Source organism: Phragmites australis, chromosome 7, assembly GCF_958298935.1.
Source record: "Phragmites australis chromosome 7, lpPhrAust1.1, whole genome shotgun sequence".
Taxonomy (NCBI): Eukaryota; Viridiplantae; Streptophyta; class Magnoliopsida; order Poales; family Poaceae; genus Phragmites; species Phragmites australis.
The window spans coordinates 34792012-34847210 of record NC_084927.1 but is presented as its reverse complement, the minus strand read 5'-3'; the positions used below and the strand labels follow the sequence as shown (position 1 = coordinate 34847210).

Genomic DNA, 55199 nt, shown 5'->3' with positions numbered 1-55199 from the left:
TTTGACTTCATGATATTTCATATTGTCAAGCACCGTATCATAAAATTTTGAGCTTGTGCCACTCTCGCGGTTCAGGATCAATCAGGAATTCAGTTTTCTTTAAATAATGGTTTTGGTCCGTCAAACATGGTAATATTTACTAGCTACGTGGTGTAGATTTTCACAAATTTGCCAAAGCCTCAAATGAAACGCTTGATGTTTTTGTATTGTTTTTTGGTGCTTTTTCACGAAATTACACACTGCGTTTTGTTTAGCACTGTGAACTGCTGACAGTGGGCACCTATCCAACGTTCTGAATCATTGGCATTGTCAGCATGCACATTTTCCTATGCTTGTCAACTTATGCTTTGTCTGAATCATTGCCATTATTTTAGCAGGAACATAGACATTAACAATTCTGCACCCTATATTCCCGTTGTTTATGTGTTAATCTAATGTTTGTATCTGACAAGCGATGCAGAGGCCACATGCTGCAGGTTTATCAGGAACTTAAGAATTTGCAGGGCAAGGTTTTGTTCTTGCCAGGAAGCTTCGCCGATGCTTCCTTCCCTGCCTCCTCGCCCAGATTGACCTCAGTTTTTCCTTTTCTACTGAACGTTTGAACAGTGGGATCATAATCCGATCAAGACTCCGCTTGGGTGTGATTGGTGTGCCTGTTTATTTGCTTCTGATTGGTCAAATCACGCCTTGGTTGAACTTGGAAAAACAATGCAGCCAGCCCTTGTATTTCTTTGAACATAAAAGTGCAGTCTTGATGTGAGAGGTCGGCAAATCTTGTCCCTGAATTCTTTACTGAGGCCAACTGCAGCGAAGTCCATATCTAATGCTACAGTACGGATACGGACTCCTCACGGCTTGCAAACGCTCTTCAGCGAAGACGGTTTGAGTGATACAGTGATGCGGCCAAAACTCGGAGAGGAGAGAGGAGTGGTATATTTGCTGGAGGAAATGCTCGGCCATAACACTGTGCGGTGGCCTACTCGGCAACGACTCCGTGCTCTCGTGAGTTTGCTTAATCGGCATGGCAGAGGCGGAGTGAACGAAGTGGATTGAGCCCCCGTGACTCTTGGTGACGGGCACGATGTGAGCTCACCGGAGTCGTCCTCACCGGCGATTCCGGTCGGGGTCCACCTCGGGGTTAGTGGTAGAAGATCTAGCACGTGAGGGGGAACTCGATTGAGGGCTCTCTAGCCAGCGCTAATGACTAGATGGCATCCAACGACAGTGTGTGGCGGCGGCGGCGTTTGATCGCCGATGTGCAAGTAGGAGGTGGCCGAGGGAAGGGAGGAGGACGGTCGGCGAACCTCAACGCGCAGCGAGGAAACTCACCGAGGCATTGGACGGAACGGTGGAGGAGCTTTCACCGGTGACTCGGTGAATTTGAGGAGCTTCGCGCTGGAGATGGGGAAAAAGGTGCCAAAGGGCTCAGCTCGGTGGGAAAAATGGTGGATTCACCCCGGGAAAGGGAGGAGAAGCGGGCGACGACGTCTCTCCTAGCTCATGAGTGCTCGAGCCCGTCGGATTTGGACTTGGGCTTAGGGATTTGGGCGGCGGTGCTGGATTTTAGCCGGCAGCTCTCTGCTCTTCTCTGTTCCGGTGCTGTGCTCTACTATGTGGAGATGATGGGAGGGAGAGAGGGGGTGCGGCGGATGGAGGACAGTGAGGGCGCAGTGGCGGAGGGAAGGAGCTAGGGGAGGGGGTGGAGTGAACGAAGAGGAGATGGTGAGGGGCGGAGTGAAGGAAACGGTTCAAAAAAACTAATTTAATATACGAGAGAGGAGATAGAGGATAGAATATAGGAGTATCTGTTGGAGATGAATGAAAAGAGAGATGTTATAATAATAATAGATGATACTGTAATAGTATTTTAGATACAGAATTTTAAGTAGCTGTTAGAGTTGACTATACTGTATGTGTGTTGGCGTCCTTTTCTTTTTCTTCATTTTGAAATGCATGCGTCAGCGTCTAGAATCTTGATGTCATTTTTTTTTCGTATGATACATTTACCTGCAACTGAGAAGTGTCGGCCAACAACTGGCACTGGCTTCTCGATCGAAATTCATGCATGTGCATCTGGATCAATTGATGAGATGCCAACACCTAGCGCTCTATACTGTTCATGCAGCGGAATCGCTGGTAATTTACTTGTCGTTCTGGTTTCTGAACTTGGATCTGAACTGGGAGTGATAACATCTCTTGTACAACAGTACAACACTCAGTACAACACTTACCGTGTGTTGGAAATCTCTCATTCAAATCTAGCACATTCGATCTACACTAGGCTTGTCGTCAGGAAAGAAAGGTGAAGTGAAGGCCATCCCGTAATGTCGGTCACTGACTCACTGGCCAGCGATCTGCTGCCCCATTCCTGTGAACACAATTACACAACGATGCGCAAGGGCAGCACCATCATCTGCATCTGCATTCAGGCACAAGAGGAAGGAACAGAGCCATGTGTTGCTGTACCCTCCATCCATGTGACCCACCACCACCTCCCACCCAATGGAATGTGATTGGATTCTCTCTCTCTCGAACAAACCACCACTCTCTCCAGTCCCCACTTTTCAGGAGGGAAAGCAACAATTTAGCCGAGCCAATGGGGGCCCCACTGCCCAGAAGGTAGAGCAGCAGCAGCAGGAAGAAGAGCCATCTTGCATTTTTCTGAGTGGAGAATTGTTGGGTGTCCGGACAAATTTGTACCGAGACATAAATGCTACAGAAAACATAGTTCTAAACTGATTCTAGTTTAGCTCCTTGCAAGCTTGGTCAAGACTTCATTTAGAAATGGTGAATCTCTTTTTTACCAACAGGGAAAATTGTTAGGGTAGTTTGCACAGCCCACAGAAGCTAAATAATATTCATCGAATACCTGTAGTAGAAGATCTGAAACCTCTATCCTCGATCCAACTGCTGTGGGCATTGTTTGCCTATGCCTTTTCTGCCAAAAGTCAGAGGACACGGATTCCCCAAATCAACATCAACGCACAGCCGCACAGCTGCTACAGTGCTACTAGCGTACACGTCAGCGAGCGAGCACGGTGAGGAGACAGCAGAGTGCTGTGCTCCAGTAGCGCTTGCTCCACAAACCACAATAGTTGCTCCATTTTCTTTTCCCTCCTCGTCCTGGCTACACTCCTGTCTCTCTTGTGCTCTCATAGAAACCAATCCATCCACCCACCCATCCAAGAAATCGATCATCCCCAGAGGACAAAGTTATCCACTCGTATACTCGATAGGCCCTATCCTTGCAGAAGGATTGCCCCTCATCGATTCTTGTGAGACGTTACAGTGAAAGATGCAAGAAATCAACAACCTTTGAAGCAAATATCCCACCTTTCTTGCGCTTCCTCGATCCAACCAAGGCAGCATTTGGGCGCTTGTGGTTGCCTTCCCTGCGTTCGGTCTAATGCAGGTAAGAAGATTGCAGCTCGATTTGACCTTTTTAGCCTGGCCTGTCGTTTTCTTGAGATCTTGTGGGATCTGAGCTGATGTAGTGTGCGTGTTCTTGGTTGGGATCTCGGTTTCAGCGGCGGCGGAGCACCGGGAGACGGTGAAATTCTGCTTCTTGCTTTGGTAAGTGCCTTGTTTCTTTGAAGATTTGGATCTGAATGAAAAACGATGAAATTTTATCAATATTTTTCCTTATTGTAGTAGTCCTACCTCTTGTAATTGTTGTATTTAAGCTTTTTTGTTTAATTTTAGGTTCTTGTGTGGACTAAATGAGACCTGCAAGAGCCAAGAGTTGGCAGTGAGTGACGTTCAGATGAGTCCAGTTGTGCTAGCTGTAGTGAGCATTGCATTTATCAACTTGCAGTTCCTGCAAGCTCATGGAAGCGAATTGCTTCTGAACTGTGGCTCAAACGGGACTGTTGATGCTGATGGGCGGAGATGGAACGGTGACATTGCCCCTGGGAGTAACTTTACCTTGAGCAGCCCTGGGTTTGCTGCTTCATTGACTGGGAACAGCTATACCGATGAAATCTTCGGACCGGTTTACCGTTCTGCCCGTTTCTTTAACTTGACGTCTTGGTATCACATTAGTGTGCTGCCAGGAAACTACTGCATCAGGTTACACTTCTTTCCCTCAACGTTCGGGAATTTTAGTGCAAACAATTCTGTGTTTGATGTCACTGCAAGTGGTTTCAAGCTTGTTTCAAAATTCAATGTGTCAGAGGAGATTGTTTGGAGGTCCTCTGCGAGCAATTCGGTCATCAGTGCAGTTGTAAAGGAGTACTTTCTTGTCATTGGTGTTCGTGGCCTGCAGATTGAGTTTGATCCAAGCCCTGGATCATTTGCCTTTGTGACTGCAATTGAGGTCATGCTCACCCCAGATAATTTGTTCAATGATACAGTGAACAAAGTTGGCGGTGCAGGTGAGCAGCTTCCTCTTGGCTTAAGCAACAGAGGTGTCGAGACAATGTACCGGCTGAATATTGGAGGACCTGCACTTAAATCTTCCAGTGATCAGTATCTCCATAGGCCATGGTACACTGATGAAGCATTCATGTTTTCTACAAATGCTGCACAGATTGTGTCCAATGCCTCAAGCATAATGTATGTCTCAAGCAATGACTCCTTACTTGTGCCCATTGATGTCTACGAGACTGCAAGAATCATGGGCAACAACATGGTTGTGGACAAGAGGTTCAACGTGTCATGGCGATTCTATGTCCACCCAAACTTTGATTACTTGGTCCGCCTTCATTTCTGTGAGCTTGTCTATGACAAGCCCAACCAGAGGATCTTCAAGATCTACATCAACAACAAGACAGCTGCTGAGAACTATGATGTGTATGTCAGGGCTGGGGGCATTAACAAAGCATATCATGAGGACTACTTTGACGACTTGCCGCTGCAGGCAGACTCACTTTGGCTTCAGCTAGGCCCTGACTCCATGACCAGTGCTTCAGGCACTGATGCACTTCTGAATGGTTTGGAGATATTTAAGCTAAGCAAGAATGGCAACCTCGCCTATGTGCTTGGTCATATTGACATGGCCAACCAAAGGGATTCTTCCAAGGGGAAAAAGAAAATAGATTTGTGGGAAGAAGTTGGTATTGGCTCAGCTTCTTTTGTGGTGCTTACAGGTGTTTTTCTGTTCTCATGGTGTTATATAAGAAAGAAACGGAAAGCTGTTGACAAGGAGGCCCCTCCCGGTTGGCATCCGCTGGTCCTTCATGAGGCTATGAAAAGCACTACAGATGCCCGTGCAGCCAGTAAATCATCCTTGGCACGAAATGCCTCTTCCATTGGTCATAGGATGGGAAGAAGATTCAGCATTGCGGAGATTAGGGCTGCCACAAAGAACTTCGACGAGTCCTTAGTCATTGGTACTGGAGGTTTTGGCAAGGTCTACAAAGGTGAGCTCGGTGAGGGCACTACAGTGGCGATCAAACGTGCTAATCCATTATGTGGCCAGGGTCTGAAAGAATTCGAAACGGAGATTGAGATGCTTTCCAAGCTTAGGCACCGGCACCTTGTCGCAATGATTGGCTATTGCGAAGAGCAGAAGGAGATGATTCTTGTCTACGAATACATGGCTAAGGGGACACTGCGAAGCCATCTCTACGGGAATGGCCTATCTCCTCTGACATGGAAGCAACGGATTGATGCGTGCATTGGTGCGGCCCGTGGGCTTCACTACCTCCACACAGGAGCAGATCGAGGTATAATCCACCGGGATGTAAAGACTACTAACATCCTGTTGGATGACAACTTTGTTGCTAAAATAGCAGACTTTGGGTTGTCAAAAACCGGACCAACACTTGACCAGACCCATGTTAGTACAGCAGTCAAGGGAAGCTTTGGATACCTAGACCCTGAGTACTTCCGGAGGCAGCAACTCACACAAAAATCCGATGTGTATTCTTTTGGGGTGGTGCTCTTTGAAGTTGCTTGCGCAAGGCCAGTGATAGACCCCACATTGCCGAAGGATCAAATCAACTTGGCAGAATGGGCGATGAGATGGCAGCGCCAGCGTTCACTGGAAGCAATTATGGATCCACGGTTGGATGGTGATTTTTCATCAGAATCCTTGAAGAAGTTTGGTGAGATTGTGGAGAAATGTCTCGCAGATGATGGGAGAAGCAGGCCATCAATGGGTGAGGTTCTGTGGCATCTTGAGTATGTGCTGCAGCTCCATGAAACTTACAAGCGCAATGTGGATTCTGAATCATTTGGAAGCGGTGAATTGAGATTTGCTGATATATCGTTTAGCCTTCCTCACATCGGAGAGGGTGAAGAGGAACTTCACTCGAAGCCATCAAGTATCAGAGAGGAACTGGATACTTGAGGATTTCTGATGTGTGGGAGACCACTAAAGAATCTTGCTTTGTAGCCATGGTCTTGATGTAAAATTGTGTTATATGGATCATTTAGGTGTTTTAGCTGTGTCAATTCACTTCCTATTCTTTTGGGCTCTCTCCTGCTTGACAAGTGTAGAATAATAGGATTTTTTTGTGTAGATTACCAAACCAAAAAAAAAAGATGTGACACGAAAATGTCAAGTTTTTCCTTGACATACTGCTGTATCATGCTATTTGTTTGACCACTGCCCATGTACTTCTGCCTGTACGACCTGTATAAATCGTACTAATAATATCGCGCTGTCTCTGAACTTACGGTATGTATTGTTCACCTGGTTTCTTTGTATCAAAGGATGTATGGAAATTTCAGATTCATAATTCTTACGTTGTCATTTTGCACTTCCATGCAAACTAGCCGAACCCGGTTGTTTGGATACTAGAAGTAACTTCGCATGCCTCTATTTTTCAGTTGGTGTTGTTCCACATGGTTTCAATTGCAGTTACTTGGATGCCAGAATTTACTTCTCCAGTTGTAGCCTTGCCAAGTGACAATGGCCAAATCTGTATCAGTTTGTAGTGCCCAAATGGAATCAGAATGTGTTAGAAAAGTTCCAGTACTTTTGATTAGCGAAACCAAATTCAAGTTCATTCCAGTTCCAGATCGATGTTTGCTCCTCTGAAATGAGAGTATGTAGGGGGGTTTCAGATCTATATTTGTTCTGCTGAAATGAGGAAACGTAGCAGAGTTCCAGATCGATGTTTGCTCTTCTGAGATGACACATTTTAGAGCTTTGGCCAATGCCTCCGTTTCGCCTACTGCACAGCATGATACGATACACGCGTGTGGCGTTCCTGGAAGGACGAACTGACGCCGAGCACGGTGGCCTGCGAGTCGCGACGGCAGCCACGCCGCCAGCAACGGCCGGCGCTGCGTATCGCGTGACGAGCATCGGCTGCCGTGTTGTTTCAGTGCGAGTGATGCTATACTTCAGCCTACAAGCGAGAACGAACGGCGTGCGGATGTGGTCCAGTGCCTGTGCCAGCATGAGAAGTGATCCAGGTTGCACGCTTGCCAGGGACGGGTTTTCAGGTCACCGCAATTGGGAGTACGCTTAGCTCGACAAGAGGAGGGAGAGGGAAGCTTGCAGGTGTAAGACATGACCGGAAAGCGGCGAGGTCCGATCTCTGGTCGTCGGCAGACGGAACACCGACCACCCCATGCTGGTGAGCGGAGCAGCGGCCCAGATTGAAGTGGAAGTTGGGTCGGCCCAGATCCAAGTGGACGTTGCTCGCCGCTCGCCGAGCACTGTTCCTGCGCAGTAGCATTTTTTTTGGGGATAAAGCTCATATAAAATATTTCAGTGGAAACAAAGTACAAAGTTTTGAGAATTTCCTCTCAAATTACATGGTTGTAGAGCCAGGAGCCAGGATGACGCATGGTAGTTGCTCCAAGGGCTGCTGGCTGCATGACCAACCATCGAAATGAAAATAGGTGTGCCGCTTGAGAGAAACTTCGAGATCAAAACACACATCAGTGACGAATGATGTCGTTGGGGACCCGCGGTTGTGCCATGACGACTGCATCCAATGGCTTTTTCTAACGTGCTCGCCGATTGACCTGCTGACAGTCCCCGGCTGCCTCCTCGGTTTTTTTTTTTTACCGGAACAACAGGGAGTCCCCTACTGTTTTTTTTTTCTATTCTCATTAAAAAAGGGGGGTATTTACATGTGTGTAAAGGTCATAAGCCCAAAGAAAGAGCCTAGTAGTCATTGTTAATGAAAATTACTCAACCAATCATCTAGATTTGTACTGTGCTTCATTAGACTTCGGCGATTTAGAACATGCTAGCCTTCGTCAAATCTGGGAAACACTGACGACAGTCTTGAAGACAGTCGATGCTCAACCCGAACAAAGACGTCACATAGCCAATTATGTTATTATAGTATTTCGGAGTTGCGATCGCACTCCAGGCTACCTCGTTGCACCACACAACTGCAACTTGGGGTTGATTCAGCTGCAGCCTCCCAAACTTCCCATTGCTGCGTACGGATCTGGAGGTTGCCAGAACAAGGATGGCTACGATGCAGACGGAGGCAGCGGGATGGATGGTGTGGGCGTCGGTGGAGTGCTAGTAGCATGTTTCGGTTGACTTTGGAGAGGGGTGAGGAGCTCGCGGCCGACGTAAGTGACTCGCGGTAGCTGTGGGACTTTTTTTTAAAGATTACGACCAGCTAGAGCTCAGCCGAGCGCATCTTATATTTACTAATTAGAGTTTTTTTTTTTGCCTTCACGTTAATTTTAAAATAATCTTAGATTTTCTTCCTTTTTTTTGGTTGTAGATACCCTTTATCTAACAAATTTACGTTAGTAAACTCCAACTTAGTTACGTTAGCAATCAACACACTTTTCCAAATCAATTAAAATATGCCAATTAAATATACGTGTAATCAAACATTACAAAATTAAAATAACAGAACGCAAATATATTACAGATTATCGCATAAAAATAATATCAAAGAATTTCTAATGTATTTTAAAAAATAATATGAGATACGGTGGCGAGATTAAAAATAATAATAATTTCAAAAAATCAAGAAAGAAATAAAAATCAATTTGCATAACACATAAATGAAAATTATAAATTAGATCTATTCACAAATAATAAACATGATTATAATATTATGAACAAAAATTACATTTATATTTTACATTTCAATATTTAAATATAAATAGTTGATGTATCTTAGCATACAACTATTATTAACACAAATATCTATAATTAAGTTGTAAACTAAATTTCTAGCCTGTGCAGTCGCACGGGTTAATGTGCTAGTATATATAAGTAAAACCGGATCTGGAAATATAAAGAAGAGATAATTGATTTAATTTATAAGTAAAATCGGATCTGAAAGTCTTAACAAAGGTAGAGTTTTAGAAAGAAAAATCAGCTGATAACACTGGGATGACAATACAACAATAAACTAAACAGAACAATACCTACACTAAAAAATACTAAACAGACAGCAGACAAATCCAACCGATCTGAACGTTGCTAAAAACCAACCGGGCAACCGGCGAACCCCGTGGACAGCCAAACCCGGCCAAGTAACGCTGTGGGACTTCTCTATGTTTCAATTGGAGAATAACGTTCAATGACCGATGCCAGAAAACCACGTCCGTGTGGCACAGCCGATCCATGAGACATGCGAGCCCGTCCGCCTGGAGCTTCCGAGCCGCCGCCCGCTAGAGGCGGCACGTCTCCGTGGTCCGAGGTATACGGTAGTAGTAGCACCACCGAACGTTCTACCGTAACCGCCGCGGCGCGGTTGGACAAAACGGATTCGCTGCTGCACAGCTTGTCGCGTTCCGGGTACTGCTGCGGCACGGCTCCTCCGACGGTCGTCCGAGACCAGCGCGCGCCAGGCTCTGTCTGGGTGTGGTGTGAATGGCCGCGGCGACCTCACCGCACGCGCCCCACGGTCGCGGGTGCCCACCGCCGTCACGTACCGGGAGACAAGCAGCCGCCGCGGTTGCTTTAATTTCTACCGCGACGCGCCTCTCGGACTCGTGAACGCGCGTGTTGGTCTTCGCCGCGACTCCACCCACTGCACGCACGGCGACGCGGCGCAGTCACCATCGCATGCATCGATCGTACAGGAGACAGGACTCACCAAGCCAACGCACGACATGGTCCCTCTCTCCGAGTGGCAATGCCGATAATGATGCTACTCCAGCCTGGAACTGAATGAACGAATTAGGGAAGTATGTGGCCCGACGCTAGCGTCAGAATTGAGAAATGGATCCAAGTTGTAAGCTTGCCACGACGGATTTTTCAGATCACACAGCGTCGGGTAGTTGGGAGCAAGCTTAACTCGACGGGAGCACTAACGTGCTGTGCACTAGAGCTATCATTCTACCCGTTATCCACACTGGAGATGACCACTGTTCACTAAGGGTGCGTTTAGTTGTCTGGTTTAGCATGGCTCTATAGGAACGTACAATTCGAGTGTTTCTACATAGCTAGACTCGCTGAATACAAACCGGTGTCTAGCTAACAATGCTATTATGTGTGATTATTACGTATTAAGTGATTCTAATGTATTTTAAAGAATATCAAAGCTTAATAAGATAAGCTGAACGTTAAAAGTACAATGATATAAATAAATATCATAATAACACTTATTTGTTCATTTCTATCTCATATAATATATTTTTTACGAGAAACCAAATACTGTCTTTTATTAATTAGACTGAAGAGATTAGATAGTTAAACAAATTGCTACTATATATATTTAGTCAGCCTAACTAAAATAAGCTTGGCTCATAGATACGGATCAAACTTAAACATGCAAGCAACCCGACGCACATGATGTATAGCATAGCTACTTGACCGGTAGCAAGCATAAGCATGACCAGACTACCAGGCTTCAAGGTGTGAGCCTGACAACTCACGCCTTGGAGCAGCACCTGCCTCTTGTCATATAATATATCTTCCTATGAATAACTAAACACTACTTTTTTTAATTAGACTAAAAAGATATAAATAGTAACTAAGATGTATAGCATAGTTACTCGACCGCCGGCAAGCATATAAGCATGACCAGACTACCAGGCTTCAAGATGTGAGCATGACAACTCACGCCGTACAGCACCCGCCCCTTGTCTCTGGAAGACCGTGCAGGTGGGTCACGCCATTAAAAAAAAGAGCAAGGTCAATGCTTAAACATCTTAAAAACATGCACGGAGTACTAGAGAAACTAGGAGCTCCGTCAACGAGATTTTTTTTCAACACGAAGATATCACTAATCATGGCGTACTCCACAAGTATTAACATCCTAGCCACAGGACTAGGCATTTGTATATGCTAATTGAAGCCATCATACTATTTTAAATCAATATAAAAAATAAAATAAAAACGAAAATTCCGAAAATATATATTATTATTTTTCGTTGGCCACCAAAAAACCCCGGATATCGCAAAGTAGCACCGAAATAAAAAATCACTGCACCCGATGGACCAACTGGACTATGCACACCGGAAGACGATGTGCCGAGGAAGTAAGCACGTGCGTGTGGAGCTGTCGATGATGCGTGTGCCGAGCCGCGCGCCGCCCTGCCGGCACGCTAGATCCAGCAGCAGCAGCAGTAGACCTGCCACCGAACGTTGGGTTGCAACCGCCGACGCTACTGCACAACCTGCCGTGTCCGGCCGCGGCACATCTCGCGCGACGGTCAGAAACCAGCACGGGCGCTCGGTGCCTGACTGGCGTGAAAGGCCGCGGCGACTTCACCATGTGCCCCGGCCGCGGCCGCGTACCGTACGTCGTCCACCATCAACGTGACAAGGCCGCCGCGGTTGCTTTTACCGCGACGCTCGCTCGCGCGCTTCTGCCTCTCCCTCCCCCTCTCGGTGTCAAAGTCTTCGCCGATGGAGTCCACCTGCGCACGCAGCTAGGCACTGGGGAACGCGGCGTGGTCCAGCCCCGGCGAGTGCATCGTCATCGGGACACGCGGCGTGGTCCCGCAAGGACGAGCGTACGTCACGTACCGCACGGCAGCACGCCCCTGCGTCTGCATGGGAACGCACGCGCTCGCCGGGATGCATGACGACCGCGGCGTGCTTTCCGCGGCGTGCCTTCCGACAAGCTAGCCCTTTCTGCTCTGGCCCAGCACGTCAGCGTACTTAACGCAGCGGCGCCTTTTTCTCTTGCCGTGCCAACAGAGCTACGCGTGTGATGTGATATATCATTACTGTTGCAACTTGCAGCGCAATTGGATTGGACGGCCGAGCTGGCATTTTTTGAACGGACGAACGGATCGAGTAGGCACATGCATGCGTACTCCCTTGCCGATCGACCTGCTGTATTTGTTACGGCTCTGGGATTAAAAATCGAGGCTAATACACGTATTACACCACTAGCAGGTTGATGGGCAAGTTTTGACAGGAGACTGACTTCGACTGGATCGATACTATTGACAAGAAGCTGGTTAGTATTTTTTATTTTCAGAGTCATAATGTTATATATTCATGTTTACTCCATATTCTTTATGAAATTCTTGTGCACTGATACACGGTAGTATAATATTACTGTGATTAAGATAAGGTTTCAAACAATATATATATTATAGGTGTGGGTGTTTGTTCAAGGTCTTGTTTGTATAGATCGTATCTGTCAGATTAATATCTTTTTATGCAAATAAACAATCAGTCCATACTATATAAGTATCTTGTTTAGATGGTTAGCTGTTAGACTAACTATATATATAATTCCACAGTGTCTCATCTAATGAATCAACCGAGCGGATGACTAAACTAACAAATTTAGCCATGCCAGGATAAACCAATCACATAGCTTAGAAATGCCCTGAGCACTTGTTGTAAACAGAATCGCATGCAACACCGTTGTTGATGCGGAAGATTAATCGCATGGCTTCCATGCCTGTTCCAACGAGGATTCAGACATCAGGGTAGACCGCCGCGCCACGTAGGCACGGCGTTGCCGCAGATGTAAGAGGCGGGGACCACGGGAGAGTGGACGTGGAAGGGGGTGCTGCTGACCGAGCGACCGGGCCCGGGTCCTGGTTCTGCCGCGTTGCTGCGTGCACGCCGGTAAAATAAAAATAAAAAACAGTCGCCACGGCCACCGCGCCCCGCCCAACCCAACCATTTTTAACCGACTCCCGAGCTCACCCACTCGCCCTTTTATTTATAAATGTTTACTTAAGCCGCCGCTACCGCCAAAGCGAGCTGAAAAGAAATCGGAGCTGGGACAAGGCGGAGGAGACAGGAGACTTCCGCGGCGGAGGCTGAGGTAGCTTAGCTCTAGCTGCACGGGAGAGGAAGAGGAGAGGAGGAGGGGGGGTGAGGAAAGGTCAAAGGCTCGCCGTTCCTCAGCGCCTTCTCGCAACCTTCATCTTCTTCCGCTCCGCCTGCCCCGCCCGCACGTTTCCCTTCCCCCTCTTAAGTACGCTCGCCGCCGCTGCCTCCTCGTGCAGCGCCTTCTCGCAACCTCCTCCTCCTCCTCTCTCTCTCTCTCGGCGCACCGCTGGTGGCGCTGTACTGGTCGGGAGCTGCTTTCCTCTGGTGCGATCTGCAGGTGATTCTTGTGTTCTGTGGTCCGTAGCTTTTGTCTTTGGATTGGTGGCGCTTGATTGGGTAGAAACCAAGAACTCTGCGTGATGTGTTGTGCTCTCTTCTGTTCTGTTGTGTGTTTCTGTTGCTTTCAGCTCGTTTGAGTCTTCAGTGCTTCTCGATCATGTCGAGTAGAGCGCCAGCGCTTGTCCAAAGTCACTAGATTTACTTCCGCGTCATGTTCTTCAGTCCTTTATTTTGCCTGGATTTAGGGGAAAGAAACGATTGTCCTTCACTGCCTTTGTGATGTTTTATCCCAATTCTGGCGTAATCTGATTTGCCCTTACGACTGGAAAATGCTAATTGCAAGTCATCTGCTTAGTTCTGATTCGTTCTAAAAGTTTTAGATATCCTCTTTGAATCGGAATGCAAAAATGTGCATTCTTTGAGCCTAGGATAGTTATCGCTGACAATTGATTGGCATCGATTGATGTCTAAATGCAACGTAGACTTCGAACCGCTATACTTGGTCGTCGGTTGTGTTAGGTGCTTGTTCCTTTCACAAGGATGTGGTCGAGATTAATTGTGACAGTCCTTGCTTCATTTCTTCGAATTGATGAGCAAATAGGTGGGGCTGACTTTTTCTTTGACTTGGTTAAAGCTTCCTCGCAGCTTAAGCCTGAAACCGCTATACTTGGTGGCTTCACATTTTGATATGTTCCAATCTTGTACTAGATGTAGACTATAGCGTAATAAGAATATAACATGATAACTTAGGATATGGCAATTGTAATTTGTAGCGGTAGCTAAACTACTTGCTTCAATATGGTTCGATCTTGCTACCATTTTTTCTCTCAACTGGTCCAGTTGACAGTTTTTTACACAACAATTGCAATGTGATCAGTCCACTGGCTGTATTAGTTGTACATCAATTCTTTAGGTTCGTTTACTGTCCCAGTGGATCCATTGAATTCTTTTCTGATGGTCAAGATATCTTTTTTCTTCTTCAGAAATTGCTTCTAGGTTTCTTGCTTGGACATCTCTGCAATTGTATTGGTAAAGATGGCTTGTTGCTTTATGTTTGGAAAGAGGGAACAAACTGTTGAAGGCGATGATGGTTAGCAACCTTTGTAGATCTTAATACGGCTCCATACCTTGTATGTTCAACCAATTTTCCATTCTTATATGTATTTGCTTTGTTGTTGCAGGTGAACATAGAGTGAAAGTCTTTTCTTACAACGACTTGAGAAAGGCTACGCAAGATTTCAGTGGCGCAAATAAGATTGGCGAGGGTGGTTTTGGTTCTGTGTTCAGGGTAAATATGCATTAGTTTTTTTCATTTCATCAGTGTCTTGCGCTGACAGTAAGACAGTATGATGAAAACCCTTGGCTTACATATCATTTTGGTTGATCAGGGAGTGCTTAAAGATGGGACAGCAGTTGCGGTGAAGGTTTTATCAGCTACTTCAAGGCAAGGTGTCCGGGAGTTCCTGACTGAACTTACAGCAATTTCTGACATCAAACATGAAAATCTCGTCACCCTTATCGGTTGCTGCGCTGAAGGATCTAACAGAATCCTTGTTTACAATTACCTTGAGAACAATAGCCTTTCACAGACATTGCTAGGTGACATATCATTCTACCTAACGTCTCTACCCATCATCGATATCTTATAAGTTTCATACTAATAGATGTTTTGGCTATGCTATTGCAGGATCAAGATATAGTAACATTCGGTTCAATTGGCGGGCTCGCGTTAAAATAGCTGTGGGTGTAGCCCGTGGACTTGCATTTCTTCATGAGGAAATCCGTCCCCCCATTATCCACAGGGACATAAAGGCGAGCAACATTCTTCTTGACAAGGACCTCACCCCAAAAATTTCTGATTTCGGTTTGGCGAGGCTCCTACCACCCAATGCAACTCATGTGAGCACCCGAGTTGCAGGCACATTGTAAGCATAACCCAATCCTGTTTGTGAGGCTTCTTTCACATAATGTACTGTTGTTCTGGCATGTAATTTCATTTCTGTTTAGAGGGTACTTGGCTCCTGAATATGCTATCCGAGGTCAAGTGACAAGGAAGTCCGACATCTATAGTTTCGGAGTTCTTCTGTTGGAAATTGTTAGTGGCAGATGCAACACCAACACAAGATTACCCAGTGAAGATAAATTTCTCCTTGAGAAGGTAAGCTCTCCTTGTCACATATCCTATAAACAACCTACAAGAACAAATTTGGTTTATATTATCTCCAAGCATATGAACCAGTGTGTTCTGAACCAAGGATTCAGGAAACATTACTGAACTTGACAGATATGTTGCTGCGCTTGCAGACATGGGCACTCTATGAAGAAGGACGTTTAGATGAGATTATAGATATCGACATCGGAGATGACCTGGACGTCGAGGAGGCATGCCGGTTCTTGAAGATTGGTCTGATATGCACGCAAGATGCAATGGCACGCCGTCCCAACATGACCAATGTTGTCCGGATGCTCACAGGGGAGAAGGGAGTCGCCATACATAAGATCACTAGGCCTGCTATGATCACCGACTTTGCAGATCTCAAGATCAGCAACAAAGAGCAAAGATCAAGCGAGACGCGCTCTACCACGAAATCGTTCAGCACCACAGAACCATTCTCGTCGTCAGAGACACCCACACAGTCATCTCTGTGAAGATGTGGACGTAAGAAGTGTTTTTTTTTTTGGGTTTTGTATATTGTGTGATAGCTGGGCCAGGTTACAGGCATTTTTAAGAGTTTCTTGTTTGATTTGTTATGAAATATTTGATAGGTAGCTTGCTGCTTCTTTGTATGCTGTCAATATCTTGAAACGAAGATGATCAAGATGAGCTTTACAAATGCTGCAACTTCAGTGCAACATATGTTCTTGATGGTCCGGACGAGTTCATCCTGTACGGCTCGGATATATTTTTCTCCGAGCATATGTAGGACAGCTGCTTATCTTTGCATGATTAGGTTGTACTTTCTGAATAATTGGTCAAACAAGTGCGAGCAAAAGAAAAACAGCCAAATTCTAGTCTAGTTTCTAAAGGTGTCGATGCCGGCAGGAAGAATGCAGGAAGGTGGTGTCCAAATGCTGCACATCTCACCAGTACAGGAATGGTCAGGTTGCCCTGAGTTTTTGCAGAGATGCTGTCATGCAAGTTGTGGAAAAGCGAATTGATCAAAGCTCGACATCCCAACGCAGAAATGGACAGAGATTTCCGGCGACAAACGCGTCGCCGTCGTCATTGGTTAGCACAAGATTGCCGCGAAAATTACCCGGCATGAACATGTCAAATATGCTGTCGGAATAGCTCCTTCGCCAACCTTATAAATTGAGATTGACCGATGCATTATTCAGAGATCCTGTATTATTTCCCGCACTCCCATCACCGTGTTTTAGCAGAGTTTCAGTCTAGGGTCTGTCGCTAGCAACTGAGCAATGCTGCCAGTCACGCAGGAGGATCTTCTGCAGAAAGGGCAAAACCATCAGCGAAGTAAACAAGGTTGACAAACTGAACTGAAGAATCGGGACAAGGACGGAAGGAACAAAAGGAAGTCCTCACCACATTACCACAAGCAATGTCCCGGGTCAAGCTCATTCACTGACAAATGGTATGCCCAATGACTGGCTAAAAGCAAGTACACGAGAAACTGAAACCTGTAATATTCCCAGAAATTACTGAAGGAAGCACATGTCTGAACTTTCTGATAGCAGTACGGTACAAGTAAAAAAATAAGGACTGCAAACATCTAATTATAAGTACGTATAAATACATACTTATATTTAGATCAACAATTAGTTAAACTACTACTCCATCGGTTCAAAAATACAATGCATATTTTATTTTAAAAATATCAAACTTTGTATATTTTGATCAACAATTAATCAAATTATAAGTATGTATAAAATATAAAAATTATACAACTAGATTCATATTATATTGGTTTTATAGCTATAAACTATATATTTTATAAGAAAACAATAATCAAAGTATAACTTTGAAGACCAAATCAAACCAAAATACACCTTGTATTCTTAGACGTATGAGTATTTTTTTAGCCTTGAGACATTGCACAGTGAATACAAGAATTTGAAATTCCATAGATTTGGTCGAACTCAGCAATCAATAGACATAGCACAGTTTCCAGAAAGGACAGTGAATAAAGAATACTGCATAAATTTCATAATAGACAGAACAAAGAATTCTGAAAGAGTTAGAAAAGAAGTTCCAGGTAAACTGAACTGAATGTTCTATGCTCTCTACCAAACATTCAATCGAGAGCTCCATGAAAAGAGGGGTGTGTCATTTCTGAATTACAAGTCATTATAAAGGGTAGCTAAAGGGCAGAAAGAAATGGTTGACTTGCTAAACGAGTGGGCATATACCAAAACAGAGGTAACTCAGCACCCCATTATTGCACAGTTGTAAACAAAAACACCAGCACGCTCCTTCACCGAGAGCACCTCCCAGTCAGCACCACCGTCCCCATCTTCAGGGCACCAAGAATGTAGCAAAATTACTTCGCCGCGAGGTCCTCTATGGCCGCCAATGACCAGCAATCTGTCACCGCAAGCCTTGAAAGCTAGGCCCCAACCATTGGAAGAGTCAGCTCTGACAGGCAATGGCTTCACTATGTTCCAGGTGTTATTTGCTTTGTCATACTTCTTGACCACATTGGTCGACTGGTCTGCCGCGTAGAGCTGATTATTCACAACAGCTACAAGAGGAGGTGACTGAGAGGCACTGGTCCCTCCAGGGTACATAGCAAGTATTCTTCTCCAGGTCCTTGTTTCAAGATTATATTCCTCTCCACAAGTCAATGAATCCCTCTGGCTCGATACACCCCCAATGACATAAAACTTTCCATCCATGAAGAAACCTGAAGAGAGCCTCCTTACCAAGTTCATGTCTGGTAAAGTCTCCCATTGGCCAGTCTCTGAGTTGTACAACTCAGCAGATCTCAGCACCTGTCCATTCCTATCACACCCACCAGCAACAATAGCAATCTCACCTGAGCTTCCCGAGGCAAAAAGACAGCGGGGCAGATTCATTGGAGTGCACCGGGACCAATTGCGAGTCAGTAAATTGTACATCCAAATAGCAAGGCCGGTATATTCTCGACCGAAGACAAGCAGTTGTGTCCCAACGGCAAGTGATTCCTTGTCTGCACAGGAGAAGCATTCATCGCATGGCATTCTTGGAAGCCTCATCCACCGCTTTCGCAAAGGATCAAATGCTTCCCAGGGCATCAAGCTACAAGCCAGATACACCCAATGCTCAACAATGCCGTATTTCCTCCGCAGTTTGTACAGATATCCACTGTTAATTAACAAATTAAACTTTTTGTTCAGACAAGAAAGCGATGGGTAATCAGATCTGCTTGTCCAAGCAAGGCAGTCTTGAGCCAGGTCATCATGAAGGCCTGGAAAGAAGCAATCATTTGATCTGTTGCCACTTGAATAACCTCCCGACTGAGTCTTCAGAACAGGTTTCTGCTTCTGCAGTTCCAGTTCTTCACTGTCCAAATCTGCAGCAAATGAAAAATCCACATCTAATTCTAAAATATTACAGCAGTGAACATTTTGTCGATTCACATCTGAGTGTTTCTTCGACTCCCTTGAGAAGAAATCATTCCTGACCAAAAAAAAGTAAGCTAGTATGTACTTCTGCCAGGAATGCTGATCCTGCAGACCATACAGCCTAAAGAGATCCAGAACCATAGAGCCAGGAACGACAACCAGGCTTTTTGAGTAGCAATCTTGCAAATCTTCCATTATTTCTCTGATTTATGACACAAACTCAGCACACAGAAGTCGAAGAGTTCACAGTCCTCCTCTGGAAAAGACAGAGACAAGATATATAAAAAAATGCACAACATTCTTTGAAATGTTTCACGGATATTCTACTTCTATGGTGGAGACAAGATTGACAAAAAAAAGTTAGTTGATTTAAATTTTGCAGTTGACCTCTTCCTAAAAAAGTTAGTTGATTTAAATTTTGCAGTATCCGGAATCAAGTAAAATGATAAGCTACAACGCTGGAAATCTCAAAGATACTCTTACATAGTAACGTTTTTTGAGGTCTAACTCAATGACACGCTCTGGTTGTTGATACCAGGTTACGAATATGGCTGCAAGGCAGACTGCCAACTCAGCCAGACAAAAGATATCAATCAATCGAGTTCCACAACTACAAGCACTTGATGTCTCATTTCTATTACTAAGCTACATTTTCTTAACAAAACCACTGCCACAAGAAAAAATATCCAACATATTGCCAACTTCTCGTTTAACAAAGCTTAAAAGGCATCAAATTCTAAACAATTTTCACAAGGATAAAAAAGAATATTCTCAGAGCAAGCCATTTACTAGCACATTACTATTATCTCTTGTTTTTAGACTCAAGATAAGAAATTCTCTAGAAGTTGCCGTTCGATTCCTTAAGCCCTTACTGTTCCACACGCAAGACATCAAGGCTTCACTTGAAGAATACACAGGAAACTAGGAAACAAACCTAGATTTACCAGATGCCGGCAGAAAATACATACCTATTCTCACGGCAAACCAATCCATCAACAAGCAAAAAACAACGCATATACTACGTGGCTATTCATACAATAAAATGCACTAAAAAATTACACAATTTTCAAGCTCCAAACCACCTGGCATCCCTAAAAGGAAAGGAAACAAACATCTTTCCCCAACCAATTCACCACCACTACCTCCGCAGCAGGAACCAAGTTTTCTTTTGGCAATTCGTGACCACGGTTTGCACACTCCCTGAAACCGATAACAGCAAAGAAAAGCATCCCGCTTTCCAACGGAAACGCAACTGATGAACACACGAGAGAATTGAGCTGTCTCCTAACCTAGCCGAGAGGCGCCGCCAGCGAGATCCGGGCCACCGGCGCGAGCCGACCGCCTCCATCCCGGCGCCCAGCACTCGCGGCTGCCGGCTCCAAGCAACCTGCGCGGCACGGACCACGAGAAAGCAGTTACGCGGAGGAGGCGTCACCTCACCCGAAAATGTGCCAACTAATCGCTCGGCGGTTGCTGCCGCCGGGTGGCGAGAGAGCTCACCGGAGGCGGCCGGATCTCTTCGCCGGGGGTGGAAGGGGAGGGGTTGCCGAGGAGTGGGGCCTGGTGGCGTCGGGCGGTGGGGACCACCGTCAGTGAGACGGCGAGGGCATGGGGGCGAGTCTTGGAGGGGTGGGAGGAAAGGCGTATATATATGCCCATGTGCTTAACCCGGGGGTTGGAGTGCCAAATGTATTGCAACTCATCTTTAACCTTTTTCTACACTTTTACTATACTAAATACTTATGGCTACGTGCTTAAAAAATATATTAAACATATATATATAAATTATATTAAACATATATATATATATTAATGTAAAGAAAAGCTATATGTGTTTAAATATGACAACTATCTTGTTAATACTGATATAAGCAACAATGCTTAAATAAGCAACTTAACTTTCATCTAAACACATGTAGTAGTTGAGAAAAAAAATACTCAGTTTTTTCTATTAGCACTTACTCTAAGCATCTCATTATACGTGCTGTTACCTGCCTCGCATTTTGAACTGGGAAAAAAAATAACCCGTTGGACGGTGTCTATTTAATTGGTGTCTAAGAGTCAGGTGTCAGAGGAGTAACTCTAAAAAAAGTATCATACGAGTAGTTTTTGCTAGTCGAAAATGCATATATTTTCTGGAAAAAAAAAAGGTATCATAGGAGGCACTGGCATGCATGTAGACGGATAGATCCAGCTGAACATATTTCAGAGCTGTACTTAGCTCTCCTTCTTTTCTTTTGTGATAATGGAATGTTTTTTTCACAGCGTACTTGCTTCTGTTTTCTAGGATTCAGGGCGTGGGGGGTGGGGGAAAGAATCTTCGAAGTGGTGATGGCTGAAAGCTAAGCCATACGCGTCCATTTACCCCACGTTGAAACGCGACAGAAATGAAAAGCGACAACGCATCGCCATCAACTTCTCTATAATTTCTTCTCAGAAAACAATGGATACCTCGGTGTTTTTATTTACCTGTTATCCGTTTTTTACTGTAACAATTTCGAATTTGTTTTTCTGTGAAAGGTTTATTAATATCTAAATTTTTTGTATCATTAGATTTGTTATGAAATATACTTCGTTAGTATTGTATACTAAGTATTTATAATTTTTTCAAAAAGCAAAATGTCAATATATACTGTAGTAAAAAGTTAGTGACAAATAAATAAAAAGAATATAGTATATTTTAAAATTTGTAACGGAGTATGCGTAATCAAAGATGATTTGACTACAGAGAGTTACATGCGAGCAGGCGTCTATTTTATTTGTGATAATTAGTAGCAAATACTTGAGCAGCTAGACATTTAGCTATACCAATTGTAGTTTTAACATTTACATCACTTTTGTAATATTTAAAATTAAGCACTTGTCACTAGTTGAATCGAATTAACAAGACCAAATAAGTTTTTTTATCCAACCGCACTAATTAGTCACAAGAACTGAATAAGTTTTTAAAAATCAAAATCAGTAGGACAAACCAAATAATCAAAAAACAAGGACTGAACAGTAGTTGAAATGATGGCAAGAACCTAAATTTTCCTTTTACAGTATTTTACTCCATCCCTGCCACTTGCTCTGTATTCAATCAGGCGCCAGGCTGTCAGTTGTGGATAAGGACTGCGGTCTTGTCAAGGGGGTAAAGTTACCTCCCCGGTAAACGGGAAAGTGATTACACGTTGATCGAGCTTGGTAATCACCGGTCAAAGCAAGGGGCTGCAAGTGGCCGGCGACTGTTTCTGGAGCAGTAAATTTAGTTCTTTTAATGAACCGGCCGCATTTGATGTGAGAGTTTGACCCCTGGGTAAAAGTTACAGCGGGCAGCGTTTGACCGTCCGGCTTTCTGGGCTTTTTGGGTGGGCTAGGGCGTCTCGATGCTGTCAGGTAAGATGCGTGGCTTTGTTTGGTTGCTTGGTTGCAAGTTGGAGCAGATTTATTTTGTTTTTTAAAGTTGCTTAGGTGAAAAGGAACCATAAGATGTAATAGTTCGAAATTAAGAAATATTTTTGAAGATTTCTGTTTGAAAAATGATGAAATGTAAATGTTCTATTTTCAAACGTGACACTGACATGAATATCCTCACTCTCTAATCAAACGTTAACTTAGTGGAGGAGTGATGGTACAAAGGCAAAAGGGGGCCAGAATTCCATCTGTTACTTCATCCGTATTCCCAGATCATTCATGTCAACAACGTGAGGTTTGTTCCCTCCCACCCCACCCTTAAAGAAAAGGAAAACAACGTGGCATCCATCTCATGCTGCCCAATGGTCCACTGATCTAAACCATACATGCAGTCCTGATTTCCTACAGGGATTGAAGTGTTTCCTATAAAATTCATGTAGCCTCACCTCCGGGTGTTCCAAACAATGTCTACGAAACCATGCTGAAAGAATGAGCCTAGCTCAATTTCATTTCCCAATGAAATTAACCGTGGTTCGTTCGTAGAAACTTGTAAAACGGATGGTTCGTGCCCATGAACCAATCTGTTTCGACCTGTCCAGTCTCTTGCAAACCATAGTGTGATGAGCTGACCCACCGGCCCTGCAAGGCTGTGCTTCCACCACCATTCAGGCGGCCGCGAGGGCACAAGACCAAACAAACCCGAACCGTCTCACCGAAATCATAGAAAAGCCTCCGCCTCCCTCTCCGCTTCGATCTGCCACCGCAACCGGGACAGGCAAGCTGTGATGGCCCCCATGCAACGCTGGTACAACTGTTGCATGTAAACGTGCAGATCTGGTTGCCCCGGCCAAAAACACCTCTCTCTCTCTCTCTCTCTCGCACACACACACCGTTCCATTCGTTGGCATGCATGTGTGTGGCATGTTGAGTAAAGCCAGGCGTCGCTTTACGAGTCAGTTGGCGCTGAACTGAGCTAGCTGCCCAGCTGCAGAGAAGGGGCTTCATCGGTACGGTACGCACCTGTGTAGTAGTACAATGGAGGCCGGCTGGGCTTGATGGAATGGAAGGAACAGGGCCATCTCATCTCATCTCACCTAGACAGCTACGCAAATACTACCACCCAATACCATGGTTTGGTAGTAGTAGTACTAGTGCCATGTGACGTGCCATAACGAAGATTTAAGGTCCCTGACACGTCTTACTAACTAATAAAGTATGGTACTGAAACTTTGTGCACTTCAGTACTGCTAGTACCATTTTCTGAGAATTCATAAAATACACGTAACGTACAACTACTTCAGTACCTAGCAACTTTTCCATCTTAAAGATATGCATTTGTCATAAAGCCTTATTAACCAGTTAATAATAATGCAAATCAAGCGCTTAGATCTGGAATAAAAATAATAAAGATTTTAGTCTTAAGTCTCACCTGATCATCTCCTCTCTCTTTTTCCCTTTCCTTTGGACAACAAGAAGAAGCACCGGGTACGGGCGTGCGTTAACGAGTGGAGCTCCAGCTTTTTACACGGCGGTGTGTACCCCCTCCCGCCTCGCCCCCTGCCCTGCGGCTGCGAGGCGGTTGGTGGCGGTGGCGGTGACAGCGCCGGTGGTGGGGCTCACTTGCTCCGGATAGGTAGATCCACACCCACCAACCGAGTTTTCTCCCGGTGGGGGTGCGGGCCCCCACCACGTCTTTTTTGGGGTTTTTGGCTGGTTTCTTCCTCCCGATTGAAAGCGAGTACGGTACCCACCCCTCAAAAATACAGCATATGAGTACTCTACACTACACTAGTAGTACTGCAGTACCCCGTATACCCCTAGTCTACACGTCAAGGAAAAGGCAGCAGTATAGTTGTACATTACAGTTTTGCACGAAGGTATTTTTTTCAAAGTAAAGGTCCACACCCACACAGCTATAAAAGAGCTGAGCAAACACCTCCGAGGCTCGTACGTGGATCGTCTACCTGGGAGCTACCTCTAGTAACCACTCGGTTCGGCAGCCCCTTTACAATGCACGAGTATATTGTGAGAAAGAAAATTTTAGTTAACGAACTGTGGGTGGAACACAAACGACCAAATTACGGACCAGCGAGTAAAGTTTCACTGGCGACGTGGGTAAAATAAAACGGCGGCACGAAGCGTCTACGTGCATGCGAAGATAGACGGAGCGGATAAGTGAGTAGAAGCAGTAAAACGGCGGCACGAAGCGTCTACGTGCATGAAAAAAAAGAAAAAGAAGCAGCAGTAAGCCGAGCAAGGAAACGGAAGGGGGGAGAGAGAGAGGGGTCAGGTCAGGTGGCGGCAGTGGCGTGACCATAACTCGTGTAGGTGCGCGGGGGCGGGGGTGGCGGGGGTGGTGGCCGATCCACGTTAATAATCCCGCCCATGTGAGCGTTGCCAGTGGCAGGTCATGCTTAATTATTCACGGCCCCATCCATTCCGTAGCCCTAGGAGAGGGTCCGGTTCCTCTCTCCCGTCCCCATTGCCTTTCCTTTCCTCACCTCATCTCTCCTACTCCTCTCCCTTCGCTCCCTTCGTCTCCACATGGGATTGGAATGCGATGAGCCCCCGGCACAACGCCAGGCGTCGCCGGCTTATCATCTTTAATAATGCGATGTAACTGTACCATACAATACGTTATCTGCGTGAAGATGACGCTGTTCCAAAGCAACCGAAACCGTTAAGAGAGCACCGATAGACAGATATGATAGTACCTTTTGCGCCGGCCGCTATCACAAAACCTTTATTAATTCATCTTTCAGATCCGCGTAAGATTTCCAGCGACCCACCGAGACGCCGCATTATAATGCCTGCACTGTACAGAGGTGAAACAAAAGGATCTGAATAGAAACCCCTGGTGATCTAGCTAGCAGCAAAGATTCGGTGTTTGGTCACCGCCATTAACCCAACCAAACCCCGCACTGTTTACGTGTGTTTTTTACCATGGGCTGTCACTGTTGCTGTTACCATACAATGTCGTGCAGGAAGGAACTTCAGCTCAGTTCGTGGTAAAACAAAGACTCCTACATTAAAAAGAGAAGGTGCCCAAATTGTTGCATAGTGCAAGCTGGAAATTTCATACAGGAATAGATTAGCTGTAGCTAGTGCGTGTTTGTGCAGGTGGTACATCGATATGGAGACCACCAGGAAGGGGAACCCGGTTAGGCTACTCCAAACACCCCACAGATCCACCAATCAAGCTCATGATAAGTACTTGCTACATGCTTCTACTTTAAGTTGTCTTTGGATACCATCCACAGTTGCTACTACCTAAGTTTGTCAACCCTAGTGCAGACACTTTAATGCTGTCTACAGTTGAGCACAGATGTCATAATTACAGTTTATTTAAACACAGGCCATGATTCACAAGATCGATCACTTCTATGGTTCAATATCTGCATTTTGGCAGAGCAAGCATACATAAGTATCGCTGAATTACAGAATTTCATCGACCGTGTCAGTTTGTTAGTGTGATCAGCTTGAAATGAAATGTACAGGCTCTTACATTTTTCAGCGCATTGGCATGTGGTGTTGGCATCTGCCGCTGTTGTTGCTGCCTGTGACGCAAACAAAATCTGCTCCAAGCCTGCAGCAGCAGATTGCTACTCACAGTTAAGACCACTGCAGGTTCAGTTCTTCGGCTTCTTTGGGACTGGCGGGGGCAAGCTTCCAGGCTGAGCACTTCGTTTGATGCCCAGAAAGTGTTCGACCTGCCAAAGAACCAGTCAGTAGCAGATTTCCGAAAATGGCATTTGCCCATCACGAAATAGAGAAATTACAGAGTAGAACAGAAAATATCACAAACTAACCTTTTTATCCCCAAGCATGGGCGTCAGGCTCCCAGGATGCTCTTTCTCCACGGTAGCAAAACCGCTAGCGTCACTAGCTTGACTAAAAGAACATAGAGAAACTAAATTAGTCACCTCATCAGGAAAACTTTGAGAAGAAAATACTCAAAGAACATTGCACAAGTTAGCCAGCCATTTCAATAGAAAGGGACTGACTGACACATCTCTTGAGTGGCAACATGTGAAGGCGTGTTGAGGATATCAAAACAATTAAGCAAGTGTAGTAGCATTAACAAAAAAAACTTAAAACAATGAAATACGAAAGTTAGAAGTATGTTGCAAGCATCAGCATACCTTGTTTTTGCATTGCCACTTAAAATGAGGTATGGTGTTTGGTTGAGAGCTTGAGCCTCTCTCATCTTTTCCGCAGCCATTAAAGGCGTGTCAGAAGATTTCATGCGCTTGGTTTTCATTTCGTCCTGGAATTTCTTCTGGCGTTTTTCTAGTTTCATTTTTCCTGGCCCCTTGCCATGAAATTTGTGCGAAAGATCCCGAAATGCCTCCTTAGGGGTCATCTGAGGGAGGGAGAAAACACAATAGTTCAGGATAAACATTGTCATTTTTCCACACGAGTTCTTCCAGATGACAAATATATTGCAGGAAAAGCACCAAGTGAGCAAGGATTATCATGTTGATGAAAAGAAGATAGTATAAGAATCAATACAAAGAAGGCTAATCATGGGCGAAATCATCAGAAATGTTGTTCAGTATAATTGAATTTCATTGTTCTGGGAGACCCAGGGGTGGGAGTGCAAAAGATGACTTACCACTCGACCAAATTCATCCATTCTTTCAATGCGAATTTCTTTAGGTCCATCCTCGATACCTACAAGCTTGCTCTTTTTTTTGTCTGTAGTTCTGCCTCCCCAATCTGTGCCCTCGTTGAGGGTTCCTCGCTCCTTCAGAATCTTCAAAGCACCTGCTAAACCCTTACCAACTGCAACTTCATGTATAACCTCATCTGGTTTGACTTCTTCCTCTTCAACCTTTACTGATTTTTCTGTGTGAGCTTCGTCCTCCATTGCTGCCGACCCATTTGTGTCATCTTTTGCACGATTATTTGAAGGCATGACATCACCATCTTCATCCATAAACACATCATCTGCTTCCGGCTTGCGTGAATCTGGAAATAGATAACAGTAGTCAATAAGTAACGACTGATTATTACTTGTAAGCTACCTCATACTTATTTCAAATTTATCCTGAAAATACTTCAAACATGTTACCTTCATTCAATTGTAGGCCCCACACAAACTCTTCCATCTCTGTGATAACAACCTTATTTTGTTGCACATCTCCTTCAGTGGCATCTGCATCTTCTCCACCCTTGGCTGCAGTAGCCAGTTCAGCTACAGACATTGGACCAGACGTGGCAGCTTCTTCCTGCTTCCTTAGAGCTAGCTTCCTTGCTTGCTCCAGAGATCTCTGTAGATCTTCATAGTCATCACCAAAAACAAGTTCTTCTTCAGCTGATTTGCCAGGCGTAGTTTTGTCCTGGCGCAATGCTTTTGATGCCTCTTCAGCCTTCGCAATGGCAGCTTGATATGCACTGCTTCTCTTTTCAGCATCAGCCTTTTGCTCTTCCTCCCTGGCAGACTGTCTCTTTGCATCATTCCTCGACCCAAGATCGGCTGCCCCCAATCCAGCAGCAATTGCTTCTGCTTCAAGTGCATCCAGATCCAGCTTCTCTTTCTTCCTAATGGATTTCTTTTTCTTTGGTTTTTTAAATTGAAGCATTTCATCTGGGGTAAAATAATCTGTTGACATCTTTGTTGTGGAAGTAAGATCTTCTGTCTTTTTCTGGACATAACCACCTTCAATCCTTTTCCGGAGCTGGCGACATAAAAAAATCAGTTAGTCCATACAAAGTACCAGCCATAATATTTTATCCCAAAAAAGATTAATTCCACCAGCTATGTATCACGGTTTCTAGGGCAAGAAGCCAAATTACCTCCTCTAGCTTCTTTTCTGCTTCACCGGTGAAGCGTCCACCTTCATCAAGTGTCACTCCCTGATATGTGAAAGGTTACACAATTAGAGCAACATCTAGGAAACACAAGTAGATGAAACTAAACAGCATGTTTACCTCATCGTCCATTGGGTCATCATAATGTGAGAGTATGGGTTTCTTTGACAACGAATCCTCATTGAACCTACGAGCAGCCAGCAAAATGAAGATTAGTGCGGGGGGTTGGGGGGTACTATGCTAAGTGTGGTGAACTTACTTGTCTTCATACGTTCCTTTCTTCTTTGCAGCCTTATAAGCTTCGTCTCTTTGTTTCTGCTCACCAATCTCAATGTTCTCAAGCATATCAGCCTCTGTAAATTATTTTGGCTGGAGTTAGAGAAAATGGGCAGAAAGGGTACAGGTAAGTAAAAGAAGAAGAAACTATTACCTTCATTGACATCCCCATCGGCAAGAATACTCTGATCTTTGAGAGTCATGACAACTGCACCACCTTCCAACACTTTGTCAAGGCCATGAAGAACCTTAACACCAGATAAGTGGTCTGTTTTTTTTTTCCAAAAAGAAAAGAAATGGAAAATGTTACTATGATTGCTACTCATGGTATAGTAGAAAACAACTAATGTATTACACGCAGAAAAAAAATGTAGCAGCTACTGGCGGTTTCCCATAAAGAAATCATGGTAACTAAAAGGAATTGTATATCACTACCTCCAACTTGTTTATCTTCCTCTTCCTCGTCATCGTCATCGCCATTTTCTGCTAAGATGTTATCCTGGAGTTAAAACATACATAGGTTAGTGAAGAACATGTACAACATACCACATAACAGTATATCCAAAAAAACAAATGGCAGTAATCACCTGTTCCTCAAATGCTCGTGCAAGACGTAATGCTTTCTCGTTTTCAGCTCGCCTTTTTTCATCTAGTTTACGACTCTTTCCCACCCACGACAATATCTCAGAAGCCTCATTGTTACCATCCAGTATTCCTCCTTCCTTTTTATCCTTCAGCCTTTCTTCCTTCGCCCTAAAGGAAATACCCTGATTTAGAAATTATTTGCACTCTCGATTGCTTAATTGCAAGATTTGACAACGAAAAACAATACAACTATAGGGTGTAGTCAACAACAAATGATCAGGTTGTTTCACAGAGAAGTGATGAACGACAATGAGAAATTTAAAAGTGCAAAGTACAGTATAGTTAACTGTACTTAGTTGACATAGAAACACAGATTATTGGCAACAGCACAAATGAATAAATTTTTTTGAGCAATGGTAAACAGCACTGCAGAGCAGCAGTGAATTGGAATGCAAGTAGTATATACAAAAATACAAGATATGGAATTCTCGGATTACACTGAATGACCCATCGATTTATTAGCATATAGACCACTCCAAATCAGAATGGCTTACATTATTCATGTTCCCAAAAGTCCTAAACTCTGTAAGATATTCCTTGAACTTGAATTTCTTTTATAGTTTTTTATAATGGTGCAAACGTTTCTCTATTCCGAACATCAACCTCAGTAGGTAGTAGGTTAGTCCTTTTCAAATTATTCAAACCTGGGAACCTTGGCAAGCCTTCAACATTGTGCAGGCTTACATCAACACTGGACTGATTGAAACCAAGATGCACTGCATATCCAAAGCTATAAACAGATACAAGAAATGCCGAAATGGCATTCACGCGTTGCACTGAATAGCCCATGGATTTATAGCATATAGACCACTCCAAATCAGATAGGTTTCTGTTATTGATGTTGTCAAAAGTCCTAAATTCTATAAGGTATTCCTTGAACTTGAATGTTTTTTATGGTTTTTGATAAACATTGACAATGTTCCTTGGTGAAAAGGTTTCTCTATACAGAACTTCAGACTCAGTAGGTCAGTCCCCGTCAAATTATTCTAACCTGGGAACCTTAGCAAACCTTCAACATTGCGCAGGCTTCTATCGACACTAGACTGATTGAAACCAAAATGCATTTCATAACCAAATCAGATGTGCTGGAGACGGAAATGCCATCAGCCACAACTTAGCCTTACTCATACATATGAAGTGGGGCAGATGACGATATATAGTTGCACAACATGCTAATATACATATGAAGTGAACAGAAAAGACATCACTGAAGGAATTACCTCGCAATGCGCTCTCTGAGCTCAGCTGTTGCGGGCTGCTCAGCCTCCCCGGAGGCATCAACTCTCTGCTTCTGATCCCCCTCGTCGCCCTTCGACAAATCTGCATCATCTTCTCCACGTCCCTTCCCCTTCGATTTCTCTCGCTCCCTATCCTCCCTCTCTCCCCTCTCCACCTTGTCTCTGTTGCGACTCCTCTCCTTGTCCCTGTCCCTTCGTTCCCTTTCCTTATCTCGCTCCCGCTCTGGTTCCCTCTCCCGATCTTTGCCTCGGTCCTTATCCCGTGGCCGCTCTGGTTCCCTCTCCCGATCCTTGCCTCGGTCACGGTCACAACCGCGGTCACGCTCTGGCTCCTTATCCCTGTCCCTGTGCTTGCTATCCTTTTCCCTGTCTCTCTCCCTATCCCTGTCCCTACGCTTGCTATCATCTTTCTCCCTCCTCCTGTCGTCCTTATCCTTCTCTCGGCCCCTGTCCCTTCTGCCACTGCCATGGTGATCCTTCTCCTCCCTCCTGTGTCTTTCCCTCCTCTCCTTGTCCCGGTGTCGCTCACCACCGTCCACCTCCATCTCGTCCACCGCCGCATCCCTCGCGTCGTCGGCAGCCCCCATGACCACAAACTCAAAATCAGCACGGGATATCAGCTCGATTTTCTCCCTGAAAAAACCCAGATTCGCAATCAATCAGAGCAGGCTCGACAGCGCGTTACCACTATGTATAGGTAAAAAAAAAAAAGACGACTGCAGCATCGAAGAAACCCTAACCCCCGCCGAACGAGTGGAGCGCTCGAGCAGGAGTGTCGTGGCTACCGAATTGACGCGGAAAGAGCACACATGGAGGAGCTATTCTTGCCCGGGAGGCGATCGTCGAGGATGAGGAGGAGCTAGTCTTACCCGGGAGGCGATCGTCGAGGATGAGGAGGAGCGAGCCCTAGACGTTGAGAGCGCCGGCACGGCGAAGGAGCGCGCAGACGGCAACGACGGTGCAGGCGGGCAGCCCAGGAGGCGTGGATGGAGCGGGTGGTGGATGCGAGCAGCCGAGGACGGCCGGAAGGAGGCGTAGGCGAAGCAGGGCGAAGAGCGGGGCGGTGCGGCCAGCGGGATTGCAGAGGCGGCGGCGGCTCGCAGGGGGCGAATCCGGAGGAGGACGAGGCGGACAGGCGACGACGAGGCCTCGGCGCTCCATGTCGGTCAGCCAAAGCCCAAGAAGCCTAGCGACAGTGGGCGGGATTACGCGGGCCGCGAGGGCCGCTTTACGGATAGAACGCAGCGGCCCATGAAGTCACTGCGGTTAGGCCGAATTGCTCTACAATTTTTCTTTTCGTATTCGCCTCCCCGCCATTTGTAATTTAACTCCTGTGATTTGGATTGATAATTTTGTCTGTTTTACGCATACAACAATTCTACGACTTGATTCAACAATTTGCGAAAACATAATCCAACAATTTTGAAAATCTAATTCAACATTTTTAAAAGTCATGCTCAACGATTTAAAAGATTTTTCAACGATTTTTAAAATGTAATTGAACGATTTAGAAAGTCGTATTCAACATTTTATATGAATTTGTTGCGACAGTATACTCAATTGCTAAAACATTACATTTGAATCGTTAAATTTTTAATAATAATAAATATATCTCATATGTTTTTGATTTTTTTAAATTAATTATAGATATAAAGTGGATATAAAGTTTAAGAGATTAGATAAATTTTTCTGTTAAAGGGCAGGAGTAGTGTTCTACACTCAATATTTGTGTTACATATATTCATCATCGGGTTTCTCCAGACATTATGTTGCCTCCTATACTTAGCCTACAATGTCTGGTTTCTTCAGATGGTACGTCACCTTCCGTATTTCACCTACAGCGCCGACTTTCTTCAAGGGAGAGCATTTATGCTTTTATTGAGTTTTTGCTTTTGCCTTCTTTCTTTTTTTTTTTTCGCCTCACTTTGGGTTTTTCTATCTTTCTAATATTAAGTGATATTTTCTATTTCTTTTTGAATTTTTTATCACTTGGATGAGTTTCTCTTGTTGGATTTCTTCAAACCAATACATTTGTGTGTTGAGGGTTGTCAATGCACTCATCAAGGGAAGAGATTGAGAAATCAAGTGAAAATATGCATTGGTTTATATATGATGAGTGATTGACAAGTGTGTTGATTTAGTTTGATAGTTTTTGGATGGTATGAGCTTGTATATGTACTGTAATTATGATCATGACTAACCAAAATTACAGAGAAAATAGAGTTGGTGTTTTGTGACTGAGTCTAGAAGTACATGCTGAATGATCCAGCGTTGAAGAAAATGAACTCACCGGATGATCCAGCGTTCATATGTAGTAACATCAGAGCATTTCAACGAAAAAGCAAAAATTGAAGTACATGCCAGATGGTCCGACGTTGGGCATCAGTAAACGCCAAAGCTTTTCTTGCAAAGAAGTTGCAAACTGGCTCTGGCGGACTTGTATATGCTAGATGGTCCGGCGCTGGGCAATGTGTACGTCGGATGCTTCGCCAGAGTAATTTTTTCAGAGAGGGTGCAAAACAGGTTCCCGTAAGAATGAATAAGCTGGATGGTCCAGTGATGGACATAAATATACGCCAGACTATTTCTTGCAGAGAGGATTTCAGGCGGCCTAGTCTGCTGAGTTGAACAAGCTGGATGGTCTGACGCTCAGGAGGAGTGAACATCGGATCAACCGGTGTTCACGATTTTAGCGAGATATAATTTACTGCATTGATATTTGTCTTTGACTAACTTGTGATGAATTTGGAAGGTGTTGGAGGTATATATTTATTTATCTCATGATGTATAGGTAATAGATGCAACTTGGCGGCTGTCGGTGTATCAGGAACCGGGGGTCTCCGAATCCCGAGGCTAGGCCAGCCATCCGTCACATGGCGCCATCCCGCGGAGTCTCTCCCGCGAGGTGAGAAAAGATCAAGTCCCGGGAGAGGGCGCTCGAGGCCGCAGTCGGTGGCCCCCGAGTACCCCAGTTCCCCGATGATCCACGAAATCTAAGTACCGGGAAGAAAGTGCTCGAGAAGGTGAACGGTGGCTCCCGAGCACCCTAATCCCCCGACGACCAGGAGAGCTAAGTACCAGGAGAGAGTGTTCGGGCATGCGTGCAGCAGCCCCCGAGCACTCGGTTCCCCGAGGATCTGTACAAGTGTGCCCGGGAGAGAGTGCTCGGGGGGTGAACAGTACCCCCGAGCACTCGGTACCCCGACGACTCAGAAAGCCCCCTGGCAGAGGCGGGGGGCCCACCGATGAGGTGTCAGCCAGACGAAGGCTCGAGGCCGCATTTAAAGAGCGTGCGTGGCCTGTCACCTCCAACTGCTCCCGCCGCGCTCAGCGTCAGTTCCTGCCATGTTTTGGTAGAGAGGCGTGGGGTTATTAATTGCACGGGTCCCGTCCCGTGCCATCCGGCCTGTATCGGGATAACGTCGTAAGGACCAAGGTATTCCGTCTGCCGCGCTACTGTGGTAGGGCAACAAGACAGGACGGGTATGCCGGGTCGCTCTGCGGCTGCCCGGTGGGCCCTCTCCACTGCGCCCGTTGCCAGGGCATTTATTGTGACGGATGACCGGGCGTGCGACACATTTTCCACCCCCGGTCACTTCGCCCAGAGGAAATGATGACGCCCTTTCCATTTTATGGTGTCTCGGAACTCGTGTCCCCCCTTCCCGTTCGGGGCACGTTGTGGTCGGCAGGTACTTAAAACAGCCAGCGGCACAAAAGGAAAGGGACGACGGTTGAGAGGCAACGAATAGGAAAAACAAGGAAGAGAGGTGAAGCTAAATGCATCTGGAATAGATCCTGAAGCATAGACAAGAACACAGCGCAAGAGAAACACGGCTGAGTAGTGAGCAGCACGAGACAGGCTGAAGAACAGGGAGCCCCAAGCTCTTAGATAGACCAACATTCTTGTAATCAGCAATATCCTCGAGGGACTTCCTCAGGACAGTTATAGTATCCATATAGGAGTAGGGTATTACGCTCCCGTGCGGTCCGAACCTGTCTAAATTCCGGTGCATTTACTCCTTTCTGCATTAGGTCACCACACCACCACCGGCCGTTGCATTCATTTCCATTTATTTATCCGACGAACATATTCAGGATCATCCCCCCCCGCCGAATCTCTAAAAAGGGGTCTCTCGGGATCCCTGCGACTGGAGTTAATCCTCCGACAGCGGCCGACAGCAAGAAGATATGGGCTAAGCGGGGAGCTTGGTGCCGGACGATCGATGGAGCTGTGCAGAGTCAAAGTTGATTCTAACTGTACACATGGAGGTAAAGCAAATTATGGATGAAAGATGAAGACGACGTATTGACAAAATCAAGCAAAAAAGATACTGGTGCAAGTGACAAGACGACCCGAGGGATCGAGAGCAGGAGAGACTTGACGACGGTCAAGATTGCAAGCCAGAGGATACGTATCGTTATCGGTATACTTGCTTAAGGTGTAAGCAAGTGACTGTGTGTCACGCTTTGAGAAGCGTGTAAAATGGTTTTCTGGTTTGATCGCAAAAAACCGCAAGGGGATGGAGTGCATGTCGCATCATCGCAAAGCTTGCGTCGAGACGAGGCTAAATTATGAAAGCGTCATAGCCATCTGATGGATAATTCGGACGAAACTACCCTGTGGTGGATGGAGGTGTATTATAAGTGAAGAGCAATTTAGGAACATGATTGTTAAGTGTTAAACAAACCCTTATGCCTATAAATAAATGGGTGTGACTAGTGAAAACATAAGAGGCTTTAAGAATTTTTGAAAAGTTTTGAGGGTCAAGCCATTCCACCTATTTATATTATGATCAAGTGACAGAAAAATTATATAATTTCGGCAACAATCTTTTATACAAAAGTTAGGAACATGATTGTTAAGGGTTAAACAAACCTCTATGCCTGTAAATAGAGGATGTGACTGATGAAAATATAAGAGCCTTTAAATTTTTTTAAGAGCTTTGAGAGTCAAGCCATTCCACCTATCTATATTATGATCAAGTGACAGAAAAGTTATATAATTTCTGCAACAATCCTTTATACAGAAGTTACTGCACCAAGCCATTCCTCCTATCTATATTATGATCAAGTTACAGAAAATGAAGACAAACAAACTGCTCACTATTCACTGAGCACACGACGCCTGCCACACACTAGATTTCACCCAGAGCTCAGAAACGGGCTCCACGTCTGCGGCGACACGGCGCTCTGCTGCGCGTAGGCCGCCTCGGTCCAGTCCTGATGGAACTCCGCCTTTGCAACAGCGCCGTCGTTGCGCTCCACCATGCTGCTCAGCAGCTCCCTGAAGCTCGACAGGGACCTGAACGGCAGCGCCTGCGCCGCCGGGAGGCCGGCGTCTTGCTGGTAGCAGCCATCGATGGTGGCCGCCGTTGCGCGATCGAAGGCGAGGTAGGCGTCGGCAGGGGGCATGTGCGGCAGCGACTGGCTGATCAGCTCGCTGGACAGTGACCCGGCCTCGTCGCCGGCCGGTGGTCTCGTGGTGGTGGTTCTGCTCTTGTAGAACACCCTGCACAGCACCCAGTCCTCCTGCAATTTACAAACAAAAAAACAGACAGTGAGATATACAGATGACCAAAAATGGGCAACTTGATGTAATGATGTTATCTAAATGGGCAACTTGAAGTAAAGAACGGTCATAAAAGCAGTCAATTTTTTTTTAAATGTTTTATCACGTACTATATCTGCATCTAGTTTAGTGCGCTGATGCATGGTGATGGGAACCACCGAACAACCTCGCCACCTCGGACCGGATTGGCGATGTGTACCAGGTTTGTAATGATTGGATTCGACTAGGTGCCTCGAATGATTGTCCAAGTGGCGCCACTAGTTTATCACATCAGAATGTTCAGAGCAGCATCTGCGATCACACGCCTGACAGAAACATGAGGGAGCAGAGCAGCTAACTCCTGGCTGCCAGGTAATGGAGATGTGTGGTCTCGGCAAAAGGTTCCAGCTTGTAAGCAAGCTTCCCTGCACGAGGGACTCTAACATTGCACGGTAATTAGGGTGTGTTTATTTTTTTACGTTTTCTAGTGATAAGGTGTCTAAAATCTCGTGTTCGATTTCAACCGACTGTGTGAACACCGATGAATTTAAGAGAGAGTTTAGAGTCCAAGTTTTATGGTTTATGGTTTTAAGGTTCACCAGTGACTCTGGGGTTAGAGTGAGATTGAGGTGATGGTTGGACCGACGGTTGACTATAGTGCGCGTGAGGCGACGGTGGTACCGTTGGAGCCACGAACGATAAGTGGATGGTGGGTGGGGGAGTCAAAAATAGATTAATTAGCGTGACGGTGAGGACATCACCGGAGACAGAAGGAGGTGAGTGGCACGAGGACACAACGGTTAGAATAAAGCAAAAAGAAAAACAGTGTGTTAAGATTAGATGCAGAAGGAAGTACATTGACCGTTGGATTAAAATTGGATGGCTCATATTCGTTGTCTGAACAAATAGCGTCCGCTTTTTTTTACGCACTGACGACATGCGAGGTTAATACAGTGCTGATCTTGTACCTAACTAAATCACATGAAACAAATACAGAGATGAGGGGGTGGGGGGGGGGGTATTTAACGGACGCGTACCTTGGGAGGTGAGTTGGGGCGGTCGGCAACGGCAACCGCCGGGTCCTCCACGCGGAACTCGTGCATGACCCACTCGGTCTTGGTCCCGCGGGGGGCTCTGCCCTGGTAGAACACCAGCGTCTTGCGCATCCCGACCACCGCGCCGGCGCCGCGACGACTGCGGATGGGGCGGTCCTTGCCCGTCGCCTTCCAGTACCCCGACAGCGTGGCGCGGTTGGTGCGTTGGCCCGTCGCATACTTGCGGTCGTGCAGGCTGAATAAGTACCACTCCCGACCGCCCACGCACGCCTCGTCTGCTCATAGAGAAAGAGGAAGGCAAGGCAAAGGGTTGTCATGTCAATCGTACTTAGATAAACAGTGATGATTCCAAGTTTCAGACTAGGTCATATGCAACCTTAAAAATGGAAACCATTGGTCATTTGCAAACACCAACCGTGAAGAAATAGCAAAGAACATCTGCATAGACTGCGCTAAGAAAATGATGGGGCTATTGATAATGACAATGAACACGATATTTAATTTATTTTAGTTGGTTATCACGTCAGTCTAACACACTGAAGGTCTCCGGTTCGAGTCCGGGCGACGCCATTTTTTTCCCCATGATTTTTTTTTGTTTTCTGAACGAACCGATCGTTCTGGCACAGTTTGCTCACTTGCTGGGCGAGAGCTAACTGCAGGCTTCTATTCTACTAGTTTTCCTTCATGAATCTAGCTGCCTCGTTGTCGTTATGCAGAACTAGAGTTTTGCCATCCTTCTTCCTATATGTTACAAGGAGATGCATGCTACACAGTTTCATGTTGCTGGGTGCAACTCAAACGCTTACATCCTTCAGCCATCTGTGCCTCTCTAAGCAATCGATATTTATCCTAGCAGCAAGTTGCACGAGAACAAGCACGTACCTGGAAGATCCCACGGCTCGCACTTGTTGAGGTCGACGTCGATCATGGCGACGCCGCCGTATGCTCCGGTACCGCCACCGCCGCCTTTGCCGGAGAGCTTGCGGCAGAGGTAGTCCAGCACGAGCTCGTCGTCCCTCGGGTGGAACCGGAACCCCGGGGGCAGCCTCGCCTCCATCATGCCGATGAAGCTCATCTCTTCCTCTCGCTAGCTAGCTAGTATCTGCGCGCGCTCTCTCTGGACCTGGGAGAGACGCAAGGACAGAGAAGAGAATGGCGTATTCGGCCGTTTCAGAGCACACGATAGTGTATAAATAGGGAAATCAAGGGCCTTTTGTGGCATGTCACCAAGGAAAGGATTGTTGGTGCTAGCTACTGTTGTTTCAGAAGCTGGTGTGTTCGACGGTCCATGTTCATCGGTTAATTTTCGGCAAAAAAAATAAATAACACGTCAACCGATGGTCTCCATTTTAATACGACCGTATACGTACGGCGGTGTACATTGTACTTGCGTAAGTACAGAGGTATCTCTCCTCTCTCGACAGGGTGCAGTAACGTCCGGGATACGTATATACTGTGTTCATGCATCACTCACCTCTTCAGCTGACAGTTCAGCCTCTTGGGATTTTCTTTTGAAGAAACTAGCCTCACTCTAGTATTTTGTCACGATAATTTTTATTAAAAATTAATCTATTTTTATTTTTTATTTTATTTTATTTAAATTTTTTATTTAGATATTTTGCCTCTAAATCATATGGAAATCGAGCTGTTAATTTGTTATAATCTTTATTCTAAATTTAACTATTTATTAATCTTTCTTGATATGGGCTTTTTGTTAAATCTAGACTGTTGGTTGTTTATAACAATAAGTGATTTAGATTCTTTTCTTATTTTAGATTAACGTGGTAATTTTTGAGGTTTGAGAACAAATTTGATAGCTCTTTTTTTGCCCTCAAATAATAATATAATAGATAGAAGATAGATAGATTTGCAATAATCCGTGGTTCATGGATGACGAAAAGGACGCGATCTTGTCGACCAGATATTACTAGCCGCCAGAATTCAGAGGTAACATCATAAGCAACACAAGTGTTCTCGTTCCAGCTTTCAGATATCCAGTGCTCTATCCATCATGTCAGGTAGTAACTGACGATGACCGCGGGATATGGTCGTAGCAACGGCACGGCCGGGCCCGGTGTGCTCTGGAACGCCCCCCGCAGGTCGTGCTCCAGCGCCGGCATTGTCCACTTGATGCTCCACGCTTGGACAAACGCGTCTTGTTCGGACCATTGGCTGCGCACGGGATGATTGCTCAGGCGGTGCGCCGGTGCTCATCTCTTGCTACAGATGCAGAGCTCCTCTCTTGCCCCCAAGGCTCGAAGAGGTGATGGCAATACTGCCGTCACTGCTGCACCGATGACCTGACGAGTTCACGAAGACATTGGCAGCATACCATACGGCGTAGCAAATCGGCTGTACTTAACAGATCAAGTTAGGCATGGAATCATCGCATAGTCGGTTCGGATTTTCTTTTTCTTTTTTCCAGGGGGTGGGGGGGGGGGGAATCGATGGAGGAAAAAGTTACAAAAAAACTCTTCAAGGAACATCAAATCGTTGACGGACATGTCAAATCCAGAAAAGGGATTTCTTCGACCTAAGGATTATTATTCCTAATCTGCCGAACTAACACTGTCTTCTGACAGCACCGAGCAATTGATCATGCCTGTTCATCTGCATGCTCTTGGGCATCAGAAGATGTTGACGTATCGTCATCTCGGTCTGAAGAAAACTTTTACCGTTCTCTGGTTTGCGAGACCGTGTCAATCACTTTTACGTTCAGCAATTGCCAACTGCATCAGGAAATTTGACACAGCTTTTTTACGGTCCTTGGAGAAATATTTTAAAATGCCACTGAAAAGGGGAGGAGCAGTTATTCAATTGATATCGATGTCAATGAGGTATGCAAAATTCAATATAGTCGATGAGAAAATTCCACCGGATTTTTTCTTAATATATTTAATCAGTTTTTGGTTGATTCTGAAGGAGAAGGGAATTTTCAGACGCTATCTTTTTAGACGTCAGTCAGGAGTAGGGCAGTTGACAAGGCCCTATGTTTCTCTCATTTGAAAGTGCAAGCTTGCACCATCAACAGCTATCTTTTTCAGTGAAAAAGAGGTTAAAAACGTTAAATAAGATGATCTGGTCCAGGCACTTTAACATGTTGATAGCTTTTGTTATAACAATTTGTCACTTATATATTTAACAATCAGAATTCATAAGGCTGCTTCAACTTCAAATGATTGGATATATCAGGACATGTAGCAGGTACAAAATGGTATTGTTAGGACGAAGCAATCCGTCTTACTGAAGTTTGAACACAGAGGCTTGACAAAATAGACCTAGGAGAAAGTCTACTCTCTGAACCGAACCAACTGGCAACTGCTGCATCGCCATCGGATTCAGTAGCCCGCACACCGGCACACGGGTGGAGCAGACTTATCTTGTGAAAAAATCAAACAAAAACATGTGGAAAAACACACGTACCGTACTTAGTCTTGAGACGACTTTCTGAAATTCTGATCACCTGATAAGCAGTTAAGTTTGGTTTGTCCTGTCCTCTCAAGAGATAGTCATGTCAGTCTTTTCCAGAGAAGGAAAATTCAGGAGGTAGAATGAACCAAGGACGTCCAACTGGGCGTTATTCTACCGAAGTCAGAATTCAGAGCATATGTAGCTGGAGCAGGTCCGGGTAGAACATTGTGATAGTCACACCTGAACAAATCGATGTCATCTTTGGCAGTAGCATAAACGCTGTCAAACACGTAAGCGTGATCTCTGCGAGATGCGTTTCCGGTCATTTCCTCTGCAATATTAACGCCCTCAAACAATTTCAAGAAGAGAGATCACTGCCATCATGTAGTATGTAATCGGTGTGTAAGCTTGACGAAAGCAGTGAGGTAAGCCTACCAGGCTACCAGCTACTAGCATCAAATAGATGGTTTTCTATGGAAAATTGCGCGAAAAACATCCTTGTCGGAGTTCTGCATGCAGATACCGAATCTGATGACCTGATGTACACGTACAGTCGCATAAAACAAAAAAATCCAACCACAAAGGGAAGGGAGCGTGCCGTGTGCCATGAAATTTGTGAATCATTTGCTTCTGCAGAGAGGCGATCAAGTGTCGGTTTCCAAGATGCTTCTTCTTCCCCTTTTGTTCCACTTCTTGCATCTGAACATGATACTGTTACTGGCCCCTATTTCCAGTCATTGCGCCTGAGATCTCGAGGCAGCTCCTTTCATGGCATTCAGATAAGATTACAGGCACAAATTTAGCACATGCTGAAATGATCCGAGCTGATGTTCTCTGAATCTGGTCAAAATCTGCAGGTTGGCACCATCTCTACAATTGTCAAACTTTCCCTGCAGATAAGGCCACACGTGCACAGTCTGGGATCTTTTTTAATTAGCCGATTCTCCAAAAAGGCAGCTAACCTTCAAGAATGCGAGAGGATTTCACCGAGTTGACCATTCTGATTGCATATAATATGGTTTCATGGAGAAATTTTAGCAACCGGTAGCTTCGGAAAACTATTCCATGACTCGGAAACTACGAGTGCCTAGCAGTATCATTGCTTGCCTTGCATGGAATGCTCAGCTCCGTGCTAATTGAAAACCATACTTGCGTTGACCGTAAACCTCAAGATTTTAACCTGTACGGTCAGGTCAGGTGAGCAAACTGCAAATCTTGAAATGAAAGTAGTTTTTTTTTTCAGTCATGATTGAATGCTATGGGATATTATCTTTCAGGATCTTAAACTCAGGTACGAACACTAACAATTTTTTTAATTATTAAAGTGGCCCACGTTGATAGCATGGTTAGTTTCACTGTAATATTTTACCAAGATAATTTTTGATTAAAAATTATTCTCTTTAGCTTTTTTAAGGTTAGCGTCATTTAATTACAAAACTCATAAAATTAGAAGAGATGAAAATTATGTTCATGGAAAAAAATTATTTATGCTCCAAACTTGTAACCGCATCGTATATATGTATTGGTTCGATTCATATAAGCTTTGATTAAATGCCATAATTGTATGTCAGGCGTAGGTATCCCAACAAAAATAAAAATAAATTTGCCTTACCTCCATATTGTGCCTTGCCTGCTGCGACGACCTTGAGTTACACGATGCTTTTTATTATGAATTTTAGCTATTGATTAATTGTATTTTACCTGGACTCTTTATTTAGGTATTTGATTTATAATAATTCGATTTTTTTCTAAGACTATATTTGATATGTATCATTCTTTTTTTCTATTCTAACCCTAATTTTAATTAGTATTTATTTTATTTTATTTGGACTTTTTATTTAGATGTTTTGCTTCCCAAACCGTATGCAAATTGAACTATTAATTTTTTATATATTTTAATTTCAAATTTATCTATTTATTAATTGTATTTGATATAGACTCTTTGGTTTAATCTAGACCACTAAATGTTCATAACAATGAGTGGTCTAAGTACTTTTCTTTTTTTAAGATTAACATAGTAATTTCGTGACTTTCGAGTGAATGTGGTAATTTTTTTCTCTCTTCAAATATTAAGATGATAGATGGACGAGAACTTATGATTGGGAGCTTCAGCTTGTGTGCAGCTAAAACTGAATAGTACTCTCAAGTACCGTAACTAACATAACCGAGACATGGTGGGCTAACGCGTGGCGTTGATCCATTCAGGCCCAACACGAGACAGATGAGTGAGGGCTGTAGGGATAAGAAGGCACTGGTGCTGTCTCTAGACATGAGAAGCGCGAGGCTAAAGGAACGGCCGTGTCCGATGCAGAAAGAATGCTCGGCATTCCATTCGGCTATACTTATACGCATTCTATGATCTCCGAATATTTCAAGGACATGGCTCCAGGTGATTCCCGGCTTTCTACCAGCACCACATGGATATATAATTGCGTGATCACAATCTGCAAATAGCGCACTGATACATAGGTGTGATTTCCAATAGTGCTATTCGAAAAAAATATTTCTTCACCAGCTCTTTTGCACTGACAAGTACATGAGGTTTTTCCGCTGGGCGCAGGTGCGAAGGGAAACCTGAAACGACCAGGGAAGCTCTAGTTCCTTATGCCATACCCTCGTAAACAGCCGGCCAGAATCATTACGATGGATGGTATGGCGTATGCGCCGATGCAGCTCCCGGATGGCGATCAAGAGCAACAAGGTCCTGGAGCTGAAGACGGGGATGATTATGTATATGGCCTTGGATTACTCTTGTATGTATTAAGAAGGGGCATGCATAAAGGTGGTGAGTTTTCATGCCCGCCATATATTTTGGGCATGCATAAAGATGGGGATCAGGTGTCAGTCTCCAAGATGCGTCAAGCACAACTTATCTTTCCCTTGTGTTCCACTTCCATCTGAACATCATACTGTTAGTGCCCCCTATTACAAGGCGTTGCGTGTGAGATCTCAAGGCAACTTCTTTCCTGAAATTCGGATAAGATTACAAGTGTCAACCTTTAGAATTGTCAAACCTTCCCTGCTGATAACGTCACACCTGCAAGAAGGCGAGAGGAATTCACTGGGTTGACCACTGATTAGTTTCATGGAGAAACTTCAGCAGTCGGCAGCTTCGGCAAAATGTGTCAGGGCTCGGAAACGGAAACAAGTACTTGGCAGTACCATTGCTTGCATGGAGTGTTCCGCTCATTGCTAATTGAAAACTCTACCTGCGTTGACTATAAGCTTCAAGGTTTTGAAACTTTGTACGGTCAGATGAGCGAACTGCAGACCTTGAAATGAAATATTTCTTTTTCATGGTTGTCCGGTATGGGCATTTTTCTGTAACTTGGGTGCTAGTATAGCAGCTACTGAAAAAAAATTATGCCAATTGGCATAACTGAAGCATCGTGGGCTGTAAATTATGATAGCTGTAAGCTTAATACATTTGGCTTTCGTTTCAGCCCTGGCGCACAGGCAGTGATGAGCACCAAGTTAGTCTGGTGGTGTTCCAGAGCTTACACGCTTCATTACCTGAGCTTGAATGCTCGAAACAACCTGTATCTGTGGTGTCAACGAGAGGACAGATGCTATATGCGCTTCAGTGTCAAATGATGTGCCCCGTTTACTAACAGGAGAAATTTAGATTTTTGCCATTTTAAAGAGTGGGCTTTACAGTTTTATCACTCTAAAGATTGGCTTTACAGAATTAGAGTGGCAATTCTGCGAAGCCCAATCCAGAGTAATAAAAATCTAAATTTCTTGTTTATGTGATCGGTTTAACGCATATGACCGAATCTCGTGCTTTGGTTAGCTATCGTTCTTAGTTTTTTTTCTTTTATTTTTCTCTGAGGCGAAAGGTGACGTATTCTTGACCTTGTGAATATACTGAAGGCTTAGAAAGAAACATTAATATTGTTTTCTACGAGAGAAATACTCAAATTTATTTGAGTACGGCGTAATAGAGTATAGGCATGTTAATATACGATGTACACAAATAAAGCAATCAAATACAGAGAGACAACACAAGAGATATCGATTTCACGTGAAAAACCCTTACAGCTAGAAAAAACCATAATAGCCTAAAGATAATCTTCACTGTATCAAAGTTAAAAAATAGAGGATTTATGATGAGTGGATAACTCATCACACGTGGTTTACAAGATATATATATATATATATATATATATATATATATATATATATATATATATATATATATATATATATGAATTTACAAATCTGCTTTAGTGCATATCTTTCCGGTCCTTAAAAATGTGGTTTTACGAGTCTCTTTTCTTTTTACTTACGTCCTTTCGTGACACCTTAATAAGAAGATGATTATGTAGTTTTTGATTTCTAAGTCTCGTGAGAACTCCAATTAATTATATCTGGAGGGCTTGGCCAGTCGAACACCTCCGATTTAATTAAATCGTGTCAAATGGTCATGATCATCAACCCTCTTGTTCCTGCCCTCCATGGATGCATGTTGTGTTGCATATGATAAAACAAGAAAAAAAAATAATGTTGCCGGGCTCATTACTCTAGCGAGCGACTCAAATGCCATATTCAATCATGCACAAAGTTCAAGCTAAAAGTTTTGAATTATGTTCGGCCTTATCGACCGCGAACATGATATGTCTAGCCTCATTGATCCGGACATGGTAAGGTTTTATGTCTTCGTCAGTCACGAAAAATAATGAATCAAACATCAGACTTTCTACTAGATCACCGTCATCACGGAAAATAACTTTGCATCTGTATTTGCTATATTTTCACATATGATAACTCGTTGAGGCTATTTTGGCATTTATGGCACCAACAAAATTCTTCAATTAAGCATATCCCAATTTCCTTCTGATAGAGGAAGAGCATAGCAGCATGTACATGTGGATAATCACGTGGTGTGTTACATGTGACTTCATATCACTACATTATTATTCATCTCAATCTGCATTATTGCCTACTCTCATGCTAACGTTGTTGTCGTTCTTATAGCACTTCTTGGTACATGTGACATGTGTTTCAGAAAAATGCGACTAAAACAAGCTTTCATGGACAATACTCAATAATCCACTATTGTAGAACGGGTTGTTACAGATAGATTTTAAACTCTTTCATAAATGGTTATAAATTCTATCTTTGCAAAAGTATCTATGATATCGACATTGTTACAGACGATTACAACTTCGTCTGTAATAGAGCTACACACATACGGCTTTTCTGGAAAAACGTCCATGCGCAGTAAGGATCACAGATACATTTTTTAAAAATCCGTCTGTGAGTAGTAATAGTCATATGCGATTTTTGTTGAAACCCGTCTGTGTATAGTATCACGTACAAAGTTTTTTTTAAAAAAAATCGTCTATATGACCCGTTTCCCACTATAAGCAATTTTGCTTTCTGTCTGCCCTCATGATATGACATACATACTTTATAATTCATAAATTAAATAACATCACATGCATTACTTACATATCACACGCATTATTTACATATCACACATTGACACATTATTCAGAATATCGATCACATATTTGTTTAGAACATCGATCATATATTGTTCACTAGAACTTCAATACGAGCATTTACATATCACAAATTTTAAAAACATCACATAAATACACATCAAACATTGTACAAAATACATAAATACAGCTAGCTATACATTATCCTTAGCTATACATCATTGGTGATATTATCTCCCAAAAGGACGAGATGATATATATCATTAGCGATGTTGCCTTAAAAATGGATGGGATGCTTGACATCATGACAACGTCATCTTCCAGAGGACAAAATGATCAAAATCATTGGTCGACGCTACCTTCCAAAAAGATGAAATGATTAACATCATCTCAGCCTCATGCATTTCAACATAATATCAACCCAAGCACCATCCGGATTAGACTCCATCCTGACTATCTCATGCATAAGCTAGAATCAAACTGTGTTACTACCAAACTGTCAGCTATGGTTAAGCAAGAAATACGCGTTCAAAAATTTCCATATGCAAGAATATAATGGAGCACGTGTTTCACAACAAACACATGGTCAAGGAGGGGTCCTTCATAGCAGCGGAACCCAAAGTCCCCCGGCCGAAGTCGACACTAGGCATCTACACCATGAAAAGCAGTCATAGGGACAACCCTATCCTACCACTACCTGGTAGTCGTGAACTGAGCTATCGCAGATCTATAACGGAAATGAGGCATTACGCTCAGTTACACAGATTGAAGTAAATCCTAAGAAACCCTAAGAAAAACATGATGGAAACCCTACGATAATCACCTGAGTGCAGTGAAGGAGATTCGATGCCCAGATCTCGCTTCTTCGACACGGTGTGTAGAAGATGAACACTTCTCGTCGCTTTATATTGAGGGGAGACAAGCGTGTTGTGTGTGAGGGAAGCCAAAGAGTTATGGGAGATGAGTGGGTTGTGTGTATGTAAATCCAAAAGAGCGGGTTGTGAGTGTGTATGGAAAGCCAAAAGAGCCATGGGAGACGAGCGGGTTGTGAGTGTAGGAAGCAAAAAGAGTCAGGGGTGTCAAGCGATCAAATTTAAAACAGTTCCCATGTCTTTAAATACAGATGAGTTTTTCAAAAAATCCATCTGTGTCTATCACAAACAGGTTTTTCTAAACGTTATTTGTGTTTGTAATTAACAAATGGATTTATAAAAATCATATGTGAGTTCAGGTACACCAGATGTTAGTCTTGTCATAGACACATTTGTCTTAGCAAACATCTAATGGTATTTTGTCAGTGATGGGTCTAAAAAACAATCCGTGCCACTTCATCTACTTTTATTGATTCTGTGGTAGTGATCCATCACTGACGTTTATGTCCCACTGCATTTTTAAGCGCATAAGTCACATGGTAAATATCAAGGGTGCTTCTACTAATCAAGAGCATTCTCCCTTTTATTTTGCTTTATAACTTTTACTTGACTTATAGGCACCTGTCAATATGCAACACGTGCTTGCCCAGCTGGTGAGACGACATGCCATTTATTTAGATCGCCTGAACCTATAGTGGACGTGAGTGTGACTATCAAAATAGCGTGATTTTGTAGATGGTTTCAGGCTTCGGAGAAGAAAGTCATCGCATGATGTGGTGGGTTCTGGCAAGATTCTACTAGTCAAATTTCAGACCACTAGAAAGAGGGCCACCACATGATGCGGTAAGGTCACCTCATATTAAAGTGACTAGGAATTTCTCGGATTACTTAAAACACTAAGTTTTAGATGGGCTCTATAAATACTCCATCCACCGTTTATTTGATTTGGCTCACTCCCACTTGAAGGCATATACTCACATTTTGAGAGGATTTGAGACACCTTGGTGCAACAATTGAAGATTAAGACAACTAACATAAGATTAAGGACTTTATTAGTTCTAATCTAGGACTAGTGTGTATCTAGGTGGTGATTAGTTTAGAGTTAGATCAGGTGAGTGATCTACAGTTGTTATTCTTGTTGTTTTCCTACACCTAGACAATTGGCAGCGGTGAATTTTGTAAGACCCTCCAACCGAGTTTGTGAAGCGATTGTAAGCATTGTGAGTGAGAGGAGTGGCATGTGCCTTAGAAATAAAGAACTAACTTAGTGAAGATGATAGTAAGCATCCGGGTGCGCCTAGTGACCCACCAGTGACTGGGGTGTTTTAATGTCAAGAACCGCAAAATTATCTGACCAGGTAGCTTGGTTCTTACGAGGGCCTCCAGTATGGATTACTGGTGAGAGGCAACTCATCGATACCACTGGAAAAGTTAGTCGTACCGAGTTTGCGCTCTCTCTTTTATTTACATTCTGTAGTTTTTATATTACACTTTTATCTTCCATACTTATCTTTCTTAAAATTGCATGCGTAGTTGCTAGGATTGGAACCTAGGGTGCAAAACTGTATTTTGATAGAGTAGCCATAGTAGATTAACTTAGAACATATTTAGATATAAATTAATTTAGATTTACCTTATTAATTTGAGCCCAATAATTTTTATAAACCCTAATTCTCTTTCTCTATTAGGATGTCACCGTTCCTTACGCCGTTCAATCAGTACAATGCATTGGCAACAAGCATAGAATGACTTTAAGAGCTATTCAACCGGTACATTGGTTTGTCAACAAGCAAATAATGAGTTTCATAACCATGCCATCAGTAAAATGCAAGGATGAGTTTCAGAGCCATTCAACATTCAAGGTCTATAAGATACAAGATCTTATGTTTTTTGAAAGAACTCGGCTACTTCTTTCTACTGAATTGGGACGGGGTTCAAATTTGCAACGCACAACAGAGACAACTACAACCACCAGTTTTTTTGTGAGCACTACAAAACCTAGCATGTGGCATACACAACCTTCAAATATTTGCTCCACAGTGTAGTAACAGGACACATCCATAGGGGCTTTCCTCCTCCTCCCCCTCCCCACCTCTTCTCCTTTTTCTTCTTTTATCTTCTCCCCTCTCCTTCTCCAGGGGTGGATCCGCCGCTGCCATGGTGAGAAACTGAAGTGATGGTTCACTGCATACTTGATACCTAGTTCACTACTTTTGAGGGTCACAAATCACAAAATACTCTGGTTGAAATGATTGCTGCAGGGGAACCTTTGCTGTTGCCCTTGTCCGGCCAACATTCTTCAAGAGGACATTATAGTGCTCTGTCTTGGGGGAGGCAGATAAATAAATGGACAAAGCTTTGGCAAAAGCATTACGCAGGTAAGCCATGTTCCAAACGGCCTCGAAAGCCCGGCCTGTTCCCTCTTGTCGGCCAGAGGGGGCCAAAACGTTAGGGCATCTTTTACTCATAGCCCTCACATGCCTTGCTCCCGGAGAACTAGTGACTGTGTCTGTAAGGCTTCTTTTTTTCTTGGTCCCTGCATGGAAATATGGAATGATGTTCAGAGGGCAGGAGTAGTGTTCTACACTTAAAGATCCCAATTAGTATCCAACATCTTGTGTTATGTTACCCTTGGGATGCCAAAACAATGGCGGCGGAAGATATGATATAGAATTTAGAGGAGGTAGGAAGAAGTGCATTCTCTGATCTTGCTACTTCAACGAACCTGACAGATCCAGTAGGTATGTTAGTTTTGATTGATGGGCAGGTAAAGAAGGCATGTATGTCCTAGCTCTAGATGTTTCCCTTGTTGTCTTTTGCAATGGTAGTTGCACCAAGCCAATGAGAGAGGCCAATATATCTAAGCTAGATTAATATAACTGTCGAGAACCAAGTAACCAACTTGGGAGCGACTTCTTGATTGATTTGGGTTTTGGACCGTTTCATCATCTGAATTTTTGGCAAAGTATATTTTGTGCTGGCATCCTTTTCGTGTAGAGTAAGGGTTTCTTTACAAAGTTTTTAGAGTAGCTTCCCGACTAAAATTAGTAGGAGCTCTGATCAAATAACAATTTATAGGTTTTAACTCACTGAGTGATTTTTTAAAATAAACTATATGCTGAGAGCTAAAAAAATAGTTTCAACTAATTCACTCTCTCAGCAAAATCACTTTTTCTGTAATATTTACATTAAAAAATCACTATCAGCTAATTCTTAAAAAAATACTCTAAAAAATTTAGGTCAGAAAAACTTACCCAAACATACCTAAGTACTAGTTGAAACGTTCTGCTTCTATGCATCGTACATGGTGGTATACATTTTTACTGTATTACCCGTGTCCCGCGTCACAGTGCGTAAGCTTGACGACGCAATGACACAACATGCCGTTCGTGACATTTCCATCACTCGACAAAAAATCAAGTCACAGTCACGATCACACGGTACACGAACACGAAGTCAAGAAGGCTTGAGCGAGGAAAAAAGGAGGATTCCCGTGCCTGGTCTCAAGGCAGTTTCTGCAATGTCAACGCTCAGGCGATGTTGATCTGCTGGTGTAGTTGTAAAGGCATCTCTAATACTTACTGCTAGAGTTAACTTTTAAACAAGAAAATATATTTTTTAAATTTGTGTGAGTTTTGATGTTTATAATTGAGCAAGTACTATGAAAGTTCTTGATGTCGATTAGAGATAGGTGAATAGCTGTTTCTGAAATTTAAAATTTAGTAGCAGATCAGATAGTGTCTGGAGACTCCAGCTCAATCTGGATACTCTAAGTTCTGAGTATCCGAGTTCACCGGATTATCCGGACTATACAGTAACTCAAAATCAAAGTAAGTTTAAGTGAATTTATTGAAATCTATGAGTTACCACTGTATCTCTAAGATGGATATGTTCTTCTCAACAATAATACTGCACTCAAATACTCGCAGGCAATAATATTGAGGCAAATTCTCAAATAATAATTTGAACGAATAACTTGTAAGAAATTAAATGGAGACAAGATTTGTTTCCGAAATTCGACCACCTCACAAAGAAGTGTCTACGTCTCCGTTAAAGAGCTCCCAAAGAGCTAGATTTTTTTCAACCCTATCCTCACCCAAGTGACCATAAAGATCGAGCTAGAGTTCTTATTCAATTCGTGGGTGATACAAACTCTCCGTGACACTCCACAACGATTGGGTATTCTACGAGTGACCTCTTGCCGTCTAGAAGCACAAAACTTCAAGAGAAAAAGATTGCAAATCACAGCTTGGCAAGAATTCAAAATGCTCGAAGATTTTCTTGTTGCTCTCTTGCTCTAAATCTCACTCCCCAAATCAAACTCACAAATCTGAGCAAATATTGGGCACTAGAGGGGTTTGGGAGGGCTATTGAATGCTCTAGAGAGTGTGTATACTTTTCGGACAAATTCACAAATTCCGGAGTTTTCGGACCAACCTGGAGACTTCAGAATCAGACAGCTTTGTCTTATTTTCCCGATGTTCGTGAGTGATGGTGTCTCTCAGAATTGTTTTTCACAAAATACTTTGAGCACTGAGATACTACCAAAACTATAAAAACATCCATCTTAATAGTACGACATTCCTAAAACTCAAATTTAAAATAAAACTGAGTTGAACTCTATGAGTTTCTTCATGTCGTTTCTCCTTTCTTTTTGAGGAATATTGACTTCTTTTAACCTTTTTCAACGGGACTAAAATATATTCATAAACTTGATAAACTTATTAATCCCTTAATCATTTGTCATCAATTAGTCAAAACCCATAAAAGGCCTAAATGCACTTTCAACTACTCGCTCCTCTGGTAGGCTCCACCCTAGTGTATGAAATATGAAAAATTGTGAACGATGGAATTCATATAAATTTTGAGAGGTATATTTTCTTATCTAAAAGCTAATACTAGTTGTTACTATTGGAGATACCTTAATCACCATCAAACTAAGCAACATCGTGTTCTCATTAGGAGGCTGGTTGGCAGAACTCCAACTTCAAAATTCGTATAAGATTTGAAGTTCGTAGAAAAAAAACATTTTGATTTGAACATCTATTTTTAATCCAAGATAAGAATAATGTGTCTCAATACTCAATTAAATACTATTAATTTATCTACAGCCCTAACTCTAAAAATATTTAAAATTAAAGATGATCAACCCTAAGTAGTGTTTGTCTCTCAGGGCAAGGTGAGATAGGATAACCCCCACCTATGTATTTAGGATAGCCTATTCCCATGTATTTAGAATAGCCTATTTTAAGACCATAAACCCACCGTCATTCTCATGTCTTGAGTGAGATAGTTTCATCCCCTCATTTTTTTCCAACTTCATCCAGTATATTCGAAGAATATTCACTAATTTCAAATCATCTTATTAAGCTACCCTTCATAGCTGACAGAAAAAAAAAATCCATCTTATCTCATCCTATCTCACAAACCAAACACCACCAAAAATATTTTTAGAACCGAAGTTATGTCAAACACACCTTAATCGGGATGCAAACCTACAAACAGAAATTAGTTGCCGATCGCTGTTCCATTTGGCGTCACTCATCTCTACTCGGCAGCAAGTTCACCGATCCGCATTTGATTTGCCTCGTATACTCTCTTCCTGCATTTGGATTCTGCACCCAATCCGTGCCCGCGACCCGACATCCCGAAGCGCTAATATATGTTCCGACTTCGGAGCTTTCCGTGACACGGTGGAGCTAACCACTCCTCACTGGAGGCCACCGGCCACCGCCGCTAACCAACTGCTCGCAGCCTCTCACGAGCTTAAGTTGCAGCTCGCCACCTCACGCGTTCATGCCCCGCCGCCTCCGGCAATGGCTGCCGCAGCGGTGACTTCGCCGGATGCCTTCACGCTCCACCCCAACGTGGCTCCGCCGGCGGCCACTCCGGCTGATGTCGACGGCGACGAGTTCGAGTTCCGCGTCGTCCCAGCCGCCGCGGCCGCGCTCTCCGCGGCCGACGAGCTCTTTTCCGGCGGCAAGCTCGTTCCTTTCCTCCCGCCGCCCCAGCCACTTCCCCCTCCCTGCTCCCCTCCACCGTGCCTGGAGCTGGAGCCCACATCCGAGCCGACGTCCCCTCGCGCACCGCGGTGCGCTGGGCGGCGGTGGCGCGACCTCCTCCTCCTCGTGTCCAACTCCAGGAAAGCAAAGTCCGGCGGCGGTGGCGACGACGACAAGTGCGCGGATGGGTGTCTGAAGCGCCGCGAAACACATTTCCGGCCGCTCCTCTCGCGCGACTCCTCGTCGTCCTCGTCGGCCTCCTCGGTCGACTCCGGCAAGAACGCGCGCCGCCCGCCTCCGCCGTCGCGTTCCCCGCTGCGGACGCGCTCCGCCCCGGTGGCGAACCTCCTCCATCTCATGTCAAGGAGACCAACCGGCGACAGGATCGGCGCCGCGGACGCGTCCCTGAATCTGAAGCGCCAGGAGCCGTGCGCGCACCCGCTCCTGACCCGCGTCTCCTCGTCGTCCTCGGCGTCCTCCTCCGACTCCGGCAGGAACCCCCGCGCGCCGTGGCCTCAGCGCGCTCCCGCTCGGCCGTCGCGCCCGGCGGTGGCGGCGGAGAGCCCGCGGGTGAGCGCGTCCGGGCGCGTGGTGTTCCGCGGCCTGGAGCGCAGCTCTAGCACGCCGGCCTCGGCAGGCATCGGGCCGCGGCGGCCGCGGCCCAGGGGCATGGAGAGGTCCTACTCGGCCAATGTGCGCGTGGATCCGGTGATCAACGTCTTCGGCTTCGGGCATCTGTTCATGCCGTCCTCGCCGGCCAAGGAGAAGAAGGCCGACAAGGAGAGGGACGGCGCCGGCCGCAGGAACAGGCCGCAGAAGCTGGCCATGGTGCTGAGAGATCCACAGGATTAGGCAGTTGCCAACTGGCATGCTGGCAATAATGCATCAGATTCTTCTTGTCTCAATTCTTTTGCATCCTTGTTATCTCTCCCTGTTATTTCTCTCTTATTCCGATCTGTAATATACCAATATTAGTCCAGTTTTTAGAATCAGGGCAAAGAAAGTTCAGAGACTTTCCAGTGAGATCTGAATTCACTCTGAACTGTAACTCTGATCTCAGAGATCAATGTCTCATGTAAAAAAACAAATACTCCTACTTCATGAATAGCACATTTTCTGTTTCAAAATCCAAGTACTATCAATGAGCAATGTCAAATCACTACTGGTGAACTGTGAAGAAGCGGAGTAAAGTTTACTCCAGTATAGAAGACACGACCTGTCATGAAGTTTTCAAATTTCTTGTTCTCCTTGGCGGTACGATGGAATAGGATGAAGTGCTTGCCTGCCCCTGCAGCTAGAAAAGCGAGTGGGTTGATACTCGTATATAGGTCTCGTGATCTGTGCAGATTCGGGTTCTGCGCTCTGTCCCACTGTACTGCAATTTCAATCCTTTTTAATATGCCCGGAACTGACATAATTTTTTGTTCTGGTTGCTTAGTTTGATTTGAAATATTTTCGAATGGATATTTCATTTTTTTCACACCACCATGAGGATCTCCCGGGACTTATGTCTCCTGTGTCAAGTTCCTTCGACCTTTTTTTAATCAAGAGTTTCCTATTTTCATTTTTCAAAATGCAAATTATGCACACAAGCTCAACTTGTGTTCTTGGGATGTATATTGTAAGTTTGTAACGACCCACTTTGTCGATTCAGCATTGTTTACGGATAGAAAAGCTAAACAGAAGCTGAAGACCACTGGTTTTATTTTTTTGGTTTTGTATATGCATCTTCTAGATGACATCTTCTTCAAAATCAATTCGATTCGTATCCATCGGATAAGGATCCGACGACGGATCTTTCCTCGCTATCGCACATACGTATCTGAGGGCAAAGGTCAGGGATTCGGGTGACCGATTCTAAACTCGGCCGCGGTCTCGCAGCTGCCGCTGGTATGCACACGTCGACGACGGCTTTGAATAACTCGGAGTGGTTCAGATATAGTAACGCCTTCTGTTGCTGTCACCTTTCAAAAAGCAAAGTTGTTGATCCTGCGCTGTGCCCTGTCTCGGCGTCTCGTGATCACATCAGCACGGCAGGGAGGGAGGGGGGGGGGGGGTTGCTGCACCAGGCCGTGCGTCGCAGGGACATGGCGCCGCTGGTTTGTACACGTCGACTCGGGTACGTGTCCCGTGGATTCTTAACTGCGACCTGACAGAAACGGTCTGGCAGAACCGGGGAGGATCTCCCTCCTTTCCTCTTGCTGTTAGCCAACCCTGGCCTCGATGGCCGATGCCGTCGGATGCAACAACAACAACACACGCTTTCACACATCACGATCGAGCTCGCAACCAATCCATGCGTCGGCAAAGCATCGACCAGCCAGCAGCAGCTTGCGGCATGGGCGGACCCACCATGATGCATGGGTATTCAATTGAATACCTAATTTTTTTGTAAAAAAATTGAGTATATAGCACATATACTACGTATATATATCTTTGCTGCTTCAATCCATCAGACCACTCAGCAAATTGTAAACTAATTGTTTTAGTAAACTAATAAAAGTGGTTTCACTAAATTTGGGGGTGTTATG

The 55199-nt window shown here is 44.4% G+C and overlaps 6 protein-coding genes across 13 annotated transcripts; 3 read left to right on the top strand and 3 right to left on the bottom strand.

The window, feature by feature from the left end:
* Positions 1-3011: 3011 nt before the first annotated feature.
* LOC133924997 (probable receptor-like protein kinase At1g30570) lies at positions 3012-6658 on the top strand. Of its 2 annotated transcripts, none has more exons than XM_062370774.1 (3): positions 3012-3412; positions 3495-3573; positions 3703-6658. In XM_062370774.1, the coding sequence occupies exon 3, from the start codon at positions 3764-3766 to the stop codon at positions 6290-6292; it is 2529 nt and encodes an 842-aa protein (XP_062226758.1). In that variant the 5' UTR covers positions 3012-3412; positions 3495-3573; positions 3703-3763; the 3' UTR covers positions 6293-6658. The 2 variants fall into 2 exon arrangements, with proteins under 2 accessions (XP_062226758.1, XP_062226757.1); XM_062370773.1 differs by having other exon boundaries at positions 3013-3412; positions 3528-3573.
* A 6314-nt stretch (positions 6659-12972) lies between these two features.
* On the top strand, positions 12973-16527 carry LOC133924995 (cold-responsive protein kinase 1-like). Of its 3 annotated transcripts, XM_062370772.1 has the most exons (8): positions 13261-13403; positions 14389-14495; positions 14587-14693; positions 14794-15004; positions 15093-15330; positions 15413-15563; positions 15710-16064; positions 16172-16527. In XM_062370772.1, exons 2-7 carry the CDS (start codon positions 14441-14443, stop codon positions 16052-16054), a joined length of 1107 nt encoding a protein of 368 aa, XP_062226756.1. In that variant the 5' UTR covers positions 13261-13403; positions 14389-14440; the 3' UTR covers positions 16055-16064; positions 16172-16527. The 3 variants fall into 3 exon arrangements, with proteins under 3 accessions (XP_062226755.1, XP_062226756.1, XP_062226754.1); XM_062370771.1 differs by lacking the exon at positions 13261-13403 and adding an exon at positions 12973-13118 and having other exon boundaries at positions 15710-16258; XM_062370770.1 differs by having other exon boundaries at positions 15710-16258.
* A 1017-nt stretch (positions 16528-17544) lies between these two features.
* LOC133924994 (F-box/kelch-repeat protein At5g60570-like) lies at positions 17545-25175 on the bottom strand. Of its 3 annotated transcripts, none has more exons than XM_062370768.1 (3): positions 20468-20626; positions 20050-20354; positions 17545-19223 (listed from the first exon to the last, which is right to left on the bottom strand). In XM_062370768.1, exon 3 carries the CDS (start codon positions 19160-19162, stop codon positions 17789-17791), a length of 1374 nt encoding a protein of 457 aa, XP_062226752.1. In that variant the 5' UTR covers positions 19163-19223; positions 20050-20354; positions 20468-20626; the 3' UTR covers positions 17545-17788. The 3 variants fall into 3 exon arrangements, with proteins under 3 accessions (XP_062226752.1, XP_062226751.1, XP_062226753.1); XM_062370767.1 differs by having other exon boundaries at positions 20257-20354; positions 20468-20625; XM_062370769.1 differs by lacking the exons at positions 20050-20354; positions 20468-20626 and adding an exon at positions 25075-25175.
* On the bottom strand, positions 25075-31515 carry LOC133924993 (SART-1 family protein DOT2-like). 3 transcript variants are annotated; one of them, XR_009910873.1, is made up of 14 exons: positions 31203-31515; positions 30316-30966; positions 29038-29203; positions 28886-28949; positions 28605-28718; positions 28434-28527; positions 28295-28361; positions 28160-28219; positions 27435-28041; positions 26976-27331; positions 26503-26723; positions 26170-26251; positions 25866-26070; positions 25075-25170 (listed from the first exon to the last, which is right to left on the bottom strand). XR_009910873.1 is itself a non-coding variant. In XM_062370765.1 (13 exons), exons 2-13 carry the CDS (start codon positions 30918-30920, stop codon positions 25990-25992), a joined length of 2517 nt encoding a protein of 838 aa, XP_062226749.1. In that variant the 5' UTR covers positions 30921-30966; positions 31203-31514; the 3' UTR covers positions 25687-25989. The 3 variants fall into 3 exon arrangements, 2 of the variants coding, with proteins under 2 accessions (XP_062226749.1, XP_062226750.1); XM_062370765.1 differs by lacking the exon at positions 25075-25170 and having other exon boundaries at positions 25687-26070; positions 31203-31514; XM_062370766.1 differs by lacking the exons at positions 25075-25170; positions 31203-31515 and adding an exon at positions 31162-31187 and having other exon boundaries at positions 25687-26070.
* A 3760-nt stretch (positions 31516-35275) lies between these two features.
* On the bottom strand, positions 35276-38209 carry LOC133924992 (NAC domain-containing protein 21/22-like). Its single transcript, XM_062370763.1, has 3 exons — positions 37819-38209; positions 36919-37211; positions 35276-35862 (listed from the first exon to the last, which is right to left on the bottom strand). The coding sequence occupies exons 1-3, from the start codon at positions 38009-38011 to the stop codon at positions 35476-35478; spliced, it is 873 nt and encodes a 290-aa protein (XP_062226747.1). The 5' UTR covers positions 38012-38209; the 3' UTR covers positions 35276-35475.
* A 13883-nt stretch (positions 38210-52092) lies between these two features.
* On the top strand, positions 52093-53795 carry LOC133924991 (uncharacterized). Its single transcript, XM_062370762.1, has one exon. The coding sequence runs from the start codon at positions 52483-52485 to the stop codon at positions 53518-53520; it is 1038 nt and encodes a 345-aa protein (XP_062226746.1). The 5' UTR covers positions 52093-52482; the 3' UTR covers positions 53521-53795.
* Positions 53796-55199: the final 1404 nt, after the last annotated feature.

Excerpts from the sequence above, each read along its gene's own strand:
- LOC133924992 (XM_062370763.1), bottom strand. The coding sequence starts at position 38,011 with ATGAGCTTCATCGGCATGATGGAGGCGAGGCTGCCCCCGGGGTTCCGG. Across the intron at positions 37,212-37,818 it reads CGAGCCGTGGGATCTTCCAG|ACGAGGCGTGCGTGGGCGGT; the intron begins GTACGTGCTTGT and ends CTCTATGAGCAG. Across the intron at positions 35,863-36,918 it reads GCCCCAACTCACCTCCCAAG|GAGGACTGGGTGCTGTGCAG; the intron begins GTACGCGTCCGT and ends TGTAAATTGCAG.
- LOC133924997 (XM_062370774.1), top strand. The coding sequence starts at position 3,764 with ATGAGTCCAGTTGTGCTAGCTGTAGTGAGCATTGCATTTATCAACTTG.
- LOC133924991 (XM_062370762.1), top strand. The coding sequence starts at position 52,483 with ATGGCTGCCGCAGCGGTGACTTCGCCGGATGCCTTCACGCTCCACCCC.
- LOC133924995 (XM_062370772.1), top strand. The coding sequence starts at position 14,441 with ATGGCTTGTTGCTTTATGTTTGGAAAGAGGGAACAAACTGTTGAAGGC. Across the intron at positions 15,005-15,092 it reads CCTTTCACAGACATTGCTAG|GATCAAGATATAGTAACATT; the intron begins GTGACATATCAT and ends ATGCTATTGCAG. Across the intron at positions 15,331-15,412 it reads ACCCGAGTTGCAGGCACATT|AGGGTACTTGGCTCCTGAAT; the intron begins GTAAGCATAACC and ends ATTTCTGTTTAG.
- LOC133924993 (XM_062370765.1), bottom strand. The coding sequence starts at position 30,920 with ATGGGGGCTGCCGACGACGCGAGGGATGCGGCGGTGGACGAGATGGAG. Across the intron at positions 28,362-28,433 it reads AAAGGAACGTATGAAGACAA|GTTCAATGAGGATTCGTTGT; the intron begins GTAAGTTCACCA and ends GGCTGCTCGTAG. Across the intron at positions 26,071-26,169 it reads CCATGCTTGGGGATAAAAAG|GTCGAACACTTTCTGGGCAT; the intron begins GTTAGTTTGTGA and ends GTTCTTTGGCAG.
- LOC133924994 (XM_062370769.1), bottom strand. The coding sequence starts at position 19,162 with ATGGAAGATTTGCAAGATTGCTACTCAAAAAGCCTGGTTGTCGTTCCT.